Genomic DNA, 60,948 nt, shown 5'->3' with positions numbered 1-60,948 from the left:
ACTCTGATCGTTGGGAAAATCAATCATTAAGGTTAAAACTGAAAGAATGAGGCAGTCTGACATCTGATAGGCTACATCATTGTGACAGTCTGAGGTTAAAAGTAGGTGAGATTCTGGCTGCAAGAGAGGAGACATTAAAGTTCCAACATGTTTTAATTTATTGGGCAAAGAAAGTTATCTAACAAATGCTAAGAACAATTAGATATTCACTGAAATATATAACCTATATTTATTAATTGTGGTTCTTACAAAAATTATATCTTATCAAATATAAAAGCTAAAATGTCTCTTAAAGCTCTGCCCCTTTAATTAGTGCATACAAAATAATTTAACTTTAGCCTTCTACTTTTACAACCACATTAGTTACCAGCAACATAAAGTGAAACAGAGGCAGAGGTGTCCTGTCACAGTCAGTCAACCTCCTCCTCCTCCTCCTGCTGCTACTGCTACTCAGGTCGCGCTGGAGCTAATAAATGCTAAACGCGCTAATCGCTAATTGGTTGCGATCGTGATCATCACACACACGCGGTCCCATACAGCACCTATACAACGCTGCTGGCGCATCTTCTAGCTCCGACTCTTTCACTCGCCATGCTCACAAACGTTTCCAGTGCCCAGCTGATACGCTGCTCTGCTTCTTCTTGTTGTTTACCCATAGCAGCCATGCTACAAGGCAGATTATTTCTTAGCACAGGCATGTTTAGATGTCGCACTGTACAGCCCTGTGTTTACCGCTGGCTGGTTAAACTCTTTATTAATGTTGGTCTCATTGATTAAATCGAACAACTGTGGCAGTCGCGTTAGTTAGTTAGTCTGTATGAACCCTGGTGAAAAATTAATGTACTAAGTGTACTAAAATTTAGCATACTTTTGTGTACTTCAAGCCGCACTAATCATCATTATATTTCAAGTGTGTTTAAGATTAGTTAACTTGAAGAGTGCTAAATTGGAACAACTAATTTTGTGTTAAGTATATTTAAATTGTAATTAAGTTGTAGAAAAGCTCAACTTAAAGTGTATTTAGTGTACTTTTGTGTACTAAAGTGGAACAACTTAAAGTATATTTAGTGCACTTTAAGTACATGACATTTCATGTACTAATACATGCCTAATTAGTTAAATTAAAGTGTACTTTGTATTATAAGTACATAAAAAATTAGATGTTAGTGTATTAAAATATATACTTAATTATACTTTTGGTATACTACTTTCTACCTTCATGCAAATGTGTTACAAGTATACTAAAGGCTGAAAGACTTGTGGGACTACTTCCAGGTAAAAAAACATACTTTAATGTATTTAAACCACATCCAAATTATAATAATACATTGCAAATAATACAGAAACTTGTACTATCTCTAAATGTATAAACATTTACATATGGCTTTTAAACATTTTCAAAGGAAAACTTTAATAACACATTTTCAAATATTGCTTCTTTCGTACATAGGAAATAGAAAATAGAAATAGGTTTATTTCAGGCAGCAGACCTAAACATTACAAATAAACCTTTAAGGACAATTCCAGGTGAATTCAACTTGGGGGTGTATGTTCCTATCATTTGGGTCTAAAAGAAGGAATGTGAAGATTTTCAGTTTAATCGCTCCTGTTTTGCGGTAGCTTGGTCTGTCCCCGCATGAATGGGAGTGGATTCAAGTTCCGCTGGTTAGCCTGTTTACATCCCTCAAAGCCGCATTTTTTTCAGATTTTTTTCCACAGACAGTGTCAGATGGCGACTCAAACATGTACCGAGAAGTTTATTTACTTCAAGCAAGCCGACATGCTTGTAAAACTAGATCTAATTCAAAGTCTTGTGCGAGACCCTGCTGCCGTGCTCGGTGCATTCAGGTGCAGTAGGAGCTACCTTTTGTGTCATAAACACAGGAATATCGACTCTTTACTTGCTTCAAGTGTACATTTTTTTCAACAGACAGCGTCAGGTGGCGACTCAAACATGCGCTGATACGTTTTTTTTACTTGAAGCAAGTCAAGAGTCGATATTCCTGTGTTTATGACACAAACGGTAGCTTTCTGACTACCCCTGAATGCACCGAGCACGGCAACAGGGTCTCGCGTGAGACTTTGAATTTAGATCTAGTTTTACAAGCATGTCGGCTTGCTTGAAGTAAAGAAACTTCTCAGTGCATGTTTGAGTAACCATCTGACGCTGTCTGTGGAAAAAAATTGCGGCTTTGAGGGATGTAAACAGCCTAACCAGCGGAACTTGCATCCACTCCCATTCATTGCTGCCGTAGCGATGCGGGGACAGACACAGCTACCGCAAAACAGGAGACGTTAAACTGAAAATCTTCACATTCCTTCTTTTAGACTTAAAATGATAAGAACATACACCCTCAAGTTGAATTTGCCTGGAATTGTCCTTTAAAGAAGGATAAGCAAAACACATGTACATACACAGTGTAACACAATTCTTACCCAGGTAAGTAGGAACATAAAAAAAAAAAAAAATTGCAGCTATGTTTGAAAGTTCAAGTCACCTCTTTTTTCAGTCACTCCCAGTATGAAATGTTCAGTCCACTGAGGAAGTGAAGAGGATCTATCCTACCGCATGGTTGAATGTGTTGGATATGTGTATGTGTGTGTGTGTATATAATGAAGTGATGAAAGGATCCAGGTTCTTGATTCTTTGCGGGCACCATATCTCTAGTTGTCCTCCAGGCTGTGGTTCGCCATCAAACGTCTCGATCCAGGCTCCAACATCCGGGTAGGTCCAAGGTTCAAAGGATCCAACAGGAAAACCTGACCTATGATGAGTAATGTCAGAACATTCTCTTAATTCTCTCAACTCTCAATCATGAAATACAATAATAAATCACAGAGAATATTTCTAACTGAATAAACATTGTAATATGACACCACACCCAATAATATCATAGCAACATTCTCAAAATATCAGAGATTAAGTTATTAAAATAACTTCTCCACATCAATAATATAAAAATAACGTCTCCACATAGTAATAAGCATGCAAATATAACATTAATACCAGTAAGAAGACGTACAGTGTGCACCTTCTGCCATGTCTTAGCATAAAATAGTGACTCGGCGTGCTAAAAACGCAGGTACTGTGCTAAATCATCCGATTTTACAGTTCAGTGTGCAACAAATTCTCAAAACGTCTCATATTGCACCTTCAAAATGAAGCTAGTGCTAGCTTTAACGCTAGTGATTCACACGAGTGGGTAAGGTCTCTGGTATTAGCACTGATTAGCACTGGCGGTTAGCATTTAGCATGGAAAAAACGATTTCTCACCGATGCGTTTTCTTCTTGGTGGAGATGTCGGGTCCCTCTAGCTTCACTCTCACAGGTCCAGGGCGTCACCGGAGTTATCCCGTAGTTTTTAATCACTTTTATCAACTTTTACTAGTGTCTCCTCTTCACAAGCTAAGTGTCGTGCTCGATGCGGGGCTGCTCGCTCTCCTGACAACGGCTCCGGAGGAAGTGAACCTTGTTCTGAGCAGGTCAAGGGGCGGGAGCTTCTTCCCGATTGGCTGACAGCTCATCTCCAGCCAATCTCTTTCAAAATAAACGTATAAAAAAATATTTTATCACTGTTCAATTTCTTTTTATAGGTAAGTATCTGTTTTTAATTATTAACATAACTTAGTATTTATTAATTAACTTTTTAAATATGAATTCAGCTGTTTTAATATGCAATCAACTAATTTTTAATACAGACTTTTAACCTTGGTTACAACAGACATTATAACATTAAAACAATGTGCTTAAAGGGATATTTCAACATTTTGGCAGATTTGCCCGTCAATCCCTAGTCTTACCCTCGTTATACTTGCTGTAAACTACGCGTACGCGAGCGCATCATGGCTGCCACGCGTAATCTGCGTCCGTTTGATGCGTCGGCTGCGACCGAACGCACATATCGACGCGAGGTGACGCGACGCAGGATACGCGCGGCAGCTCGCGTACGCGTAGTTTACAGCAAGTATATCTCGGCCCTAGATAGGGTTCGTTACTTTTACTATAATTGACGGTAACCTACAAGCTGTTTTTAGATCGGCGGGGCAGAGACATGAGCTGCTCAGCTACCGCTACGGAGACTATCAAACACACAATCCAATAACTCTACAACGCTCTTGTGGATGATTGTTAAGTGTTAATTAAGTGTATTGTTTCATGTGATTTCATGCGTGTAAGGTTGTAGCCTATCTTTTTTTTTTTTTGCCAAACACACAGCACAAAATTTAATAAACGGGTTTAGGTGCATAGGCTAATACCACTTTCCAAAATGTCCTGAAGTAGGCTACAAGCATAAATAACTTCACTTTATAATTAAACTCAAATGTAACTTAAAATACACTCAAACTTAATATTACAGTGTTGATATTAAAATGTATACTTTCAATATATGTTATTGTATTTTACAATGACAATTTTAGCATACATTTTAAAATATATCAAAAGTATGTGTGAAAACAAATTTCAAATAAGTACACTTTAGAAATTACACATAAATTTCACTTTAAGTATATTTTAGTTTAATATATTTCTATAAAGTGTAATATAGTATAATTCTTTTCAAGTGTGTTAAAAGTGTTAGCGTGAAAGTGTGATGTTAGTGTAATTTTTATATATTTATATAAAGTACAATTTGTATAATTACATTTTCAATATACTATTCAAAATACGAATATACTTGAAATACAATAAAGTACACTTTTTTTTCACCAGGGAAAAGTGAAGCTTCAGGTGTGGATTGTTGACAGAAGAGGAGCGCTTCCACCACTTGTTGTCATCCAGATAAGGTGCACGCGCCTTAAAGAGACAGGTGCATTGCCTCGCCTCTCCTCGACCTCGCCACGCCGAATACCCCCCCCCCCTGCAAAAATGTTTTTATTGCGGATTTACATGAATCACACAAATGACCCATTTGGGATCCAAAACGGCGAATTTCGCCGAAAGGTGACAAGTTTGCACCCCTGAAATATGTAACACAATACAACGTGTAACAAAGTAACCACAACATGTTAAAAGTGTATTTTCCAGATTTTATTTTTTTGTACACAAAACACAGGGTCCTCCATGTGATCCATGAGGTGAAGACCTGCAACGACAAACAACAACAATTAAACATGCGTTTCCAACACTTTTTAGGGAGAAAAAACACACGCATGCTGTTTCTAAAGTTAAGGGATGGCTGCGGTACAGCTCATCCACTGTTGGCTTGGGAAAAACTCAAGTTCATTTTGTGAAAGCAGGCGTTTGGCTAGCATCAACACTTCCAGATTCTCAGAGGCTGACTTTTCCCCCGATACTTCAAACACACCATCAACCCTTCTCAGACAAATGCCTCGATGTCTTCACACTAAAAGGACGGCCGACTCTGGGGAACTGATGCAGACCCACAGAACGTGAGCCTGGACCAGTCAACCACCAGATCCAGACCAGTCCTGCTCCGACTCGTCATCGTGTCATCACTGAAGGGACCGGGACCAGGACTCAGATGCTGGTCATGTTAGATAATGGGGTGACCCATCAGAAGCCAGTGAAGGTTTCTATCAGATCAGGACCGATACGTCACCATCCTGACCTATGCTAGTTGGTAGGTGGACAGTCTGGTTCTAGAGTTTTATATTCAGACACTGTTACCGTGACAACCATCAACAGTTAGGATTGTATTTCAGTAGGTACCAAACACTGATTCAAGCTGTGTCCCAATTCAGGGGCTGCATCCTTCGGAGGGTGCATTTGAAGGCCGATTACGTCACAGCGCTGCGCGAAGGCTGTCCCAATTCGTCCAAATTCGAAGGCTCCTCCAAATGCGTCCTCCTTTCCCCTGCATTCGGAGGATGCATCGCTACCATCCTTCGCGGCCTCCCGTATCCCAAGATGCTTTGCTGCACCGTTGTTGTTATTAGCAACCTAGCCGTTAGCTATCGAACGGAGCAGCTCTGTGCTGTAGCCACGGTAACCCGGCTCTGCGGCCGGCTCGGAGGCGTGGCTGCCCGCTGCTGTGCTCTGCTCTGGCTGCACAGGTGAGGAGCGGAGGTGTGTGTGACAACTTTTAATAAGAAAGCTATGAAAACACATTACTTGTGCTCTTTATTCTCTATTCACTTAATAGCCTGAAGCCTCCCCCCCCGGCTGCTGTTCAATGGTTTGTTTATTAGCATATTAATGATAACTGCCCTTGTATTGATTCTACTTGAAAAAGAAAAAAAAAAAAAAAAAAAGAGGAGGAGGAGCGGAAGAGCCGTTACAAGCGGCACTTTTAAATGTTTAACGTCTGGCCGTTGTTTACGTTCGGCCATTGTTTACGTTCGGATCAGGTAATGCTCTGAAGGCTAGACCGTCCCATTTACCGACCGTTGATGCAGCCGACGGAGGAGCCTCCGAAGCCGTTGCCTCCGGAGACCGCGTAGGCTGGGTCCTCCGAAGGCTGCAGCCCCTGAATTGGGACACAGCTTCAGTGTCAACAATTAAAAGGTACATTGTGTAGGAATTACTCCCATCTAGCGTTGTGGTTGTATATCACAAGCAACTCAATCATATTTTCCATGCTGCATTCACCTGAAATTGGGCATATAATAGACATGGCAATATGTTGTCATGGCGATGTGGTATTGTTTACTTGACCCACGTTTTACTGGCTTTCTCTCCACTTCTGTGACTAAAATGACATCTGGTTTGTCATCGACGGCCGTCTGCTGGTGAATGCAGCATGAAAAATACGATTGAGTTGCTTGTGATATACAACCACACTGCTAGACGGGAGGAATTCCTACACATTGTACCTTTTAATGTTGACACTGAATCAGTGTTGGGTACTGAAATGGAATCCTAACAGCCTGGTTGCACTGGACGCGGAACCGAAGCGCAGCGCCCTGGAGCGGAGGCAGTTTCAGATAGGCGCACATGTTAGCCGGTCTGCCTGGTCGCACATCTCGCGCTGTGGAGCGCAGTGCGCGCGCCTGCAGCGCTTCAGATCGGTTCATTTCTATTTTTCACGCGAGCGCCGTCTGTCAAGCTGGATAGACCAGATCGTACCAGACAGGAAGTCGGGCACAGAAAAGGCGTGGGGATTCCGGTCAATTTTCAAAATAAAATAATTAAATGATGATTAACTAAGTTGTTGCTTGTCCATCTATACATATTTGACCGTTCAGTCTGCACATGACACACACACGGGTCATTATCAAAATACGGTGATTTTCCGAGTCAAAAAAGTAAAAAATTTTAATTCAGTTTTCACAAATTTAATTTAGTGGGAACTATTTATTAGCATGTTGACCATGTTACCAACTATAATGGACAACTATAATATTTTTCTTTTTTTTTTTCATCTATCAAACGTATTGAGTTTTCTGTCATTGGTGTTACCACATGGTAACACCAATGACAGTAACACCAATGACAAATATCTATAAAAGGTTTTCCCATAAAAATATTTCATTATAGCGCAAATCAAAGTAACACCAATGACACAAAAAAAGAACCACATTGAAAAATGACATTTTAATTGGAAATATCTTACTTTTTACTCATGAAAGAGACACTCACAATGTATTGTCTTAAATGGCTCTTCTTCTTTCTGACCTTGGGAGTTCTCTTACATATTCTTAACCTTTCAAAATAATGGTCTGTGATACCAGTAACACCAATGACACCAAATCGAAGGACAGAATTCTTTTAAAAATATTTTTATTATTAAACAGCCAATTTAGATTTAATTTTATTCATATATTAAGCCCAGTGTTTGCTCATTGTTGACCACTTTTTTTTTTTTTAAACAAAAAAGAGGAAATATTTTTATACTGTCCAATAGCGTTGAACCATGGCAGTGGGACAAGTGTTTTTTTTTTTTTTTTAGGTACGAAGGAAATTAAAACTGAAAAAAATAAAACAAAACAGTAAATATATAAACTGAAATTATCATCATCATTTAAAATGGTTTTAAATTACATAATTTTGGTTTAATGTGGATGATCTTTTTAAATTTTCAAGCATTTGTGTGTCTGGAAAGTGCAGGGACATGTTTTTCACCGTATTTTGATAATGACCCACACGTTTAAAATGACGTGTGTGTGGAAAACCGAGTGAATACGAGTATGAACGACTGCAGTCGATGTCTGACCGGCGTGGAGAGAGGAGGAGAAGTACGCTCCTAGTGCGACCACCCAAGCGCCCGAGAAGCCGCACGCGCAGCTTCCGCGTGCAGTGCGACCAAGGGGTAACTGTTGATGGTTGTCACGGTAACAGTGTCTGAATATAAAACTGTAGAACCAGAATGAAGCACGGCTTGTATGTAAATATGAATGGCAAATTCAGAGTTTTACCGGATTACTGATTTATGAAAAACATACTTTTGAACGAAATTATCGATTTTCGTGAATAGATAAAAAGGAAAAGTTACATAATGTCCCTTTAATGCTGATCTGTGGTGAGTGGTCTTCTTACTCTCTTATGCGGTGGGGACAGGTGCTCCCTGGGGCATGACAGGCACCTCTGGCTTGGCCCCCTTCTGCTCAGAAATGGGCGTGGTGGGCAGGTTCTCCTCCTTGGGCTCCACGATGCTAACGTGGTCGGGCAGAGGCTTCTTGGGGCCGATCTTACCGCTGGGGTCCCAGGGCAGCATGATCTTTACCTTGATGCCCAGCACACCTGCAGGGGCCCCACAAGCACGTTAGCACCCACACCGTCAAAGTGTCAAAGTCAAAACACATCTATCTGTCTGGACCGGAGGTGGACTCACCCTGCCTCAGCAGGACGTGGCGGACCGCCGTGTCCACGTAGTAGTTGACGGGGTCTCCGCTGTGGATCATCAGGCCGTCCACAAACTTCATGGACTTGGCCCTCTGACCCCTCAGCTTACCGGACACCACCACCTCGCAGCCCTTGGCGCCGCTCTCCATGATGAACCTCAGAACACCATAGCAGGCCCTGAAAGAGAGTTCATGTTTAGTTCTAACTTGTAGGTTGTAGCTTTGTTAAACTCTATTATCTATAGTGCTTTAAAGGGATAGTTCAACATTTGGCAAATTAGCCCATTGCCATAATCCCTATAGTCATAGCAGTAGGTTCGGTACCTTTAATTGTTGGTGCAAGCTATTTTTAGAAACGAACCTACTGCTATGACTATAGGGATTATGGCAATGGGCTAATTCGCCAAAATGTTGAACTATCCCTTTAACTACTATTGAGCTTATTGACAGCAGCTAAACACAGTGCTTCAACCCTTCTCAGACAAATGCCTCGATGTCTTCACACTAAAAGGACGGCCTGCTCTGGGGAACTGATGCAGACCCACAGAACGTGAGCCTGGACCAGTCAACCACCAGAACCAGACCAGTCCTGCTCCGACTCGTCATCGTATCATCACTGAAGGGACCAGGACCAGGACTCAGATGCTGGTTAACAGCATCTTCTAATCACATAATCCACACTAGATTTGACAAGTCTGACTTTTGTATTTTTTATAATGGAAATAAAATGTTGTGTATTGTTGTCTGCTGATGAATAGAATGATATTCTCGTCTGCGGACAGTTAAAACATTGTTTACATTTATTTTAAACTAACTAAATTTCCAGTTCTCTTCAATCCTGACAATCTATTGCTCATCAAACAGCTATAGAAGAAACTGAGTGTTGTCAGCGGAGTCCAGACTTCTATCTGCATGCTGCCAGTCAGTTAGCATGTGGCTTCAAAACCAAGACCGTGTGCTTCTCCTCACATTCCTCTTACCTGCGGACAGCCAGACCTCCCAGCAGCTTGTAGCGCAGAGACTCTGCCTGAGCGATGGCACACAGACCACGAGTAGCAACCTTCTCAGCATACAGCTGAGACAGAGAGAGACAACAGTCAGTCACACATGATGGATGCTGCCAGTCTTCAGCTACACAACACCTCAACACAGTCAGTAGATGAAATGCAGACGCTCCGAGACTCAACAGGAGCCGTCAGAATGAGCCTATCCTTGCTCAGGTTGAGCTCCTGAAGCCTTGACCCTTCTCAGACAAATGCCTCTTGTGTCTTCACATGATAGGACTCCCTGGTCTGAGGGACTGCAACCGGTCCACAGAACGTGGACCTGAACCAGTCGCCAGCAGACACAGAGCGAGTCCCGTTCTGTCTCGTCATCGTATCATCACTGAAGGAGGCCAATCACGGTTCAGGAGCCAGTGCATCTGTAATATTCTTTATCCACTCCATACTACTGCCTTCATAGTGTAACGATACAAATATCACATTCGAATATTCACACGACCATATTTCTAAGTTGAGGATTAATAAACAAAATGCTAATCAACACTATACATTACAGCTCTGGAAAAAATCAAGAGACCACTCCCAAAATGATCAGTTTCTCTGGTTTTACTATTTATAGGTTTGTGTTTGAGTAAAAATCAATTTTTTTGTTTTGTTTAATTCTATCAACTACCGACAACATTTCTCCCAAAATTGAAAAAAAAAATATTGTCATTTAGAGCTTTATTGGCTAATGATTAACTAGTCTAAATAACAAAAATATCATCTTACTCAAAAGTCTTTTCAGACCTTGAATAATAATAATGCAAAGAAAACATGTTCATATTTATTCCTAAAGAACACAGCAAGAATATTTTAACTCAGGAAAAGAAAAGAATGACTGCCGTACATGTAGAGATGCTTTTAAGAAACATTTGTGAAAGTGGTCTCTTATTTGTTTTGGAAAAAAATAAGAGACCACTTTCACAAATGTTTCTTAAAAGCATCTCTACATGTACGACAGTCATTCTTTTATTTTCTTTTTTAAACACCAACACAAACACAACTCATTCTCCTTAATGAGACACTGATGAGGTCATCACCTGAACCACATCTGGTTTTATATAAAAACCACTGCTGGATTAAACATCGACATTATCCCACAAAAACTGATTTATAAACTCTTCCTGAGTTCAAATATTCTTGCTGTGTTGTTTAGGAATAAATATGAACATGTTTTCTTTGCATTATTATTATTATTATTATTATTATTATTATTATTATTATTATTATTATTATTATTATTATTATTCAAGGTCTGAAAAGGCTTTGAGTAAGATGATATTTTTGTTTTTTAGACTAGTTAATCATTAGCCAATAAAGCTCTAAATGACATTTTTTTCTCAATTTTGGGAGAAATGTTGTCGGTAGTTGATGGAATAAAAAATAAAAAATTGAATTTTACTCAAACACATACCTATAAATAGTAAAACCACAGAAACTGATCATTTTGGGAGTGGTCTCTTAATTTTTTCCAGAGCTGTATATAAAAACACTGTCACGTCCTTCTGGCATTGAGAAATCCATCCCATCATGCTCCTGGCTCTCACCTCCACGCTGCCCTCGGGGAAGCCAAACCTCTTCTGGACCACAGCCGTCAGCTCTCTGATGCGACGACCCTTCTCTCCCAGAACGTTCTGGGTCCTGCACACAGTCGACATATTATGGGGTTATACCGATATCATTCCAGGTGGACGGAGCTTGCAGCATCGTTGCCATGGCCACCTAAACGTCTCTACTGAGAGTGGACACTCACCTTGTGGCCAGGATGATGATTTCAGTCCTTGTTGGAGTCACACGCACCTCCACGCCGGAGTAGCCATCTTCAGCAAGCTCGCGGGTCAGAAACTCGTTGAGCTCGGCCTTGAAGATACCGTCTGAGACGAACTGAGGACAGACAACAGAGTGAGACAACCGGCACCAAAGAGGACAACAGGAAGACTAACATTAAGTTCTAACTTGTATCTTTGTTAAACTGAGTTTTAACTACTATTGAGCTTATTGAGACTGTTGTGCTTCAACCACAGCAGCTAAAACACACCACTTCAACCCTTCTCAGACAAATGCCTCGATGTCTTCACACTAAAAGGACGGCCGACTCTGGGGAACTGATGCAGACCCACAGAACGTGAGCCTGGACCAGTCAACCACCAGAACCAGACCAGTCCTGCTCCGACTCGTCATCGTATCATCACTGAAGGGACCGGGACCAGGACCAGGACTCGGACGCTGGTTAACAGCATCTTCTAATCACATAAACCACACTAGATTTGACTAGTCTGGCTTTTGTCCTGGTTTTTGTATTTATTATAATGGAAATAAGATGTTCTGTATTTGTCTGCTGATGAATAGAATGATATTCTCAATCTGTGGACAGGTAAAACATTGTTTACATGTATTTTAAACAAACTAAATTTCCATTACTTCACTGCTTGTGATGGATAAAATCTATTTCACAAAGTAGCCTACATTACATCACAACAAGTGTTACCAAGAGCTGAAGCACACACTGTGTCCATTAACATCCTTGTTAGCTTAGCTAGTCCTAATTCATGATATGATGGTATTAAACTCCAGTTTTGTTTCACAGAGGACTAAGTCCAACCGGTTACTGTCATACTATACTGAACACTACATACAGAATCATATCCGTTATTTAACTTTACTAAAGCCTGAACACCACATGGTCTGATCCAGGACCTGGTCCAGGACAGCTACTGGACGCTTACTAGCCTGCATTGACTTCTACTGCCGGTTTATAGACATTTTTATAACGTAATAGTTACGTTTTGAGGTTTTTGGATGTTCTAATGACAGTCTGTCGGTCTAATACATTAGCTACTCATTCTCTACCGGGTTAAATGAGATAGGCGCCCTATCCTAGTTTCCGTTCGTTCAGACCGACAGATAATGTTATCCCGGCTAACCGACTACAGGAGAAGTGGAGCTGAAGCAGCCATAGTTAACTATATTAAACGTCCATTAGCTCCTGCACACCGCCCGGCTCAGAGTTTAACGCGGGCCTGCTTTCTGTGAGTCCGGGTTAGAACCAGAACACATGCCCGGCCGCAGCGAGCAGAGCCATGTTAGCTAGCCTCAGCCTGGTGAGGATATCACTGCGCCGGCAGCATCTGGATTAATCCTCCGCCAACCGGGGCCACACAGACCCGACCGACACGGGAATGAGTACCACACGCTTTTATTCCGAGCGACCTTACATCATTTCTAGAGAAACTCGGTGTCGCTGAACGTAAATGGCGTATAAAACGGTGCTAACCTTCCTCTTCTTGGAGATTTGCACCGCCATCTTCCAAAAGGCCGTAGACAGGAAAGGACCGTCAACAGACGCGGAAATGTATTTATACCAAAATGTACCACTTCCGGTGACGGGTTTTCAGTTCGCCGCTAGGAAATGTAGTTTTGTCCCCCATCTCTAAATTTAAAAATATTAATATCCACTGTACTTTTTGTGAACAGGAGGAGGAAAATATTTGTCATCTTTTTTTTTGAATGTCGCTATACTCATTTGTTTTGGATAGAACTATAAAACATGTTTGAATGTTTGACAGACATCAAGATTAAACTAAAAAAAAAAAGATATAATTCTTATTTATGATGAAAAAAAACTTAAGGGAAAGGAATTGTTTTTGTTGAATCTTTTTATTTTACAAGGAAAATATTATATCCATAAATGTAAATGGTCATCCAAAAAAACATATTTTTATGAGAAATTAATAATATAAAAAAATTAATAGAAATAAGATATTACATGCAGTTATTACAAAATATGAATGACAGAAAAGCTATAAAAACCTTAGAATATTATAAATTATTGCAAACAACTATTTAATAATACCTATGATATATGTATTGTATTATATATATTACGTTATGTAGTAATGTAGTATGTGTGATATATGATATATATATAGTATATATGTATAATATAGTATATATATATTATAATATATAATGATATAGTGTTGGTACCCCTTTCAGTGTATATATGTATATATTTTTTTTGTTTGTCTATTCATTGTATGTTTAATGTCTGAATATTTGTATGTTTGTATATATAAATGTTTAATAAAAAAAAAAAAAAAAGTAGTTTTGTCCCCCAGAAAAATAGTGGCGTGCTGTGTATTTACCATAGACTGTATATAAAAAGGTATTGACGTTAGTACAAATCAGATTTACTCAGATACTCCTACATTATTACTTTACATTTTTCATACGTTCATTAAAATACCATGCTGTCACATTTGTACAAAACTAAACAGTTAATTATACATTAATAAAAATAGGCTAATAAATATTTTATTTGAATAGGGGCAATTACAAGATAGGGGTTAAAAATACAGTCCACTCAACTTTTTAAAATGCTGCCAGTGCCTATGCATCATGATGAATAATAACGCTACATTACTCGCAGTAGTCTGTTGTTCACACCTATTTGACAAAGACCAGATGACGAAAATTAAAGAATAACAATGATTTTGCCTACTGAATCCTGAGTATCGTAAATAACATGGTGTGTGCGATTTTTCTCCTAAAAAGGTTGATTTAAAACCTTATTGTAATGTGAATACGTAGGCTTTTTACCAAGTGATCTAAGGGTCTAGTGAAATGTGGCTAGTTACTCTCAGGCTATACAGCCTACATACACACATAAAACCAAAAAACTTGTGTCCCTTTTGATTGTTTTACTTTGAAGGTTTTGCCGGATGTCATGGTTGTAGCTAGCCTCGTAAACCCGCCTCTCCCGGAACTGCATTTCATTTCATTCTGAGGGAGAGTCTGGCCTCATCCCCATTCTAAGCGTTTGGACTGAAACCCTCAGAAGGCCGAGCCAATCAGCGTCGCCGCTGTGATTGACACAGCACGTTGGCCAATCAGGGACCGACTGGTGCAAAGCCCCGTCACTACACCAACTTGCTGATTGGCTGAATGGGGTTGTCTGTCAACGCTACTACTCCCGCCCAGCTCCCGCCCACCCCAGACGCTTGGAGCGGGGATGAGGCCAGACTCTCCCTCAGAATGAAATGAAATGCAGTTCCGGGAGAGGTGGGTTTACGAGGCTAGGTTGTAGCATGGATGTATAGATACATAATAATAGATCCATGAGGTTGACGTTTAGTGCCCTCTAGTGGTCATGTGGAGTGGCTGCCACACTACAATAACACCGGGAGTTACATGGGTGAGTGGATTCACGGAGAAAATTTCTTATTTCTCATGTCAATTTATAATAATAATAATAATAATAAACTTTATTTTTTTATTACCACCACTTACTAATAACAATTTCATGTAAAATCACTTGTGTTCTTCTGTTATGAAATGATCATAATGAAGAACTTATCTTACCAGACAAGATATCAACCTCCAAATATCCCCAACTCATTGAGCAATCAATTCACGACACTTTGTCTACTATTGTTTTTAGTTATGGTATAATGTTGTATTACTGCATGCACAGCACAGAGGCTGAAAACAACTTGGTAACATCAAGCATGAACATTTGTCTAGTTTCTTCCTAGTCATAAAATGTAATCTGATCTTCATGTAAGTCAAGAATGTAGACAAAAACAGGATGCCTAACAATATAGCAGAAACAATTGTGATCATTTGTGTCTTTATTATACATATATACATATATTATACATTATACATATCATACACCACACAAAACATTCTCTTCATCATGTGGATCTCAGCTCACTTTGGTTTCATCCACCATGTGTGTGTATGTGATGTGTTGTGATGGGATGGGGATGGGGCCAGTATTAGGCATGAATCCTCCTCTTATGGGCAGGAGAGACTATAGAAATAACATCAAACATTTGAACTTCCGGACCACACCTATAATTCTGGACAGTGTTTATTACCTTGCTTTGCTACAAGCCCAATACAATAAAACCCCAGATTGATTTACAATTCTTCATGCATGACCCCGATCCCCCTCTGTACCATTTACAGCTGATATCTAAGCAAGTGGATGGACTCCACATCCGCTCACATGTGTTTGGAAGTAAGCGATCCGGTCGTTTTTGGCTAACTTCTTGTCAGCCGATGGAGTTAGTAGTCCCCGCCCTCGTCCCTACATCACCACATTCACGCGCATCCCTTGGCTGCACACACAGAGAGGACCGCCCCTTTATGCCGTTTTCTCTCCTCATTGGATAAAGTTTGTAGGATACAAGGAAAGTTTTCTCCTCGGCTTACAGCAGAGCAGAGTGACTGACAGACACGTGTTTCAGACCAAACACTCTATATAAGTGATTGCTGTCGGAAGATAGAACTATTTAAGACTTATATTAAAGGGATAGTTCACCCTAGAATGATATTTCGCTCATTATCTACTCACCCTCATGTTGACTAAGGGCTGGAAGAATTTTCAGAGTCCACCGTCCCTTCTCTGAGTTACAGGGGGTCTTGGCGTAGCAGTGCATTTCAATGCCACGGTTGCAAAGGGACACCAGAGCTCTTCATAAAAAAACACACACAAAAAAACATCCAAATACCTCCATGATGCTCGTATGTAATGTCCGTCTTGTGCTGAAGCCCCAAATTGCGTAATTGTCCCGAAAAAAATTAAATAAGTCCACATTCCAAGCATGTTTGTAGCATTAGCTCCTAGTGTCTGTTGTCCGCTCTTCTGCTGCCAGCACGCATGCGCAAGGTTCGCACTGAGACCGACTCGAGTCTCAGTCGGTCTCAGTGGGGTGACATCAGGTAAATTGGGCCATCAGGTAAAATGAGCCAGTTAAGGTTTGAGCCTCCTAGCTTTTTAAGTTTTAACAGGCAATGGCTGTAAATGATTTCAAATTGTTGCTACAACTGTACTTGAAAAAAAAACAATTGATTTGAGTGATCTCTGGTTGCTGTTGTGGGTGGGACACTGCTTTATATCCAGCCTGCTGAGGAGAAGTGTGCGAAAAGTGGCCTGGCAAACAAATTTCACTTGAAACTGATAAGGTTGATAACTCCGTAAAAAAACAGATCTACAATAAAAAATGTGATTTATAATACACATTGTGATTCCCCCCATTGGATAGAATGCAAAATTCTTGCTAAGCTTACTTATTTTTAATTTAAATGCATTTTTTGTGGGTGGCTCAATTTACCTTAATGCATCATGGTAAATTGAGCCATGCATTTCAGCTAAAATGGGCCACATACAAAACACAGTCTCACACTGAAGTTACACAGAAATTGAGGGTGCAAAACATGTTCAAAGTTAGATATATATCCAAGGTTGGTCAGTGCCACTCATGGTGCCATTAGCACTGTGGGGGAAAAAATGGCATCTATAATGCCTCACACACACATACACACACAGTAAAAGAGCCTATAACATAGTCAGTTAACAAAGAGCATAGCAACAACATGATCATGTAATTTTAAAATGCATTTTAAGATTAAAAAATGTCTTCAACCTCTTATGTTTTTACTGTTAATGTTAAGTTTAGTGTTGTAGTTTAGTAGTAGTGTCAATTAATTATTAAAATTTAAATGATTTCTGCTAAAATTACTGTGTTGTTCTCTCTTGGCCCAATTTAACTGAACGGCTGGCCCATTTTACCTGAACCTTCATCGTACCTCGAGAGGGAATATCCCGATACTTTAACTCTCATAATTCCAAAATAATTATACTTTTTAATTTTTTTTTCACACAGAAACATTTAAGAGACCTATGTCGATTTTTAAAAATATCAATGGATTTCATGCATAGCGTTTTTGATGGTCTTATTAGTCGTTTACCAAAAAGTGGCCCATTTTACCTGACTTCACCCTATCAGTGCGAACCTTGCGCATGCGCGCTGGCAGCGGAAGAGCGGACAACAGACACTAAGAGCTAATGCTACAAACATGCTTGGAATGTGGACTTATTTAATTTTTTTCGGGACAATTACGCAATTTGGGGCTTCAGCACAAGACGGACATTACATACGAGCATCATGGAGGTATTTGGATGTTTTTTTGTGTGTGTTTTTTTACAAAGAGCTCTGGTGTCCCTTTGCAACCGTGGCATTGAAATGCACTGCTACGCCAAGACCCCCTGTAACTCAGAGAAGGGACGGTGGACTCTGAAAATTCTTCCAGCCCTTAGTCAACATGAGGGTGAGTAGATAATGAGCGAAATATCATTCTAGGGTGAACTATCCCTTTAACATAAATATTCCGCTTACTTCTGCTCTAAAGGGATAGTTCACTCAAAATTCAAATTTCACTCATTATCTACTCACCCTCATGTTGACTAAGAGCTGTGAGAATTTTCATAGTCCTCTGTTCCTTCTCTGAGTTACGGGGGGTCTCGGCATAGCAGTGCATTTCCATATAATGGTTGTCACTGGATACCAACTTTCTTCGTCCAAAAAGACACACCAAAAAACATCCAAATACCTCCATACTGCTCGTCTGTATTTCTCATGTCGGGGCTTCAATACAAGAGGGACATTACAGACGAGCAGTATGGAGGTATTTGGATGTTTTTTGGTGTGTCTTTTTGGACGAAGAAAGTTGGTATCCATTGACAACCATTATATGGACAAATACTGCTGCGCAGACCCCCCCGTAACTCAGAGAAGGCACGGAGGACTCTGAAAATTCTCACAGCTCTTAGTCGACATGAGGGTGAGTAGATAATGAGTGAAATTTGAATTTTGGGTGAACTATCCCTTTAATGACTTGTTTTGAACCGTGTCCTCTGGGCTGCTGGTCCAATCCCTTCTGGTGGAGTCTTCAAGAGTCATTTGGTTTGCAGTGTCACAGGTGTTTAGTGGTGTTTTTTTTTAAAATCACTTTCCCCTTTTTGTTAGCTCCTCACCACCTTGGTAAGCCACAGCCCTGTCTTTTTTTTTTTTAAATGTTGGACAGTTTTAAATTGAACTCTCTACATGCCTGTGCTATTCACAAACCTGTCTCTTTTATTCAGTCAGAGAGAAAGAAGGAAGGAAGGAAGGATGAAGGGAAAGAAAGAAGGAAGGAAGGAAGGAAGGAAGGAAGGAAGGCAGGAAGGACGAAGGGAAAGAAGGAAGGAAGGAAGGACAAGGGGAATGATGGGAGGAAAGAAGGAAGGGAAAAGGGAATTGGAAAGATAGATGGAGGGAGGGAACAGATTGGGTCAAAAAAGAAGGAAGAAGTGAGGATGAAGGGGAAGGAAGGGAGGGAGGCAAAAAGGATTGTGGAAAGATGGAAGGGAAAAGGGAAGGAAAGAAGGATAGAGGGAGGGAACAGACCAGGTCAACTGGATCAAAAGAGGAAGGAAGGAGAAGTAAGGACGAAGGGAAGGAAGGAAGGAAGGAGAAGTAAGGACGAAGGGAAGGAAGGAAGGAAGGAAGGAAAGAAGCAAGGGAAAAATGATTGTGGGGAGAAAGGAAGGATGGAGGAAGTGAACAGATTGGGTCAATTTAGTTCGGACGGTGTAAATGAACCCCCCCCCCCACACACACACACACACACACACACACACAAGGGAAGAGGAAGAGAAACATGTGTAATTCCTTGTAGCTCCCACTAGATGGCATCACCTCTCCTCAGCCCTTCTGTTTACCAGTTCTGCTGTGGCTCAGTGGGCAGAGTGGGTTGTCAACTAGTCTGACCCCCCACTCCACCAGTCCACGTGTTGGAGTATCCTTCCTTGGGCAAGATTGTTGAGTGAATGTGTGTGTGACTGATGCTTAATAGACAGAAAGCACAATATGTAGGTTTATAAGCACAGTTCACACACGAGATTGAAACTTTGTCTTCTAGAATCTGGGTTTTGTGTCAGCCTCAGATTTGAACATACAGTCAACTTGCTTTGAAGAAAAACAAACACGTAAATCCTGCAGGTCAGAAGGCTTGAATATAGATACAACATTTATATGAAGAGAATATAAATGTAAAGGAATATTCTATGAGATATAGACAAATCCTTACACTGTGCAAAAATGACTAGTTGGTTGTGCAACAGCAGCAGGAGGAGAATTCAGGATTGGGATTAAAAGTGTCAGAGCAGATGGAGGTGCATTCAGAGCCACTGACTCAGCTTCAGTTAATGAGACCAAGCCACAGTGTGTGATCCACAGTGAAGAAATTACTGTGACGAAAATTATTTCTTAAAGGGATAGTTCACCCAAAATTGAAATTTCACTCTATCTACTCCCCCTCATGTGGACTAAGGGCTGGGAAAAGTTTCAGAGTCCTCGGTGGCTTCTCTGAGTTACAGGGGGTCTCGGCGTAGCAGTGCATGTCCATATAACGGTTGCAAATGGATACCAACTGTCTTCGTAACAAAAAGACCAGGAAGAGGAGCTTCCGCTACAAACAAGCTGAAATTTCAATTTTGGGTGAACTATCCCTTTAATTAAACAGCTTTAGGGTCATTGTGATGGTTTAATAAATGGCTTAACTAGTTCCAGGGAGGATGGAGGCTCTCTGCCTTCCATGTGCATGTCACTTATTAGAAAACCAACCTTGTAAGATCAGAGCCTCCGCCCCAGTGTTCCAGCTCTCGTATCGGCGGCACCACCACGCAAACACGTGTTTATGACAGATTAAACTACACAAATATACACATGGTAACATCATATATGATATATAACGTTATCTAGCTCTCTATTGGTTGATTTCTCACTAGCTTTGTTGTAAACAAATGCACATGGCCAGGAGGAGGGTTAGCAAAACAGAGGAGAAGAGACCAGACTTACATAGTTCTTCTAAACCATTTGGTGCCAAAAGGGCATAAGTGCACTTACGCCCTTTTGGCACTGAGAAATGTTGTGGGTAAAGCCTGTGGATAGCAAATGCAAATGAGAGACACTACAGGTGAATAGGGGAACAAAAATTAACAGATATCACCATGAAACTTCCCAAGTTTATCACTGACATTAAGACAAATATTTTTTGTATTACAAGTTTTGTTAAAGCAGAAGTAAGTGGTCCGGTCGTTTTCGCTAATGCTGCGTTCCAGGCAGGCTTTTGAAATCGTAAATTACAGCTTCAAGTCACAACTTACGACTTTGTAGCGTTTCAGGCAACCCACTCGTGTTTTTCCGACCTGTTTTACCGGTGAAAGTCACTATAACGGCCACTCGTAACTTCCGACCGGTGAACTCGTACCAGATCGAACTGGTACCACTTCACGGTCAGAAAAATACGAGTTTCCTTGAACGCACCATAACAGTCCTCGTCGCTACGTCACCACATTCACGGCGTCCCTTGGCTGCACACACAGCCCTGCATGCCGTTCTCTCTCCTCATTGGATAAAAACTGTAGGATACGATAAATGTTTTCTCTTCGGCTCAGAGCAGAGCAGAGTGACTGACAGACCCGTGTTTCAGACCAAACACTCTATGTAAGTGATTGCTGTCGGAAGATATAACTATTTAAGACTTATATTAACACAAATATATCACTTACTTCTGCTTTAAATTGTATGTTTAAATATGTAAATGAGGCAATATCTAATGTAAGATGCGCTAATTTGCATATATTCTCTTTTTATCACTCTGTAAATGAGAAAATACTGTCACCAGCCCTAAAAAAAAATCTGATTTCGCCATGTTTTTAGGAATAAAATGTTGTATAAATGAGGCTGTGAATGATGTATCAACAACCCCCTCTGTAAAAACCTTCAGAATATAGACAGGAATAAAACTGGAAGGTTTGGTGTCTGTAAGTGCTGCTGAAGTGGAGATTTCTAGCTCAGAGTCTGAGGAAACCTTATTTTGAGAAAACGGCCTTTAATTGCCACTCCTATAAATTCTGTAATATTCGCCTATCCAAGGCGTACCCAAAGTAAATTGAATGCTGTTCTTGAACTGTTTGGAGAATATGGATGGGCTTGGTCTCTTTTGAAAGGTATCACTCTGAAGTTTTTCCCCAAACTGAAATAATCACTATAAGTGCTATTATCATTGAGTAATCTAAGTTGGAACACACTGAATTAGAATGTTTTTATTCTCGCCTGAATTTTTTTGTTGCAATCAGATGCCTGAAGATGAGTGTAGCTGATAATTTTAGCTGGAAAACACAATGGGACTACAGCATGAAGCCTTACCTGGCCCCAGTTCAAATTTGATAACAATCCTGCTAAAAATGAGTATTTTACACATGTTTTTCTAAGTGTATATCTAGGCGTTTTCCTAAAGTTGCCATTGAGAAACAATACATGCGCCAAAGTGCAGCTTTTGCAAAGTTACGCATGAAGATGGCAGTGCTGCCTTTTCCCAGGGACAGTGAATGCAGCACATCGTTCGTTTCGTAATCTCATTGGCTATTCAATGCTACAGTTTCCATCGGGATCGATTTCTATTGGCTGAAGCCATTCAGCGCTGTCGGAGGGGATGTTCCTCATACAGACACAGCCACTCATTCGCTATTGCAGGCGGCAGCCGGGGACAGGGAGCTTGTGATTGGTCGAGTCAATCGAAAGGTCAGAGGGCAGCGCCATTTTGTAAAGTGAAATAAACATTGTTTTCATGTAAACGCCGGATTTATGAGGAGAAATAAACGGATTTACTGGATATACAATGCGTAATTTCATAAGATGCAGCAGCGGGATGAGGCTATCTACCGGTACAACCGTGTGTTTTGGACTAAATACTTTACTGGATTGGATTTACTGGACTTTTCTGAATGTAACGACACCAAGTTTGTGGGGAAACCCTGTGATCCTGAGCCTGCCCTGACACAAATCGTGAGTTATATCGGCTTTTTACGAACTTTGTTAGCATGTTTATAGTCTGATTCGAGTGTTGCTGTGATGATTATATTTAGGAATGGTCGGCATATCCTTAATCACAAGAGTTCTAGCTTTCCAACGATATGTGGCATGACTATTTCAAGTGACTGGTGACATCCTCTATGACACCTCCCTGTTTAAAACCCCCCCGGGGGCCCGCCGGCGGGCCGTCGGAATGGCAACGGGTTAAAGACTTGGACTGTAAAATGACATAGGTTGTTCATGTAAACCGTACTTTTACGATTGGATAGATACAGATACAACAATTTTTGGAGCCTACATTATTGTTCAGGGGAGAGAGCTTTACAATAATACCTGACATGAGCTGGGTCAGATAACAACAGCACAATGTCACAGTAGCTGATAACTTTTGGTGAATTTAGGAGAAATCTACTGATGACAGAGGACAAAATGCAGTAAAATAACCACCTTAATGTGGATTTTCTACCATTTCTTTTGACTTTTCAGAAAGAATACATGTTCAGGAAGAAAAATAGATAAATAATAAAAAATCTCAAAATTGATCAGTGCATGAAAAAACTGTGTTTTTGCCTGTAGTGTCTCGCCTTTATCCCTAGGAGGGAAATTCAGATCGTCCGGCAGCTTACGTAACAATGATATGATAGAAATGATATAAAAGTAAAGGTGTATACCCAAACAAAAGGCATTGTGCATTTTGATGGCAGCAGGAATGAAGGATTTCCTGAATCCATGTTGTGCAGGTCAGGGAGATGAGCCTGTTACTGCGGCTGCTCCTCTGACCTGTGTAGAGGGTGTGTGTGTGTGTGTGTGTGTATACTATATGATATAGAATTGTTGGGATGTAGATGGCTTGTTGGTGTGTTGGTCTGCCACTCTGAGTGGAAGTCTTGTAATTGTCTGGGATCAAACACTGACATCCTCTCTCATTGAAGTTGAGGACACTGTGCTCATGCTCTGCTTTGAATTACAGCTCAGGACACAGAACAGTTGAGTTAAAGGGATAGTTCAACATTTTGGCAAATTGGCCCATTGCCATAATCCCTATGGTCATAGCAGTAGGTTTGTTATCTTTAATTGTCGGTGCAAGCTATTTTTAGAACGGCGGAGCAGAGCCGTGAGCTGCTCAGAGCTATGCTAGAGAGCGTTGTGGAGTTGTTGGATTGTGTATTTGATGAGTTTGATGAGGGAAACCAAGAAATCCCATGAGCCTCCGTAGCGTAGCTCTGAGCAGCTCACGGCTCTGCTCCGCCGTTCTAAAAATAGCTTGCACCGACAATTAAAGGTAACAAACCTATAACTATGGCAATGGGCCAATTTGCCAAAATGTTGAACTATCCCTTTAACACCTTAGAACCACGACTGGCTGAGTGTAAGGCAGGGCCAACTTTAACTTCAGCAACTCTGCTGTCTTATTGGTAGAGTATTTAAAGACATTTGTGTCAGAGAGACACATGCAGAGCCATTTATCCAGACTTTGCCCTAACCCCGTCCATTCCCCTCTGAGATACGCGTTAACCATTAATTCTTCTTTTTCACTCCCCTCTCTGTTAGCCCTGCGCAGACCCCTTCCTGCTGTTGAATTCTCCCAAATCACTTTATTCACCCATACACACACACAGGGAGGCAGCCCCTCCCCCCTCTCTCCCAGGCTGATTCCAGTCCATTCCCATTGAGCTGCATTAGCATACAGATGTTAGACTGAAAAGGGAAAGCAGTAAAATACAAAGGGCCTGCATGATGAGGAGGAGGAGGAGGGGAGGGAAGGAGGGGTCGAGGGGCTGCACAGGGATGGCCCTTGGCTTTTTAAGGTCTTACAGATACACACACACACACACACACACACACACAGAGCACCATGGGTGTTGAATGGTAAATAGCCATTGGGGGTTGTGGGAGTCTCCTGCTTCACTGATATTCATTCACTGGAGGGAAATCCTCAGCCTGCACCCAAGGCTGAATGCCAACACACACACACACACACACACACATGGAGGGGGAGGACCTCAACTTCTGCTCCACTTTGTGTGAATAGATGGAAATCAGTCACAAGTATCTCTGTGAGCCATTGTGTACGGGGAAGTCTTTGTTTGAGCATCTGTTGCCCAAACATTCTCCTCAGTGTCACTCACTCTAAATTGGTCTGTTCAGACGAGCTGCAACAAAATTCACACAACATACACATAAACACACACAGGGAGAGGGGAGGGCTGGGAGATTCCCTCGACGCAAGCAAGAGGGAGAGTTCATCTTTGTTCTTTTTGTATGTCAGTGCGACATAGATGATTGTAAAGGCCCAACCAGAGTGGTAGCATTTCAAGAGAAAACTCTGGGAGGGCTCCTGTGAAATCCTGGGAAGACTTCACTAAATGTGTCCCCTGTGACTCTGTGTGTTATTCCTTCAGTTCTGTCATCCTAATTAAAAGTGGAGTTGTAGCCATAATTGGGAAAACAAAGCAGATCTACATCAGTCATTGCAGTAACAATCTAAACCAGACTACACTCTTAGAAATAAGGGTTCTTCTACAGGTTCTGAGGTTCTACCTGGAAGCATTTGCTTCTGAAAACCCCTTTCTTGAAGAAAGGGTTTTTCAAGGGTTCTTGGTATTTGAATTTTTTTTGAATGTTTTATTTTTGCAAAAAGTTAAAAGAATACAACATAAAACATGATAGGTAACAATAGGACAGTGCAGGGAGAGGCAAAAAGCCACAATGGGCTTATTTTTAAGCCTCCACCTTATATTACAGTTTAATGTAAGAAAACACAAAATAACATGAAAAAATAAAAAACAAAAACAAAAAAAACTAATGGTTAAAGGGTAAAAAAACTAAGGGTTCCAGTAAGAACCATTTTGATCCAGAGAACCCTTTAAAAACCATATCCTGAAGAAAGGGCTTTTCGGTGGTTCTTGGTAACTCTAAAGGTTCCAGATTCCAACCTTTATAAAAGGTTCTAGCAGGAGCCAAAAAGGGTTCTCCTATGAGGACAAGCCAAATAACCTTATGTGGTTCTACATAGCACTTTTATTTCTAAGAGTGTAGAATCCATGAGTAATGACAGGAATAAAACTTTACCTAAACCTCTGTTGCTTTTCAGTCCCCTTGTATACAAGATATTTTTGTCAGTATGAAATATAAAGACATTTTGCTCTGCAGAACATTCAGTTGCCTTTAACAGCTATTCTCACTGAGCTATTAGGGTTGGAGTTTAAGAGTGACAGTTCAGTTCCTTCATATACACGGAGTTAAAATTTAAGAAGTTCAGTATCAGACTTAAACAATTCACTGTTCATGATTTTGTACATCTATATTTAAGTTCTATTTTCATCATGTTGAATTCAGGTTTTGACCCAAAGTAAAAGTTCAAATCAGAAATGTTACAACATCAGACTTTATGTGTGTCTCTACATAACTGATACAAAAGTGTAATGAGATCCACGGCCAGGGAACTTATTTCTCAAAAACTTTTATTTTGAAATAAAGATGAACAAATATATTAAGATAAAGAGCTAGGATATCAACATAACCCATGGAATGTAACAATAAATGCATTTAAATTATGTAAAACAAAACAAAAAAAACACAATTTGAAACAACACAATATAGGTTTTGCTTTGATAAACAAAATAAATAAGACTTTAAGTTAACAAAAGTTACAAAAACGTCTCGCCGTTGAGTCGAGCTAACGACGAGCTGTGACAACAACACACGTCTTCTGGACTCGTCAGGGCAAGTTGACTTGATTTCACCACGAAAACAAACATTTGCCTGATTTCATTTGAACTCGTTTGATTTCCCCTGCTAGCTTAGCGTGCACCGTCACCCGGGCAACCCTGATAGCTAAAATCAACCACAAACAAAGGTCACCTTTTCACCTTGTGCGTTGACACCATAGGAGAAGAATAGAGCACACTGGATTTTTTTTAAAACAAGTAGGAGCTTCGCATACAAAGAACACAATGCAGCACTGCAGGAGTCCTGAAGGACACTCAGATTAGTCGCACACGTGGGATGAAATGCTGACACTGGTTGTAGGTCTGCTGCTCCAAAACTGATGGTCATTAAACACTCTGCTGAGGCCGGTGAAGCCATTCCTTCACCGCCGCTCTGCTTTCTATATGAATGGCTGTAGTTAACAAATGGAAAAGGACAGAAGGACAGAGGACAGAAACCTCTGTCCAGCTGTTTCCTGGTCTGAGACCTCAGGGAGTCTTGAGTTCTGCCAGGTCTATTAGCCAATAAGGCAACATACACTGTACATACATATAGAAAGTTCATCGAGCCTTCTTAAAGCTACTGAATGGTGTAAACCAAGCAGATGGACAACATGAATGCATAAGTAAAGCATAATTTCTCCGGCGTCATAATAATAAAAAAAATACATAAACACAATCAGAAACAGTAAATCATACAAAATGTGATAAATAAGTCTGAAAAAAGTGTTAGGCAACAATAACAACACTGTATATTAGCTGTCATGGCTAAAGGCTAGGCTAACAGTACTAGCAGGTTAGGGGAACTACTACGTAAGATCAACTTTGGTAACTAGAGAGTCAGTGGGTTGTCTACATGTGTGCTATTTGTCACAGCTAAGGCAGTGGAGCTGAATCTCTGCCAGGAAGTTCAAATAGCTGACAACTACAATCAAGAGGCCCCCCAGCCAAACAACTGACCCATTCACCAGCCAGTCACAGCCTCAGTTTGGAATCCTTGCACTCATGGGCTCCATCCAGCTGCTGAGCCCTAAGTACCACACAAGTGCTGCAACTGTTTGTAGAATGAGATCTGTGGCAGAGGAAACGGCGCAGCAGTCATACAGCACTTATCTTTAAATCCTTCTTACATCAGGGTACAGGAAGTTCTCACACAGAACTCCAACACAGCACCAGGACAAATGCTGAGCTACATGAAGTACCCTTTACAATTGGGTATATAACAGTATACAGCAGTAACAGTGGTATAAAAAAAAACAAGCTTGAAAAAATAACAATCAAACCACGAACAAAAAGTCAGCTAAAACTGGACGAACACTGAGCAGCGCTACAGCTGCTTGGATGAGAAATGCAATATGCACAAAGTTAGGTACGTTTACCCGGCTGCATTCAGGAGGAACTGGACACCTCATGTTCCAACTCTTTGTGACTTGTATTTTTATTCATTGTCCTGGTCACACAGAGTTAAAACAAACAGACCGTCTAGTCAATTCCTGACAAATTCAGCCCAATAGTAAAACCTACTGCCTGCCCTACTCGTCTGAAACAGACAGGCGGCTGAAGATGGGCAGCCGCCTGCCCTCGAAGCTGGGCGACTCGGTGCCGCTGGACGAGGAGCTGAGGGAGCAGGAGGAGGTGTAGCCCTCCTCGGAGAGGGAGTCGGCCGAGGAGCAGCGCTGCAGGCCGGGGAGGCCGCTCAGGGAGACAGGCAGCTGCTGTGGGATCTGGTAAGGCAGGTTCGGCTTTTTGGAGGTGAAATTTGCGGTGGGGCACTTGGTGCTGCTGATGGAATCGGTCACGGCGTAGAAGCGCAGGGCTGAATCGCCGCCGTCGCCCGCCAGGTCGGGGATGCTGCTGGAGAAGGGGTAGTGGCAGTGCTTCAGCGCTCCGGGCTCGGGGAAGAGAGGGGAGAGGAGCTCCGGGCTCCCCGTGGAGGAGGACGGAGATGGGGAGACGGAGGAGGCTCGGGCGAAGAGGAGGGAGGACGGCTGCGACGACTCCACTGTTTGGAAGGCCTGTGGCGAGGAGAAGCCCGCGAAGCTGAGGCTGTGGCGCAGCAGAGGAGGCCTCGCGCTCGGCTTCTGCGGAGGTCCGGCCAGCTCGTCGGCGTTGTGGATGAAGTGGCAGCGGGCGCCGTACGGGCAGAAGCCGATGGTGTGGAAGGTGCGGCAGGGCTCGGTCTTGTACTTGGGGTGCCGGCTCAGGCCTCGCATCTCGTCCATACCGTGGGCGAACTGGCACTTGGCGCCGTACTTGCAGGTGCCGCTTTCCTCGTAGGTGCGGCAGAGTTCCGTCTTGTATCTGGTGGAGATGTGAGGCGAGGGGGCAAGGGCAAGAGCAGGGGCAAGGGCAAGGGCGGGGGTTCTGGAGGAGGCGGAGGAAGAGGGGGAAATAGCGGAGGACAGTGAGGTGTTGCTGAGGCACAGGCCCGGCGGAGGGAGCAGGACAGTTGGGGACACATTAGCCATTTTGTTGCCGCCGTTGTTGCCCTCGATCATGCTGACCGAGCGGTCCACGTGGAAGGGGATGTGGCTGAGCGAGGAGCGGGGAAGCTCCCGGCTCCACTGCTGGTTGGAGGCCACGTTCAGTCCCCAGCAGGCCGACTCTGTCACCTCACAGCTGCCGCTGCTGCTGCTGCTGCTGCCGCTGCTGTTGAACTTGGAATTGGGGAGGGTGACGGGGCAGAGGGAATGGCGGCGCTGGAAGCCCAGGACTCTCTGAGCCTGCTGCTGCTGCTGCTGCTGCTGCCGGTGCTGCTGGGAGCAGGCAGACGAGCCATCTGTTGTCTCCAGGCCACGGAAATTCTGTCACACAAAAGGAGAATGGAGATGTGAGCTCACTGCATTCATCAAGCACCCCATGATCAATCAAGAGGAGATTTCTACATTTAAAACAGGACAGGAGCAGAAACATGGATTTGGAAGTTTGAACAATGCACTGCAAAAACTCAAAATCTTTCCAAGAATATTTGTCATATTTCTTGTCAAAATGTCTAATTTCTAGTCTAATCTCTTCCCACTTAAAATGACTCATCACCTAAAAATTTACTTGTTTTTAGATAATTATCACTTGTTTCAAACTAATTTCCACTTGAAATAAGCAGAAATCTGCCAGTGAAAGCAAGTTTTTTTGTGCTTGTAATAAGAAAGAATAACTTTTTTCTACTTATTTCAAGTAAAAATATGCTTGAAAGAAGTAAAAAGCATCTAAAAACAAGCTACTTTTTAATGTGTTGAGTCTTATTTTAAGTCGAATGAGATTTGTTTTGACTAGAAATAAGACAAATATTCTTGGTAAGATTTTGAGTTTTTGCAGTGTTCATTTGAAGTGCGTAAGAGGAGAAACACAGGCTACATCAGTATAGCTTCACACAGACACTTGTGCACACACATGCACGCACACTAATAAATAAAGTGTAAGTTGAGAAAGGAACGAAATAGATTGCACTCGATGGGAGACTGCAAGTTCGCTCCTGAGGTAAGAGGTTGCAGCTGTTTGTAAAGTTTTTGTACTTAACAAAAGACAATGAAAACAGAAACTGTGCCACAGTTCCACTCTTGACAAAAACTCCACTGCTAACTTATTGTTTGAGCCTTAAACCAAAAGCTACAGCAAAGACGATCTCACTGCAATTATGAATATCTCCTTGAATGAATTTGCAAAGAACGCTGTAACTGAAACACTGAATGCTCTAGCTTCTCAGTATCCCAGAGGCATGTTTGCAAATCTGTAAACATTTAAAAACACACCTTGCAGAACTCCTCATCCAGTTCCAGAAAAGGTGTTAGGAAGTTGGAGGGCATGGTTCACTCTCCCGTCCGTGCAGAATGCAGAGCTGGACGTCTGATCCCACAGCAGAGAGAAGACTGGAGAGGGGAAAAAAGAAAGGTCCTGGGTCCAAGGAGAGTGAAGAGTTGTGTTTGGGACGCTGAGACAGCAGTGAAGAAGTTCAGAGGCCTGTAGAATCCCTCTGATGGTTGGTTTTAGGTGGTCGGAGAAAGAGAAGCTGCTCCGGGAGTTGGGAGAGAGGACAAGAAGTAGCCAGCTCCGTTGGGTGAAAGATCAGCGTGACTCCAGGGGGAACATTTCTGGACCATCTGCTGGAATCTGTTTAAATAGTTGGGGGAAACCCACCCACCAACCCCCCGCCTGTGTGTGTGTGTGTGTGTGTGTGTGTGTGTGTGTGTGTGTGTGTGTGTGTGTGTGTGTGTGTGTGTGTGTGTGTGTGTGTGTGTGTGTGTGAGTGTGTGTGAGTGTGTGTGTGTGTATTTGGGGAATAAGGGAGGGGTCCTGCATTGTAACGGTGTGCTAGGGGGCAGGGTGGGCACAGAGAAAGGAGGAGGGAGCTGAATGAAGCTACTTTTCAACCCATTCATTACCAAATCCTTAAAGAAGCATTCTTCTTTTTTTTAACAGGCCGTCCCCTCACTGTGTGAGTGAACAGGCGAGATGGCACTTCTACCTCACAGCAGTTAGCTTCATGTTCAGTCATCATATAGCCTACAACATGTGTGCTTGAAAAAAACTGGGGAGACAAGTTCCAATATTCCTTTAACTGAGAACTGTTGTCCAATGTATATTCATCAAAATAAAGTTTGGTCATGTGGAGTCCTAACTTTATACTGAGTAACATCATCAGCAGGAAAACACCATCACAGCCTTAGCAAAAAGTAGTTTATTAAAGTGTACTACAAGTCAGGGCCGTTGCTAGGGGGGGGCTTGGTCTTGATTCTGTGGCGCTGCATATGGGAAACAATAGGTGTGTGTTTGTGTAAAATGAACGCTTGTGTTTCATTCTATAAACTACTGAGAACAATTTCTCCCAAAAATTACAACTGGTCAAAATAACAAAAAAAGATGCAGTGTTTTCAGACCTCAAATAACGCAGTTGATAATCATTTTTAAACAGACCATGATTTAATTTAGGAAGAGTTCAGTACTGATGCATATGTTATAGTTCTAAGATTTTCTATTAAAATAAAGTCAATAATGACATTTTTTGTGTTCTCTTTTTATTTGGAAAAGTACCGAAAAGTATCGAAAAGTATCGAAAAACATTTTGGTACCGATACCGGTACCAAAATGTTGTTATCGTGACAACACTAGTCCCCACCACTTTTTGTCAAGAACAGTTTTGTCCCCACCACTAAATTAACTTAACATTATCCTAACGAAGAATGACGAAAAAACGTTGATAAACTATGACAAAATAGGCAGCCGAAACAGTGTGCACGGCGCAGAGCTTCTGCCAGAGCGAACTCGCAACAATGTAACTTCGATTAAAGAGTTCTCACAGCCCAGAGCGGCGCGCTGCGCGCGTCCTCGCAGCCGCTTGGCTGGTTACACAGGGAGCTGCTTCTCTCTCTCCGCGCTGGTAAAACATCGACTCCACTCGTCTGTACTCGGTTTTCCACACACACAGGTCTGTCTCTAGCTCTGTATGTATGGATGTGTATGCGTGTCTCGTGTGCAGACGCAACTGACAAATATTTATAGACGGACAAGCAACAACTTCATTACCGGTAATCATCATTTTATTTGAAAATTGACCGGATTCTCTCGCCTTTTCTGTGCCCGACTTCCTGTTTGGTACGATCCGTCTATCCAACTTGACAACGGCGCTCACGGCTCGCGTGAAAAATAGAACAGACGCCGAGCTGGAGCGCTGCAGCGCGCGAGCCTCCACGCGGGGTCGATTGTACCGGATGAGACAGCACCCGATATATGCTTAATGTTTGGGTGCAAAGTCACTGTTAACAAAATCAACATCTAATCTGTCCCTTCAAAATAAAGTTTGTAACGTGTCTGTTTGGAGCAGCTGCTGACAGTGACAGTTCCTCATCACTAAACCTGAGCCATCATCCGATCCTTCCTCACGTCGTGACGACGGGACAAAGTCTTTTTGAACATATATTGTAGCCTATATTCTGTGTTTTTCCTCTCTATAACAGTCTCGTTTCAGTTTTTGCCGGTTGGCAATCATCTGGTGCACCCGCTGTTTCTCTGTTTCTCACTCACTCTCGATGCGCATAGATGTTATAAAAAAATAAAAAGGAAAAAACACAGATGCGCAAATTGAAATGACCTACTGTACCTAGTGTAGTCTAACAATTCAATGACCACAGCTGATCACCAGCTTGTCATGCTCCACCTGTCACGTCTAGTCTAAACACAACTACGGGCTTCTTCTTCTTTTTTTTTTTTTTTGCTGCGGTCCAGCGGAGAATTAAAAAAAAAAAAAAAAAAATGCTCGTGAGTCCAGTCGCATCGGGTCCAGGGTCCAGGCTTAAAAAACTGGTCGGACCTGGTCGTTTATTCATTTATTTGCTCAAACTTGGAGCCAGAGCCGGTATTGAGAACGGTAGTCTATGACGGTCTGGGAAACGGTGTCAGGTGCGGTGCGGGGGGGGGCGTATGGTCATTGTCCCCACCACTTTTCAAAGTAAACTGACGCCCTTGTGCAGCATTACATATGAGTATTACACTGCAAAAACTCAAAATCTTACCAAGAATATTTGTCTTATTTGTAGTTAAAGGACAATTCCAGGCGAATTCAACTCAGGGGTGTATTTTCATATAATATTAGGTCTAAAAGAATGAATCTGAAGATTTTCAGTTTAATCGCTCCTGTTTTGCGGTAGTTGCGTCTGTCCCCGCATCGCCACGGCAGCAATGAATGGGAGTGGATGTAAGTTCCGCTGTTTAGGCTGTTTACATCCCTCAAAGCCGCAATTTTTTTCCACAGACAGCATCAGATGGCTACTCAAACATGCACCGAGAAGTTTATTTACTTCAAGCAAGCCGACATGTTTGTAAAACTAGATCTAATTCAAAGTCTCCCGGAGTCTCGCGCGAGACCCAGTTGCCGTGCTCGGTGTGTTCAGGTGCAGTGGGAAAAGCTACCGTTTGTGTCATAAACACAGGAATATCAACTCTTTACTTGCTTCAAGTAAAAAAAACTTCTCGGCGCATCTTTGAGTAGCCATCTGACGCTGTCTGTGGAAAAAAATGTACACTTCAAGCAAGTAAAGAGTTGATATTCCTGTGTTTATGACACAAGCGGTAGCTCCCACTGCACCTGAACACACCAGCACTGCAACTTCGGTCTCGCGCGAGACTCCGGGAGACTTTGAATTAGATCTAGTTTTACAAACATGTCGGCTTGCTTGAAGTAAATAAACTTCTCGGTGCATGTTTGAGTAGCCATCTGATGCTGTCTGTGGAAAAAAATTGCGGCTTTGAGGGCTGGAAACAGCCTAAACAGCGGAACTTACATCCACTCCCATTCATTGCTGCCGTGGCGATGCGCGGACAGACGCAACTACCGCAAAACAGGAGCAATTAAACTGAAAATCTTCAGAGTCATCCTTTTAGACCTAAAATGATATGAAAATACACCCCTGAGTTGAATTCGCCTGGAATTGTCCTTTAAAATGTCATTTCTAGTAAAAACAAATCTAATGCTAAAAATAAGACTCATCACATTAAAAAGTAGCTTTTTTTTAAAGACACTTTTTACTTTTTTCAAGCATATTTCCACTTTAAATAAGTAGAAAAATCTGATAGTGAGTCAAATTTTTCTTTCTTATTACAAGCACAAAAAACTTGCTTTCACTGGCAGATTTTTCTACTTATTTCAAGTGAAAATTAGTTTGAAACAAGTGAAAACTGTCTAAATACAAGTTAATTTTTAGGTGATGAGTCTTATTTTAAGTGGGAAGAGATTAGTTTTGACTAAAATTTGAGACATTTTGACTACTGTGTTTTTTGTGGGCCCTACTGGGCGCTGGGCCCCTAGAATTATCATCACCTTTCTCCCTTATACAACGGCCCTGCTACAAGTATACTCATTGTATACTAAAACTGAGCCAGTATACTTGGAAGTGTACTTTTTATAAACTATATTTTATATACTTTTCTTAAGTATATAAAATAAAGTATAAAGTATACTTGGTTTATACTGAGAAGAATAGTCTAACTAAGTACATTCATACTTAGACTTACACTTATACTTTAATACTATGCTTTTTTTTTTTTTTTTTTTACATCTCTCTGCCACAAAGTATGTCTTAAGATATACTACGTATTAGTACTTTGTAGCAGAAAGAAGTAAAAAGTATACTAAAGCTGTAGTATGAAGTGTAAGTTTCTAAGGTCCCTGGTTATGTGTTTTTTGTTCCGGTCTTGCGGCAAAGCATCGGCGTTAATTAAACGATGCCAAATGGTCACGTGACGCATCGCGATGCATCGCCACATCGATGAATTGCACCCACCCCTAATACTTAGTACACTAGTAGTATATAGATGAGTGTACTTGTTGTATACTTGAAAGTGTACTTTTGTAAACTTCAAATGACCTACAAAGTATACTTTTACACTGCAAAAACTCAAAATCTTACCAAGAATATTTGTCTTATTTCTAGTCAAAACAAATCTCATTATAGGCTACCTAAAATAAGTATATTTATACATATACATACATAGTTGTACATAAAGTAACTTGTTTTAAGACACTTTTTACTTAATTCAAGCCTATTTTTACTTGAAATAAGTAGAAAAATCTGACAGTGGAGCAAGTTTTTCTTTCTTATTACCAGCACAAAAAAAACTTGCTTTCACTGGCAGATTTTTCTATTTATTTCACGTGAAAATTTGTTTGAAACAAATGGAAATGATCTAAAAACAAGAAACTTTTTAGGTTATGAGTCTTATTTTAAGTGGAAAGAGATTAGTTTTGACTGGAAATGAGACATTTTGACAAGAAATAAGACAAATATTCTTGGAAAGATTTTGAGTTTTTGCAGTGCAAATAAGAGAAATATGCTGTTGGACTCATCTTGGTGCTGTGAGATTCTCTTCTGCTCAACATCTCATCACTATTGACTTTTCTTCTCATTTATTGTGGCTTGAAGGAGCTCAAACCTTTTTCAACCTAAGTTCAGATGTGACGGTTGTCTGAAACCTGACTGGTTTTCTGTCTATATGAGACAAAAAGAAATCACAAACCCAACTATGACGTGACTCAGTTTATGTCTGTGTTGGTTGTTCACACCCATTTCCCCCCAAGAGTTTAAACTCATGTCTATGGAAAGTCCAAAATGCCCCGGCTACATGGAGGGTGAATGTGTTAGACTGGCCATTGGATGAGGGTGTAGCCCACACACTTCTGTGAGTTCGGTTTTAAGCCAGGGACACACCGAGCCGACCGTCGGGCGTCTGGCCTCGTCGGACGGCGTCGGCAGCTCGTCTGTTTGGTGTGTTCCTCTCCGTCGGGGAGCCTCGGGTCTTGTCGGATCTCGTCGGGGCCGATTGAACATGCTCAGTCGGGACTCGTCGGCCGTCTGGAGAGTAGACTCGTCGGGTACTCTGATGGCTGTGTGCTAGCTATGGCGATTCTGATTGGCGGTGCCCTAAGCGAATCAGCGCGGTGTGTGGGAGGGACGGAAGTGACCACAGTAAACAAACGGTGTCCTAGCCTGTGCTACAGTAAAAATGGTATACAAAATAAAAAGAGGAGTAAAGCAATATATTAAGCGACAATATATATATATTTAGGACATCAAAGATGTTCAATAAAACCCACATAGTTTGAAACAACGTTCAAAACACACACAGCTCACAACTAAGCATATAAAGCCCGCTAGCTTAATGCTAACGTGTAATGTAAAACACCATAGACGGGCTAACAGAAATTAGCATCGGCTATCGCCAATTCGCGGCAACCGAGCAGTAAGCAGTAAGCTGCTAAAAACTGATAAATGTTGGTCTCATTGATGAAATTAACTGTGGCAGTGGCATTAGTTTGTTTGAATGAACAGTGAGCAGAGCTGCCCCTGGTCTGTATTGGTCTGTATTTCTATGGGGGAGTCCTCGCCACTCAGTCGCTCTGGTCGGCAGTCGGGGCAGTGTGTTTCACTTTTTCCTTTCTCCCGACGAGAGGCGGCAGACTCGTCGGCCAAAGCCGTCGGCGTCGGGACGCGTCGGGAAGCGTCGTGGCGGTGTGTTCCTGGCTTTAGATCTCCAGCCTTTCTCTGAGTCAGAGATGCCCTGGGGGCAAAAATGATGTCATTGGTTCAAATAAAGACTCAGCTTTGTAGCCTACCGGTGTAAAGTATCATTATCCCTATGATTTAGGAGCCATTTTGGAACAATTAAGTGAAGTTGTTACCTACAACCTAAAACCTTTACCTTTAAATATCACTCAGTCTCAGATTATGTAAATATTCATGGTCCCACATTTAAGAGATGAGAACAAGTCCTGACATGTCGGTCAGTGGTTGCTCAGCCCAAACCTGTGTTTTTACAAATGTCAGTGATAGTGACAATAAAGTGTTAGTGTTTGTGTCTCTGTCAGATGTAATGTTAAAGGGATAGTAGCATTTATTTTTAAGTGAAAGTTTCAGGTAAAACGTCTTTTAGGCCGCGAAAATAGGCCGTTTCTTTGGGTCCATTCACAACACTGTATGTTGTAAATCTCTGGGCAGGGCTATGGGCTGGCGTTGCTAACGGGAGGAGTGCAGAGAGTCTTCTACTGCAATTAAAGTAGCCTACTTAAGGGCTATTTGTAGATCATAGGCCTACAACCCCACTTAAAAAAAATGCCACTATCCCTTTAAAGTGTGAGTGTGTGTGTCTATTCTGGCCTTCAGGTCACACTTAACATCCACAGTCTTTTCTAAAACAATCTCTCATTAAACTCAGCACTGAGCCTGTTCAAATATCCAGGGGCTTGTGGCAGTCAATCATTCACTTTAAAGGAGCTATTTGTATGTTTTGATATTGCTATGTACCCAACATTAGCATAAGCTGCTGTTTAGTTACCAGCCTTACCAAGAGTGTCAGTCACTGTTGTATTTAGAAAATCTTGTAATTTGTCCTCTGAGCAGACTGTCCTGGTTGGTTTGTAAAAGTGCAGTAGAAGGAAAGGAGGGATAGAAAATGAAGCTAGAGTCAACATTAGTCTGAGTTTGTTGATGTTGACCTCATAAGCTTTCTTTGAAAGTGGTAGGTTAAGTAGCTGCTAATGCTAATGCTAATGCTGCCTTAGCTAAACTGTTCCATGTCAAACTGCCCATCACAAGTGAGTGAGTGGCATTTGACTGTAAAGAGGCTGTGAAACAAACTGTAGAACACACAGCGGGTCTTATCACGCCTCGCTGTGTGTGTGTGTGTGTGTGTGTGTGTGTGTGTGTGTGTGTGTGTTGCTAGCGTTAAATAACTGTAATCCTGTGTGGTTTCCTTCCCGTGGTCGGTTGGTTTAGTAACCGACTGGCTTTCGTTAGGTTTTTCTCCACTGCTCTTTCTTTCTTTCTTTCTTTCTTTCTTTCTTTCTTTCTTTCTTTCTTTCTTTCTTTCTTTCTTTCTTTCTTTCTTTCTTTCCTACACTTACAAACTAATTCATGAAAGACAGAACAAACAGATATTTTCTGGTATTTTTCATGATGGATCAGATAGATTGTGTTATCTTGTCATCAGTCTCTCTGTGTTGTTGTGCTCTCGCCTCCTGAGCGACACAGTAACTGAATCTGTTCTTACATAACCCGCACAACTGTCTGTGGGATGTGTTGTTTGTATGTGTGCCATAGGTTTTACTTGTGTTTTTCTGTGGTTGCAAAGATCAGTATGTAAAGTGACATTATAGTGGTTAGACTAATAAGCCACAACAGACCACATTTACTCCCCACTAATCACAAAAGATGTTCTTTTCTGTAGTTCACCAAATGTTGACAGACAGTGTTACTGCACTGCAAAAACTCTAAATCTTTCCAAGAATATTTGTTAAAACAAGACTCATCACCTAAAGATTTACTTGTTTTTAGATCATTTTCACTTGTTTCAAACAAATTTTCACTTGAAATAAGTAGAAAAATCTGCCAGTGAAAGCAAGTTTTTTGTGCTTGTAATAAGAAAAGAAAAACTTGCCCCGCTATCAGATTTTTTTAAAAGTGAAAATATGCTCGAAAGAAGTAAAACGTGTCTAAAAACAAGCTGCTTTTTAATGTGATGAGTCTTATTTTAAGTATAATGAGATTTGTTTTGACTAGAAATAAGACAAATATTCTTGGTAGGGGAGAGTGGGGTAATGTGAGACACCGGGTAATGTGAGACACCCCCTGTATCTAGAAAATGGAACACATTTTTGGTCATATGACCATTATGTTTTCAAGCCCCTTCCATTTCCCCATGGTCATGAAGGAGAGGGCCTCATGATGCTGTGGAAAGCATGTTTTTTTCACAAAAATATAATTTTTGCATGTAAAAGTAAATTTTCTTGGTGTCAACTTAATCAACTGTTGTGCCAAAGCAAATTGATTCAGGTAGAAAAACTTATATGATACATGATGATGAACTACCAACACATAAAACCATGTGAAGATGCTGGCTGAAAATTAGGCTGAATTTCTAAGAGAGGTCGTTTTTTCTAAAATGGGGGTGTTGGGGTAAAGTGAGACAAATGCTGCGGGGTAAAGTGAGACCATGGATGTATTATAATAAATCCATGAGTGAGACCCTGTGAACACACCACACACAGAGATTTACACTAGAATCTCGCCCCCGAAGCCAGAAATCTTGCGTGATCAATGATCTGTAGCCACACTGCTTTGTTATGCTATGTGCTCTTCAGTCAGCTCGCTTATTTATTGGTTATTAACTAAATTTTAGTCACATTCCACTTTGTTGGCTCCCCCCACACACAAGAGGACTTTTGATCAAAATGGTCACGATTGTCGGGGCCTACAACCTGACCCTATCTAATAGGTTCTATCTGTCATTTGAATGTTAATTAAAACATTTTGTGTTGTATTTGATTTTGGTCTTGAGTCACTTTGTGTTGAGAAAACAAAAGTGCTTAATTGACCAATCCCCATGATTCTGTTACTAGTCCGACATTAGTTCTGGAAAGTGTGGTTGTCAAGATAGCTGTCAGGATTCTAACTGTTACAACATGTGTTGTCATGGTAGTTTCAGAGTGGAAAAAGTAAGTGGATCAGTTTACCCCATCGATTTTTCTAGTTTGTCTCAGTTTACCCCTGAGCTGGGGTAAAGTGAGACACGAGACCACTTTTTTTAAAAACAATCATATTTTCACTGCCCTTCGTTCTAAATACATTCTGATAATTTCCAATGCTAGGAAACATCCTGAATTAATGGGAAATGTGTACATTTTACTGATAAATAATTTTAGCTTGCTTAGGGAGCAAATGTAAAAAGTGTCTCACTTTACCCCACTTTCCCCTAAGATTTTGAGCTTTTGCAGTGTGTGATACTGGACACTGTGTATTGTACAATAGTTTTGTAAGTAATATATCAGTTCATTTGAATTGTTTAAGCTTTGTGAGTATGTTTTCTGTCTTTCATTTATTTTCTTATTCATGTAAATTCCAAACAATTTTAAACTCGACAGAATTTAATATTTTCTTAAACTTACTTGTGCCACACTGCATCTAAACAAGACTTTTAACTGTTTCCACACTGATCCTAACCTTCATAAATCACCTCATGAGGTCATAGAGGAAAATATTTCATTATTATTTCTGATGTTTGATTAGATAGTCAGTGACTGACATCAGAGATACGATTTAGCACCACTGCAAATGATAAATAATATGAATAAAATGGTCTTATCATGGCGGTGGTTCACTTCAACTTTGGCTGGGTCACGTCACTGGCCCGTGTCAGTTAGAAAGGGTTCGGGTGGAGACCAGGGAGGGGCCGAGTGGTTGGTTGGTGTGTTTTACAGTTTGCAATGTGTTGTCAACAGAGGAAAATATGAAATATGGGAGGAAAGCGAGTCTGTCAGTAGAGGCGAAAGAAACACAAAATACGGTTACACCTCAACAAAGTGAGGTTTGGATAGAAATGGGTTTATGGAGCATGGATCATGACTGAGAATAAATACAGCACTTACATGAAGCTACGTATGTAAAACATAGGAATGACTTTCCTTAGGGAAATTCATTTTGTGTCTCAAAGTTCCCCCAAAATGTGTTTATAAAAGAAATAAATACATAGATTATTACTATGCAATATACACTGCAAAAAAAAAATAAAAATCAAATATCTTAACAAGAATATTTGTCTTATTTTTAGTCAAAATGTCATTTCTAGTCAAAACAAATCTCATTATACTTAAAATAAGACTCATCACATTAAAAAGCAGCTTGTTTTTAGACACTTTTTCCTCCTTTCAAGCATATTTTCACTTAAAATAATCTGATAGTGGAGCAAATTTTTCTTTCTTATTACAAGTGCAAAAAACTTGCTTTCATTTTTCTACTTATTGCAAGTGAAAATTAGTTTGAAACGAGTGAAAATGATCTAAAAACAAGTTTTTTTATTTTTAGGTGATGAGTCTTATTTTAAGTGAAAAGAGATCAGTTTTGACTAGAAATTAGACATTTTGACAAGAAATAAGACAAATATTCTTGGAAAGATTTGGAGTTTTTGCAGTGTACTGTAGACTCCTACACTCCATCTCAAAACCAGCTCATACACAAACACTCAGTTCTCTCACTCTCTCTCTCTCTCTCACACACACACACACACACACACACACACACACACACACACACACACACACCCCAGCATGGCTGTGGACCTCCTGTCTGAGCCTGTCTTGGCCCCTTTGTTGAGGCCAGCATGACAAGAGCACCATTGTCCAGAGGCTTCTCCATATGTTCCCACATGGAGCAGTGGAGCAGTATGGACAATAGCAGCACACAGGATCTAACTGTCCTCTCTGGCTCCGACTCACATGGCGGCTCTGCGCTCAACTGTACTCGCTGACAGTAACCTTGTTGTCGCATTGAGTTGCCATAGCAACCCAACAGCTAATGATGATGATAATGAGATCATTTGATGACACTCTTTGGTTGCGTTGTGGCCCTGAGTTTGAATAATTTCATCTCTTGGAATGTGTCATTTTGAATGCTACAGTACTCTTAAAGGGGTAGTTCAACATTTTGTCCAATCGGCCCATTGTCATTATCGCTATAGTCATAGCAGTAGGTTCGTTACCTTTATTTGTCGGTGCAAGCTATTTTTAGAACGGCGGAGCTGCTCAGAGCTACGCTACGGAGGCTCATGGGATTTCTTGGTTTCAAACTCATCAAATACACAATCCAACAACTCCAAAACTCTCAGGTAACGGAACATTATGATACAGAGTTGTTTTAGAGGGAAATACAGAGACTGCTTGATGAAAAACTGTCCCTGAAGGCAACACGCATCAGCAGTTTTGCATGAATTTCCCTCTAAAACAACTCTGTCTGGTAACGTTGTGTTATTATCTCATAGCGTGGTGAATGTGCAGCTCACAACTTGTCCACCAGAGCGTTGTGGAGTTGTTGGATTGTGTATTTGATGAGTTTGATGAGGGAAACCAAGAAATCCCACTAGCCTCCGTAGCGTAGCTCTGAGCAGCTCGCAGCGATCATGGCAGTGGGCCAATTTGCCAAAAATGTTGAACTATCCCTTTAAGGTTGAGCTGCTGTTGCTTCAGTAAAGAAGCTCATTCTGCTGCATGGTCCTGGCTCATCTGGAATCCACTTTACTCCCCTTTTCAGTTTTCTGTCAGGTCAGAGCTGTGACTGGTACCTGCTCCTTTTTTTCTATGGGTCAGAAAAATCATCAGTGTGTGAAACAGGAAGTCCTGGACTCTAACACTGCTCATTGTAGCTTATTACTTTTTTTAAATTTAAATACCTGCAAAACCACAGTTACATCCCTGTATCCCATCTGTTCCACTGTTCACTGAAATGTTGAAGATGATGACATATAGAAATGCACCTTGGGAGTCAAAGCTAACTCTTTAAAGGGATAGTAGCATTTTTTTTTAAAAGTGGGGTTGTATGATCTACAAATAGCCCCCTAAGTACTTTAATTGCAGTAGAAGACTCTCTGCACTCCTCCCGTTAGCAACGCCAGCCCATAGCTCTGCCCAGAGATTTACAACATACAGTGTTGTGAACAGACCCAAAGAAACGGCCTATTTTCATGGCCTAAAAGAGGTTTTACCTGAAAAAATATACACAGTTCCATTGTTCGCTATAACATAATTTTTTCCAGGGCTTTTCCATTTTTGCAGGGCTATGGGCTGGCGTTGCTAACGGGAGGAGTGCAGAGAGTCTTCTACTGCAATTAAAGTACTTAGGGGGCTATTTGTAGATCATACAACCCCACTTTTAAAAAATGCTACTATCCCTTTAAGTATGACCTTTTAAAATATCTAATAAGAAAACATGTCATGCCAGAGAGCCATCTCCTCACTCCTGAACCTCTGCAGGACAGTTTGCAGAGCCAACGATGTCCCCCAGGTGTCACATTGTTTGGAGGACGGCCTGTGTCCGTGGTTACTTATTCTAATGTGGTCTTTCTGTGCTGCGGGTGCTCCTCTCCCAGGTGATGCTGCAGTTCCACATGAGGTTGATGAGTAGTTTACTTCCTAAATAAAAACAATTCATGCATGTAAATATTCACCCCCCCCCTGCCAGCCCATTGTTGTGGATCCTGCCTCTTTACACTCATTTCCATTTCAGGGTGGATCTGAGTGCTCGTCAAGTACCCTGTTAGCAAAGCTACTGTCTATTGTTGTTGCCTGCTGTGCTTGTTTGTCGTGGCGCTACTTCCCTCCCTCTTTCCTATCCCCATTATCTACTATGTGTCCTCCTTTCTTCCTGCCAACCACACTTTATTTTCTCCCTCCTTCTCTTTCTGAATGAGAGGAGCAGATATCAAACGTCCATCGCCTCGTTTCCTCCACTTGATCTGGAATTGTGTAAATCATGGCGCTTCATTGTTGTGTTGCATTTGTACCGGGATATGTGAATAAAGCCAAGCACCGACAGTTTACTGCTGTTTTTTATAAATGTTGTCATCCAAGCTAATCTGATGACCCCTGGACATTTTTGTCCACCTCTCACACTTTCCCAACTCCCCACGGTCAAATGAAAGGTCACTGGGGCCTGGTTTTTGGCAAGGAGATGTAACTCTGGGTCAGGCACGTGCAGAGGGGGGGGGGGCGGAGGGTGCTGAAGCACCTGCCCCTTTGATCCTTAATGCCCAAAGTGCCCTTTTGTCGGTGCTTTTTTTTTTTTTTTTTTCTGTGTGTGTGTTTGTGTGAAGGCCTGTCAGTAGCCCTTCTAGAATAACATTTAACAAATGATAATAATAATTTATGTAGCCCAAATGAAGACCTGGCTCAACTTGGTAACATGGGTAACATCATCCACCAAGACGTGCCCCGACGTGCCCCTGCTGCAGCGAGAGACGGCTTGGCCCAAAATCTGACATCACACGTGCAACAATGTTGCATTTACGCTATGAAACGGGAGTAGTGACGGACTGGCCATAGGGGGATGTGGCCAAATGCCACAACGGCCGGACCGAGACAGAGGTGACTGCGACCGCTGCATGAAGATGCAGTCCTGCTGATGAGATCAAGATCAAAGTCGGTTGGGACCAGCTGTTTTACCGCTGGCCAACTCCTAAAGACTGCAGACACAACATAGCTACATGGCTGCTCACCTGATAGAGCTGCTCACTCACTAAGCAGCACCCTCTTCTAATCTCAGCATAGGTAGTGCCTTAGTTAATGTTTTTTCTTTTCTCATTATCATTATGATCACCAGTGTTTCCCACTCTCACATAAAAAAAAGATTAAAAAAAGAAATTGTCCCAAAACATTTTTTTTTCTTCCCCTCACGTGTGTTTACGTGCGGTGCGCCCGCACGCGAGAGAGGCGGCAGGTTGAGAGGCTGACTGGCGGAGATGAGAGATGGTGAAACGCTAGCATGGTTATTAAAAAAACACCATCTCTCATCTCTGCCCGCACATAGACACAGGTTCACATACAGACACGGGCGCATGGTAAATGCGCTATATCGCGCTAATTGCTCAGCTGCAGCGCTATCACCCCCCCCCCCGTCGCGCCATGGTCTCCTGAAATCCTGTTATATACATATAAATGCCTTTTTTTTTTTTGAGCACCTGCCCCTCCAAAGGTCTCTGCACGGGCCTGCTCTGGGTAAACTCTGGATGTCCCGAGTTTCAGAATGAAAGTCAATTTTTTGGACTCGTAATGCATTTTTACAACACCCATGATGCTGGACAAAAATGTCCACTTCCGCCTATGGGTTTTTTAATGTATTTTAAAGGGACAACGAGGAGTTTTGGAAAAGCGAAGTGTTTTCACACTATATTTATGAGCCTCCGCGCACCGTGAAATTCTTTGACCGGCGCAAGACAGACTCATGTTTTCATTCATCAAGAATTAAAGTCAGAGGTTCAAAGACGATCAGATACCGTCGTAGTTCCGACCATAAACGGCGATTCGGCGGCGTTATTCTCATGACTCGCCACGAAACCGAAAGTAAAGAAATGCTGGTCGGCTCGACCAGCATTTCCGCCACCACTAATAATAACAAAACAACGATAGAGACAAAATGATATAGCTATTTATTGAAAATGGACCCATTAACATGTGTGGGTAGCGTAGATTCATCCACACTAATATGAGACTTTTTTATTGTCGCAGAATTTTTCGTTCTGCCGACGGAGAAACTCCTCGTTGTCCCATTAAGATATCACCATGAAACTTCCCAAGTTTCTCACTCACATTAAGACAAATATTTTTTCTACTACAAGTTTTATCAAATTTTATGTTTAAATGTGTAAATGGGGCAATATCTAATGAAATATGCGCTAATTTGCATACATTTCCAGAACCGTAATCTGAACAATTTTCTTTGTTCAGATTTCAAAATTCTTGTTTTATTTTGTTGACACATTAGAGTCAGAAGTTTTCACAGAGGGGATCTCTTTTTATCACTCTGTAAATGAGAAAATACTGTCACCAGCCCTAAAAAAATCAGATTTTGTTTTTGTATTTTTGGAATAAAATGTTGGATGAATGATATATCAACAATCCCCTCTGTAAAAACCTTCAGAATATAGATAAAAACGTAGTATGAGAAATCATGTGTTTTTGCAGCTAAAACAACTGGCCAGGAAGGGATTAAATCATTTTGAAACCCATGTCAAAAGTGATTTTCATGTTGAGTCAAGACCCAGCCTTATATATATCACAAATATTTTGGGAGTAACCGATGTTAAATGTCTCTCACTATAGGTGGACATTTCTGTCCAGAGGTCATGGGTATATGGTGGGGAACTGTCAGTCGACTAGCAGTCACCTGTGTTTTGTCATTTGCATGACACTAAACAAAACCACATTCCTGTGTAAGTCACTGGAGAACAGTGCTGTCAAGACTTTTCTTTTCCCTCATTAGAGGAAGTAAACTTTGTCTCAGGTAACAAAATAACTGCTAATACCCTTATCATACCCTGCTAATGTAGCTTTTCACTGGGTGCTGGGGAACAGTGAGTACTTATCTCAGTTTGTACTCAGGAAATAAAAGCTTACTTTGTTGATGCCAGAGAAACAGAGAAGCAGTGACTTTGTGCTCTTAAAGCGGTGATTTATGGGCTCTTTTCTAAGATGCCAGGAAATATTTGCAGACCTGATAGGAGTGAAATAGTTCTAAACAGCTGATTCATGTGAAAAGTTGTAGAGATTAATGGTGACTACAGTTGACAAATGAACATGTCATTTAAGCTGAGAGAAGAATGGTGACCCGAGGCTGTTGGTGACTGTTGTGTAGAGGTGGGTAAATCACTGTGTGACTGTGAGACCTCAACAAATGTGTCATGACAAACTGAAGAGGATGTTTCATGTGTCTTTTGGCCTCAGTCCGTTCATCAAGCCAGCTCCTGAGGAAGAGTTCTGAATTTTATTTCACAAAAACCTGCTCTCAGAAATGACCAACTGAAATGATTTTGACTGCAAAGATTCGGTCTATAGAGGAAAAAACAGCTAGACAGAATGAAAACACATGTCTGATATACTAAAGCACGGTGTCTCTTAACCACACACTCTGACCCAACAGAAAGAGACTGCAGGTTTGTGCTTTAAAAGTCAGGTGAGTTGTAGCAGAGATGACAGAGGCTCAATGTTTTGTTTTTTTTGCAAAACTGGACTGGGCTCAAGAGAAGCAACAGCTCCAACGAGCTCCATTGTGTTAGAACAAATATGTAAATTAAAGTTCAAATTGGCTGGGGCTAACAAGTATCAATGTGTTGTGTCAGATTTATTCAGGACTCTAAAACTGATCTTAATTCAGAATGATGTAGCTGATCATGTCAGCTGACCTTATTAAAGGGATAGTTAACCCAAAATTGAAATTTCATTACAGGGGGTCTTGGCGTAGCAGTGTATGTCCATATAACGGTTGCAAATGGATACCAACTGTCTTCGTAACAAAAAGACACATCAAAAAACATCCAAATACCTCCATGCTGCTCGTATGTAATGTCCGTTTGTTGTGAAACTTTCCTTCACGGGGACTAGCTGCTGAATAACTTTGTAAAGTGAGAAGTCTTTGCCTTTGTATCTTGAGCAGGTCTCTCCGCTCAGCTTCACTCCAGAGGTTCAGTTATAGTTGTAGGCTAAATCCTCCTGTTTATTTATGTTTTTGCTGCGAAATATGACTGAAGGCTCGTATGGAAGTCTGTACGTGTCGACACGCCCCCATGAGTTGACGGAGCTAATTAAAAAAATAATAACAACGATGCGGTTCCAGAAAGGTTTTGCTGCACATAAAGATGTGAGCTATAGCCTACCATTCAGATCTTATGGCCTATATAATTAACAGCCTAAATCATTTTCCATGTTGTTCATCTGGGTTTTCTGAATTCAACAAAGCAAAAAAAAAGAGAAAAGGCCAGTGCAGAGGGGCAGAGCAGCCTTGATTATTTCTTGACTCAGAATACAGTTTCCTTTAAAGGAAAGCTTTCATTGTGTGTTTTCTTCATATTGCATTGCAACATCCTGTTTAAAGTGATCATATAATAAACAACTAATCAATACTGTATAGATAAAGGAGTGATAATAATACAGTAAATGCTTTGAATCTCTTAGATATAGCTGTGCAGTATCCTTAGTAGACCGGATAGCAGCAGATGATAGAAGGGTCATTACAACCAGAAGAGACAGGAGACTTTTATTTTTTAGAGACTTGAGACTTGACTTGGACTCGTGACCAAAGACTTGAGACTTGATGAAGTCTCACCCCTCAAAGACTTGAGACTTGACTTGGACTCGTGACCAAAGACTTGAGACTTGACTTGGACTTGCAAAAAAAGACTTGTGAACATCTCTGCACCGATCCCACAGAGCAACACACCTGCTAGTGAGCTGCCGGACCTAGGTATGAAAAGTGACGAAAAATTCATCAATTCACAATTATTCTTTGCACAGTGTGTTGATAAACCTTTCGTTTATTAGGAAAGAGTCTGTGAATGTTGAGGAAAAGAGAGAGGAGCCGCTACGACCGTGTTAAGCCTTTGTTCGGACTCCGGTAAGCTAAGAGCTACATGCTAAGATGCTAAGATACTAGGCCTTGGTATTAGCCTGTTGATAATTAGCTCATGTAAAGATATTGCTTACTGAATCACTTTAATAAAACCAGTCGGAGTTAGTATCTAATGTTTTCATCCACTTTGGTATTGTTGTATCATCGTGTTTTGTGAGAAAAACAACTTTAAAAAGATCGGTAATGCCGTGCTAATGCTAATCGCGGTTAGCGCCGCTATGCTAGCTCAGGTAGCCTACCAAGCAGGTAGTAGCCTATAGGTGCTAATGGTGTAGCCGGCCAAGCTAGTGGGCCACCACCTTGTTGAATGAGGGAAATATATGGGATATGATGATAAGCTCTAAGAATGTTTTGCTACTGTACTGTTTTGTGTACAAAAGGTGATTTATTTCATTGTGGTTGTTTAATTACTCATGATGATTAAAAAGAGTGAATTAATTAAATTCATTTATGGTTTAAAAGGTTAAAGATAAATGTATTGAAGTTAAAAGATAAATATTCATTTAAAAAGCTGTTTAAAAATATAAATACTGCTTAAAAAGACAATTAAGTCTATTTATGTTAAAAATATGAGTTCATAAGGGATAGTTAAGTTAAAATAACTCTACTATGAGTGTGTACACTATCATTTATGATGATTTAAACTGTGTATGTACTGAATTTGATTATAAATATTCAGAGAAATTAGAGAAGAAATCAAATAAGAAGTAGTAGAAAAGTCAATATGAACATGGTATTAATTGAATGTGTTTCTACACCTTCTGTGTAGACTGGTTTTTTATTTCTACCGGATCAGAGATTGACCAGCAAGAATTTTGAACCTGCCGGTTCAGTGGCGAGCCAGGATATCGAGAGAACGGAGAACGGGATCCACTCCAAAGACAGACTTCTACTTACTGCACTCTGATACAGATAAGATCGTTCACCACAAAATCTACCCGGGTAGTAGAAGAACTGATAAACACACACACAGAACTGAACTTTATTCTTCTGAAAAAGAAGGAACGGACAATTTATTTTGAACTTTGTTTTATTTTTTTATTTTATTTTTTTTATTAAAGAGCTCTATTGTATTTTGTTGTTTTGGGGTTTTCTAATTACATGTGCTGCAGCAAAATAATACTGTTTGGATCCAATAAATGATCGCTGTTCAACTTCTACTTCGAGTCCAGCTTTCTGAACCTAGAGAATGTGGTTTCTTGCTAATATTGAGGTTAAAAGGGCTACAAAAATATAGTTAATTGAGAGGCTGCTGCACTACTGCATTTATTTGGTAGCTACACCGGTCACTACTTCATTTATTTGGTAGCTACATCGGTCACTACTTGCATTTATTTGGTAGCTACACCGGTCGCTACTGCATTTATTTGGTAGCTACACCGGTCGTCCTGGGCCGCTGTGGTAACAGCGATCCGTGACCGCAATGCATGATGGGATATCTTGCTCCAGTTAGTGACCATCGGATGTTCACTACATTTCGTGGTGAATTGTGGGATAGATTCAGTCACTATATAGTGAACATTAAAGCAGATATCAGTGGCAGGGCCGTTTCGGCTAATGCTGCGTTCAAGGCAGGCTTTTGAAACCGTAAGTTACAGCTTCAAGTCACAACTACGACTTGGTAGCGTTCCAGGTAACCCGTAGCTCGTGTTTTTACCGTCCTGTTGTCTGTGAAAGTTCCCTATAACGGCCACTCGTAACTTCCGACCCGTGAACTCGTAGCAGATCGAACTGGTATGACTTCACAGGAAGGAAAAACACAAAGTACGAGTTTCCTTGAACGCACCATGAGTTAGCAGCCCCCGCCCTTGTCAGGCATCAATTGGTCCTCGTGCTACGTCACCACATTCACGCGCATCCCTTGGCTGCACACACAGCCCTTCATGCCGTTCTCTCTCCTCATTGGATAACACTTGTATCCCACAAGGAAAATTTTCTCCTCGGGTTACAGCAGAGCAGAGTGACGGAGAGACTCGTGTTTAGGCTGAAATACTTCATGTAAGTGATTGCTGACGGAAAATAGGACTATTTAGGACTTATATTAACAAAAACATTCCACTGATATCTGCTTTAATAATCACTAAACATTCGGACACCACTACAACATGGCCTGGTCACTATATAGTAAGTAGGGGGGGATTTCAGACACAGCCCCAGAGTTTACGTTACCTCTCTTCCTGGAACTGAAAACTCAGAGTTTCCCTCATCTCAGGTTCACTTACTCTGAGTCTTCACATAACCTGCTTTCTGGAGAATTACCCCCCTGGTCAGATTGTCTGCAGCCCCAAGTTTGACACTTTTGCTTTCAGGTCCCAGCTGTGGGAGAGGGGCTGGCTGAAAACACTGAATGATGCACAAAATGTCTATTAGTCATTTAGGATAGTAAACAACATGCCACTAAATACCTCCTTTATTATTGTGAATGGGGGCAGCATGTGTGGTTGTTGTGAGCAATAAACAACAACAAATGGAAGACACGCACGCAATTTGTGCCACATGTTTGCAGTTTGGTTCCAATAAGAGTGTTTGGGATCCAGAGACCTGGCTCTCCATCAGGTCTACAGCCTGATCCTGATCCTGATCCTCTACCAGACCAGACACTATGGCTCCTTAAAACCCTTTCAATTGACCAACTGGACTGGACTCAACCCCAACCCCGCACAATGAGACACACACACACGCTCTACACAGCTAACAGTACATTTCATCCTACTCCCTCTCTCTCCTTTAAATCCCTAACTTCCCTCCTCTGTTCACTCTTGGGGAGGGACGCAGCAGTCTGTGGGCTTCCTGGAAAAATATGGTGAAAGACAGCGTGTGTTTGTGTGTGTGTGTGTGTGTGTGTGTGTGTGTGGTTGGGTGTGGGGAGTGAACAGCGTGTTAAAAGCAGCCGCTGGATTACGTTTTGACAAAAGCCCGGACCCCCTGCTGCTGTCGTTTTCCCGCCACTCCGCTTCCTGTTTCCTGGAATCCGGCAGTGTGTGTGTGTGTCTCTCTGTCTCACACACACACACATACACACACACAGAGAACTATACACAGGCCATTTGGTGCCAGCTGCTCCTTATGATGCAAGAGCGGAGTGACCAGCGGGCCCTCGGGGCATCTGGATAATAAAGACTTCCTTTCATCAAATCCCTGGGAACATAATCCATATATTATTTGATCACATTGCCCTGAAAATCGCCTTAAAACAGGCGGATGGAGAATCTGTGGAATCCTATTTGTCCTGTGACAATAATAATAATTTTCCACACTGTCAGTGTTTGTGCGTGCATTGTAACCACATGGTTTATATCAAATGACCTCATGGATCTCACATGTACATTAGCAGCACTGAGTCCCTTACACCAGGGACCAGGGACCAGGTCCTCTGGAATAGACAGAAATACTGAAGACACTGAAGATTAAAGGGATAGTTCACCCAAAATTCTAATTTCACTCATTATCTACTCACCCTCATGTCGACTAAGAGCTGTGAGAATTGTGAGTCCTCCGTCCCTTCTCTGAGTTACGGGGGGTCCGTGCAGCAGTATTTGTCCATATAATGGTTGTGAATGGATACCAACTTTCTTCGTCCAAAAAGACACACCAAAAAACATCCAAATACCTCCATACTGCTCATCTGTAATGTCCCTCTTGTATTGAAGCCCTGACATGAGAAATTGTTCCGCCGACACAGGAAGAGCAGTGAACTGAGACACTGGGAGCTTCCGCTACAAACAAGCTTAAAATATAGACTTATTAAATTTTTTTCGAAACATTTTCTCAGTGAATAGTGGTTTCTGTAAAGCGCTTTGGGTATTGTGAAAAGCGCTATATAAATGTAAACCATTATTATTATTATTATTATTATTACTGTAATGTCAGGAGGTCGTGGAGTTTTCCAGCAAATAACGTGTATGCACAGATTTTTAAATAAATGTAAAACAGCCATTAACCAGCCTCCTGTCACACTGCTGAGTGTGGCTCAGTGTTCCCTACTGAGAGGACACAAATGGACGCACAACTGCTATCACAAGCACCACACAAATGGGAGCGTGAGCCTGTTGAGTCCGGCAGGATGGTGAAGGCTGGTGCTGCTGTGAAAGAGACTGGGTTTGGGTGAGTTCATGTTTTTTTGGGATGTATCTGGGGGCTGACAGTGACACCGTGGTGTCAGCAGTAAAGCCCTGCAGGCAACACAACACGTGGGTGGGACAACATTGTTTTCACCAGGCTGTAAAGAAGCCTGTATTAAATATTAATGCCATGTGGCTGTATAGTGTCATTAGTCCAGACAGTGCTGAGTATAAATCTATGCAGTATCCAAACTCAAAGGAAGTCTAACGTGTGACCCATGTAAACACAGAGGTTCATCAAAACAGTCAGTACGTTTACATGACGCTTCAAAAAACGAATTATTGCCTTAAAGGATAATTTCCGTTTTTTACAACCTGGACCTTATTTCTAAATAAAGATAATATACTATCATTTCCTCACCCAGATAACTTTGGTGTCATTTGGAGTCGTTTTGACGAAATTAGCTCCAGTAGAGCGGCGCGTATATCAGTATAATGCGAGAACACGGGGCAGCGCAATGCAGCCTCTATATAACACATTATCCGCCGCAAAACTCGTTCATTTCACCAATATTTAGTTCTGATAGGCTAATGCTATTCCCCTCTGAGTCCAGGGTTAGCTGTTATCAACATCCGGGGTCTGTAGGTTGACCTACTGACCTCTGACCTGGATGATGTCATCTCCGACCGCTGCCCGGCTCATTCTGATAATAATCATTCCACTTTTATTTATTTTTATCTCAACTAGCCGGAGCTTTAGTGAGGATGATGTTAAAGGGACAACGAGGAGTTTCTAATCGGTTATAAAAAAGTCTCACGTTAACGTGGATGAATCTCCGCTACCCACACTTGTTAATGGGCCCATTTTCGCTGGTCGAGCCGACCAGCGTTTCTTTACTTTCGGTTTTGCAACGAGTCATGAGAATAACGTAGCTGAATCGCCGTTTATGTTCGGAACTACGACGGTATGTGAACCTCTTTGAACCTCTGACTTTAATTATTGATGAATGAAAACATGAGTCCGTCTTGCGCCGGTCAAAAGAATTTTACGGTGTGCGCGGAGGCTCATAAATGTAGTGTGAAAACGCTTCGCTTTTCCAAAACTCCTCGTTGTCCCTTTAATGACATCATCCAGGTCAGAGGTCAGTAGGTCAACCTACAGACCTCTAATGTTGATAACATGCCACCACGGGCTCAGAGGGGAATAGCACTAGTGTATAATAACAAAATATTGGTGAAATGAACGAGTTTCGCCACAGATAATGCATTTTATAGAGGCTGCGCTTGGGTGCCCCGTGTTCTTGCATTATACGGATATACGCGCCGCTCCACTGGGGCTAATTTCGTCAGAACGACTCCAAATGACACCAAAGTTATCTGGGTGAGTAAATGATCGTATTTTATGCTAGAAATAAGGTCCAGGTTGTAAAAAAACGGAAATTATCCTTTAATCCGACTACGCTGACAACACAGTCCGGACAAAAAAAATCTATCTATAACTGGACAACTGAGTGCATGTAAATGTGTTAGTTAGTCCGACTAATATCAGAGTTCTCCAACACCCAGATGATGCGATTGGAATTGGACTTTCTCCGTCATGGAACAAAAACATCCCAGAAAGCCGGTGGCAGAAGCTGTTGTTCTAGCGTTACAGCGTTCTTGTCTGCCTCTGGAAATCACCATGACCATGATGGATAGCGTGCACCTGATCTGCACAATAAGTAACGCTCACATTACGTTCAAGATGAACAAAGCAGTACGATTAACCATCTCGCTGTAGTTAAGTCTGCCGTCTGGCTAGCAGGTCAACAGGAAAAGGTTCCGTATGAACCCACTGAAACGATGCATATCACCCCCTGGTGTTGAGGAGGAGGAACACCTTCCCTCAGTTTTTAGATTTTCTCAATTGCATGTAAACTGGGACAAGGACACAAGTCTGATTAGACGCCAAGATCAAATTTTGAGCACAGCTGGATTAAGCTGTGCATGTAAACGTACTGAGTGAGCAGGCCCCCCCCCCCACCCTCTCTCTCTCTCTCTCTCTCTCTCTCTCACACACACAGACACACACACACAAACCTCCAATGCCAAACTGTCAACTGCCACAACTGGTGGAGCGTTGCAAAGGTGTGTGTATGTGTGTGAGAGACAGGCTGGACCTTGTTTACTTCAGAGAGCTCCAGTCCTCTGATACAGTGTGAAGTAACACACACACACACACACACACACACACACACACACACACACACACACACACACACACACACACACACACACACACACACACACACACACACACACACTCATTGGGTCTAGTTGGTGCTAAATGAGACCAGTCTCGCCAGCAGCTGCTACCATGTTATTTTAACAGGGGCTGTCATGCTTTGTGTGTGTGTGTGTGTGTGTGTGTGTGTGTGTTCGTGTTTGTGTGTGTGTCTCAGCTGTTAGTTCCTGAAGCTCTCTTGTTTTGGAATGGCATCATATCATAGGGAACACAGTCAGGACAGGGTGTTTTGTAGTTTACAGTTGGTTCTATTGGACTGATTTGAATTACAACTGAGAGAACAGAGAGACCTGGAATTCCCCCGTGCTGGACTTTCCCTCCTGCAGTGGGACTCTCATACTAAACTTAATTTAACTATTAGATATTTCACAGGACATGCGAATTATGCTCCATCCTTGGCTCAGGAACTGAAATTGGACACGAGTTCTTCTTGTTGAAATTCAATTGAAGTCCCTGACATGCTATAATCCATTAAAAAGTCTGACCAAAACAAAAACAAGTGACAGTGTCCCAAGATCAGGGCCCTTTGAGACAAACTGTTTGTAAAAACGGGCTATACAAATAAAATTGCCTTGCCTTGCCTTGCCTCAGTATGATGATGCCACCTGAAATGTCTTAGTGCAGCCGACTGAGTTTCAGCTTGTTTGACAAAATTAGTTTTTACATTTGTCCACAGCTGTTGGTTATAGGCACATCTAAAATATGAGTTTGGAGGGTTTTATATTTTTGAACAGAGCATCAGAGCCCACAAACCTAAACCTAGTCTAAACCTAACCATAACACTGTAGAATGGGTAGTCGGAGAAATGAGCCATCGGACAAGGTTAAGGTGTTATGAAGTGGCTGATTTGAGTTGTTCAGAGTAGGGGTGTACAGCCAGTGCACTATTTGTATTTGGATTCGGGCTTTTGAAAAAAACTTTGGATTCAGATTTGTATTCGGGAAGAAATCGAAAGTGGGTGCAGTGACTTCAGCCGAGCTAGTGCTACGCCGAGCTAGCCAGCTAACTTCCGCTTTAGCTCTCAGCTAACTAGAACGGGAATAAAGTAATTTCTAGACAGTGGCGTGCACAGACTTTTTGAAGGGCAAGATTTCAAGATTTCAAGATACTTTATTGTCATTGTACTTATGTGTACAACGAAATTCAAAGTGCACAGTCAGATATGGACTCGTTAAAAAAGGGGCGAAAAGGAAAAAAAGGGCACATATAGCACGTCCTCGCCACTGAAGAGGGCACTTTAGCACACGTTTTGGCTCCTAGAGGGCACTTTAGCACATGTTTTGGCTGCCATGAGGGCACTTAAGCACGCATTTTGGCTCCTAGAGGGCACTTTATCATGTGTTTTGGCTGCCATGAGGGCACTTTAGCACGCGTTTTGGCTCCTAGAGGGCACTTTAGCATGCGTTTTGGCTTCCAAAAGGGCACTTTAACGTGCGTTTTGGCTCCAAGGGGGCACTTTGGGGGGGGGGCGACTGCCGAGGTTAAGGTTAGCGCCACCTACTGTGTTGGAGTGTGAACCAGAACCACCTGGTTATGTTGCTGTTGCTGATCCAAACGTTTCTTTTTCTTTAGAAAAAAGCTCCCGAATAATGAGGAGAAACTTCGGACAGCAAAACTATTGGGGATTCAAAGCATTATTTGTGTACTTCTGAATACGTATTCAGGTTCGGGTACACCCCTAGTACAGAATGACCCATTGGCGTCATTTACACTGGGGATGCTGGGGACATGTCCCCACCACTTTTTGTCAAGAACAATTTTGTCCCCACCACAAAATTTACTTAACATTATCCTAATGAAGAATGACGAAAAAACGTTGATAAACTATGACAAAATAGGCAGCTGAAACAGTGTGCACGGCGCAGAGCTTCTGCTGGAGCGAACTCGCAACAATGTAGCTTCGATTAAAGAGTTCTCAGCCTGGAGCGGCGCGCTGCGCGCGTCCTCGCAGCCGCTTGGCTGGTTACACAGGGAGCAGCTTCTCTCTCTCTGCGCCGGTAAAACATCCACCACTCGTCTGTACTCGGTTTTCCACACACACAGGTCTGTCTCTAGCTCTGTATGTATGGATGTGTGTGTGTGTGTGTCTCGTGTGCAGACGCAACTGACAAATATTTATAGACGGACAAGCAACAACGTCATTAATAATGATTTTATTTTGAGAATTGACCGGATTCCCTCGCCTTTTCTGTGCCCGACTTCCTGTCTGGTACGATCTGGTCTATCCAGCTTGACAACGGCGCTCACGGCTCGCGTGAAAAATAGAACTGAAGCGAGGCAGCGCTCCACAGCGCGAGATGTGCGACCAGGCAGACCAGTTAACATGTGCGCCGATCTGAAACTGCCTCTGCTCCAGGACGCTGCGCTTCGGTTCCACGGGCAGTGCGGCCGGGCCTCTTTCTGTCATTCTGCTTTGGACAAAGAGGAGTTTTCAAGCTGCACTGTGGGGAGTCGATTGTACCGGACAGCACCCGACATATGCTTAATGTTTGGGTGTTTGGGTTGGGGTCACTGTTAACAAAATCAACATAATCTGTCCCTTCAAAATAAAGTTAGTGACGTGTCTGTTTGGAGCAGCTGCTGACAGTGACAGTTTCCTCATCACTAAACCTGAGCCACCATCAGATCCTCCCTCACTCACGTCGTGACGACGGGACAAAGTCTTTTGGACATATATTGTATATTCTGTGTTTTTCCTCCCTTTAACCGTCTCGTTTCAGTTTTTACCGGCTGGCAATCATCTGGTGCACCCGCTGTTTCTCTCTCGCTGGATGCGCATAGTCTAATGTTATAAAAAAAATAAAAAGGAAAAAACACAGATGCGCAATTGAAATGACCTACTGTAGTGTAGTAATTCAATGACCACAGCTTATCACCAGCTTGTCGTGCCACACCTGTCACGTCTCTATGAACACAACTACGGGCTTCTTTTTATTTATTTTTTTGCGGAGAATTAATTTAAAAAAAAATGCTCGTCAGTCCGGCCGCATCGGGTCCAGGGTCCAGGCTCCAACACTGGTCGGACCCGGTCGGGTCTTTGCTCATTTATCTGCTAACTTGGAGCCAGACCCGGTCCACTAGGAGACCAGAGTCTGGTTGAGAACGGCAGCCTATGACGGCCGGTTGCAGTGCTACGGGGTGCAGCGGCGTGCAGCGGGGGGGGGGGCATCATTGTCCCCACCACTTTTAAAAGTAAACTGACGCCCTTGGAATGACCTCTGACCTCTACAGTGTGCATCTCTCCACCACCTCCCCCAGTGAGAGTAGAGTAGAGAATACTTTATTCATCCCTAGGAGGGAAATTCAAATTAGTCCAGTAGCTCACACGACAATGACACAAAAAAGAAAGAAAGATGGAGCAGGGCCGCCGGATGGAGCAGGACCGCTGGGTGGAGCAGGGCCACCGGATGCAGCAGGACCTCTAGATGGAGCAGAACCGCCGCATGGAGCAGGTGGAGCAGGGCCGCCGGATGGAGCAGGACCGCCGGATGGAGCAAGTGGAGCAGGGCCGCCGGATGGAGCAGGTGGAGCAGGACCGCCGGATGGAGCAGGGCTGCCGGATGGAGCAGGGCCACCGGATGGAGCAGGACCGCCGAATGGAGCAGGTGGAGCAGGGCCGTCGGATGGAGCAGGGCCGCCGGATGGAGCAGGACCGCCGGATGGAGCAGGAACTGCCAGGTGGAGCAGGAACCGCCAGGTGGAGCAGGGCCACCGGATGCAGCAAGACCGCTGGAAAGTGCACCTGAGTTTAAAATCCTTGTGTGTTCAGTACATATCCATATATATCATGTCTGTTCAGTCATCACAGTGTGGAGGCATACATATGAATATGACATCATTCATCTTCTGTGCAAGGTTTGTGTCAACAAGATATTTTGCCCATGGTGTTCAGGATCCCAAACAATGAAGCCAAGCAGATCATTGTGACTTGTTTTCTTCTTGTGATGTAGAGTAAGACACAAAGAGCCGTTTAGCTTCTGGACAGCATCATAAAGCACACGTCTCCTCATGGCTGCAGCCTGCAGGCCTCCAGCCCCAACTAACACAGTCATTATCATAACAAACATTAAGTCCATTTGGAATTCCTGCCCTCTTTTCTGTACAATACAATCCACAGTTAATACAAGTCCATTGGACTGACTATTATCTGGTTTCCATAGCGGGCCTCCATCGACCCCATTAATCCACAACAACAAGTGCAGTTGCTGTTACAGTGTGTTATTGTTCCTGTTTGTTAGACTGACAAACAGAGACTCAGGTGACTCAGGGACCAACCTGAACCTGCAGCCTCTTCTGAATGCAGTTCATATGTTATATAGAAGTTACTCTGCTAATCTGAGCAGCTAACGAGACACGTGTTACCAGACTTACTCTGCATGTGTGTGTGTGTGCGTGCGGTTTAACTGTGTGGTAATGTTTGAGCGACGAGGGGTTAACGAACACAGCTGCCATCAGTTAGGGTGTACAACCAGAATTCTGGATGTGGTTTACTGTATCTCTTTCTGCCTCTGTGTGTGTGTGTATGTATGTGTGTGTGTGTGTGTGTGTGTGTGTGTGTGTGTGCCACCGAATCTAGAATTGAACTTTACACTCCAGCGTTGTTTTTCTAAAGTTATGACACTTGAAGCCTGAGGTTGAGTGAGAATAAACAGAAATTCTTTTTAAATGATCTGCACCTGGATCAGTGTTTGCTTAAAATACAACATTGTGACAATCAGGCTGACTGTCATGTGTTTGAAGTATAGGGCTGTCAATCCATAAAAAAATTGCACATTTTTTTTTGTAATCAATTCATTCATCAGTACATTAATTGCATTTTTCTACTAAAGACTGAAGCTTATAACACATACTTTAAAATCATCCAATTAATGTAGAATAAACACAAAGAAAGTATATTTAAATTCAAAGACGATGGCTTTCTTTACACTTTGAACACAGTTTCTCTCCTGTGAAGTACAAATTTGGCAAAAAAAAAAAAGGCGTCTTATTACATCCTCCAACAGAAATAATAACAAAACCCAGGCTACATGTGTTAAAATGCAGGTTGAACATCAAAACCATCAAGGCCACGCAAATTAGACATCAGTTTAAGGGATAGTTCACTCAAAATTGAAATTTCACTCATTATCTACTCACCCTCATGTGGACTAAGGGCTGGGAGAAGTTTCAGAGTCCTCCGTGGCTTCTCTGAGTTACAGGGGGTCTCGGCACAGCACTGCATGTCCATGTGACGGTAGCAAACGGAGCTCACTTTTCTTCGTCCAAAAAGACACACCAAAAAACATCCAAATACCTCCATAGTGCTCGTCTGTAATGTCCCTCTTGTATTGAAGCCCCGACATGACAAATTGTTCCGAAAAAAATTTAATAAGTCTATGTTTTAAGCTTGTTTGTAGCGGAAGCTCCCAGTGTTGCTCTGCCGAAATCTAGCACGATTTGGGTGTGACGCAGGCAAAGCAGTGAACTGAGACAATGGGAGCTTCTGCTACAAACAAGCTTAAAACATAGACTTATTTAATTTTTTTCGGAACAATTTCTCATGTTGGAGCTTCAATATAAGAGGGACATTACAGACGAGCTGTGTGGAGGTATTTGGATGTTTTTTGGTGTGTCTTTTTGGACGAAGAAAAGTGAGCCCCGTTCGCTACCGTCATATGGACATGCAGTGCTGCGCCGAGCCCCCCTGTAACTCAGAGAAGGCACGGAGGACTCTGAAACTTCTCCCAGCCCTTAGTCCACATGAGGGGGAGTAGATAATGAGTGAAATTTCAATTTTGAGTGAACTATCCCTTTAAGCTGATGTCTAATTTGCCCGGACTTGATGGTTTTGATGTTCAACCTGCATTTTAACACATGTAGCCTGGGTTTTGTTATTATTTCTGTTGGAGGATGTAATAAGACACCTTTTTTTTTTTTTTTTTTTTGCCAAATTTGTACTTCACAGGAGAGAAACTGTGTTAAGAAAGTGTAAAGAAAGCCATCGTCTTTGAATTTAAATATTTTGTTGCCAAAATATTGTTTGCCGATCCGAGTACCTACCCCCAGGCAGGGACTGCGTTCGGCCCCGTTCCTGGTTCCTGTAAACGGCCCTGTGGGGGAGGTTCCTGCAGTGGAGACTCGCACCAACGGGGCTGGCCCCGGAAAATGACCCCCAAGTTCCTGCAGTGGAAACGCACCTATAGCCAGCAGTGTAACAAGAAGCATGACCCGAGTTACTTCCTGACACGATGTAAACACAGTTCGCACAAATGATTCATTTTCTGTCTCATAATGTGACGTTCTGAAGCCTAAAACTCTGTTTCCTTCTGTCTACATGCAAACCACTTCAACGTTTGTGTTCTGTGTTGTGTCTCTTGTATGTTCAATTAGTCTGTAACTTTGTGTTTTGCTGCTGCCTACCCGGAACAGGTCTCTCTTGTAAATGAGACCCTGGGTGTCAATGAGATTTGACCTGTATAAATAAAGGTTAAAGGAGAATTCCGGTCATTTTTGACCCCTAAATCGTTGTCCTGATGGTCACCCAGTGTTGGTGGAGAAAAAAACGCGACTAAAATTGATGTAGGCAAACCAGAGTTACACCATGGCTAGACGACGCTAGGGATAGCAACAACGCTAAAGTATGGGGGTAATTCTTTCAACCACAACAAACACTCAAAACAATCAAATATCTATGGTACATGACTGGAATCCTTATGACACACCACTGAACTCATAAACTGTACGGTTATACTGTTTTTTGTTTGTTGTGGTTGAAAAAATTGCCCCCATAGGTTAGCGTTGTGGCTATCGCTAGCGCCGTCTAGCCATGGTGTAACTCTGGTTTGCCTGCATCAATTTTAGTCGCGTTTTTTGCTCCCCCCAACACTGGGTGACCATCAGGACAACGATGTAGGGGTAAAAAATGACTGGAATTCCCCTTTAATCAATAATAATAATAAAAAACTCTCCACTTTGGCCGGGGTTTTCA

General features: G+C 42.0%; 2 protein-coding genes and 4 non-coding genes across 6 annotated transcripts; all 6 read right to left on the bottom strand.

The window, feature by feature from the left end:
* Positions 1-5,014: 5,014 nt before the first annotated feature.
* On the bottom strand, positions 5,015-13,096 carry rps3 (ribosomal protein S3). Its single transcript, XM_085794742.1, has 7 exons — positions 13,063-13,096; positions 11,542-11,672; positions 11,336-11,429; positions 9,723-9,817; positions 8,733-8,920; positions 8,438-8,641; positions 5,015-5,084 (listed from the first exon to the last, which is right to left on the bottom strand). The coding sequence occupies exons 1-6, from the start codon at positions 13,090-13,092 to the stop codon at positions 8,442-8,444; spliced, it is 738 nt and encodes a 245-aa protein (XP_085650868.1). The 5' UTR covers positions 13,093-13,096; the 3' UTR covers positions 5,015-5,084; positions 8,438-8,441.
* On the bottom strand, positions 5,314-5,463 carry LOC146975334 (small nucleolar RNA SNORD15). The gene has a single exon (XR_015037513.1). It is a non-coding gene; the product is annotated as a small nucleolar RNA SNORD15 (small nucleolar RNA).
* Positions 9,215-9,364, bottom strand: LOC146975333 (small nucleolar RNA SNORD15). The gene has a single exon (XR_015037512.1). It is a non-coding gene; the product is annotated as a small nucleolar RNA SNORD15 (small nucleolar RNA).
* On the bottom strand, positions 9,985-10,134 carry LOC146975332 (small nucleolar RNA SNORD15). The gene has a single exon (XR_015037514.1). It is a non-coding gene; the product is annotated as a small nucleolar RNA SNORD15 (small nucleolar RNA).
* Positions 11,836-11,985, bottom strand: LOC146975331 (small nucleolar RNA SNORD15). The gene has a single exon (XR_015037526.1). It is a non-coding gene; the product is annotated as a small nucleolar RNA SNORD15 (small nucleolar RNA).
* A 12,842-nt stretch (positions 13,097-25,938) lies between the features above and the next one.
* LOC146975329 (mRNA decay activator protein ZFP36L1) lies at positions 25,939-30,248 on the bottom strand. Its single transcript, XM_085794741.1, has 2 exons — positions 29,955-30,248; positions 25,939-29,009 (listed from the first exon to the last, which is right to left on the bottom strand). The coding sequence occupies exons 1-2, from the start codon at positions 30,006-30,008 to the stop codon at positions 27,738-27,740; spliced, it is 1,326 nt and encodes a 441-aa protein (XP_085650867.1). The 5' UTR covers positions 30,009-30,248; the 3' UTR covers positions 25,939-27,737.
* Positions 30,249-60,948: the final 30,700 nt, after the last annotated feature.

The sequence above is a fragment of the Trachurus japonicus genome, chromosome 13 (assembly GCF_045865225.1).
Source record: "Trachurus japonicus isolate A0001 chromosome 13, Traja_1.0".
In the NCBI taxonomy this organism is placed as follows: Eukaryota; Metazoa; Chordata; class Actinopteri; order Carangiformes; family Carangidae; genus Trachurus; species Trachurus japonicus.
Note: the sequence above shows the minus strand (reverse complement) of the source record. Positions and strands in the feature narration are given on the sequence as shown.

Excerpts from the sequence above, each read along its gene's own strand:
- rps3 (XM_085794742.1), bottom strand. The coding sequence starts at position 13,092 with ATGGCGGTGCAAATCTCCAAGAAGAGGAAG. Across the intron at positions 11,430-11,541 it reads ATCATCATCCTGGCCACAAG|GACCCAGAACGTTCTGGGAG; the intron begins GTGAGTGTCCAC and ends GACTGTGTGCAG. Across the intron at positions 8,642-8,732 it reads CCACGTCCTGCTGAGGCAGG|GTGTGCTGGGCATCAAGGTA; the intron begins GTGAGTCCACCT and ends GGGCCCCTGCAG.
- LOC146975329 (XM_085794741.1), bottom strand. The coding sequence starts at position 30,008 with ATGCCCTCCAACTTCCTAACACCTTTTCTGGAACTGGATGAGGAGTTC. Across the intron at positions 29,010-29,954 it reads TGGATGAGGAGTTCTGCAAG|AATTTCCGTGGCCTGGAGAC; the intron begins GTGTGTTTTTAA and ends TTTGTGTGACAG.